Source organism: Triturus cristatus, chromosome 2_2 (assembly GCF_964204655.1).
Source record: "Triturus cristatus chromosome 2_2, aTriCri1.1, whole genome shotgun sequence".
Lineage (NCBI taxonomy): Eukaryota > Metazoa > Chordata > Amphibia > Caudata > Salamandridae > Triturus > Triturus cristatus.
In genome coordinates this window covers 371,942,667-372,014,755 of record NC_140582.1, presented here as the reverse complement: position 1 = coordinate 372,014,755, position 72,089 = coordinate 371,942,667, and positions in this window count along the sequence as shown.

Below are 72,089 nucleotides of genomic sequence, written 5' to 3'. Positions count from 1 at the left end.
TGCGACAGGCCCTTTGTTCAGCACCAGTGTTAGGGACCCCTGATTATACGAAGCCCTTTTCACTGTATGTGCATGAGAAAGATGGATGTGCATTATCAGTTTTAGTGCAGATGCACGGCGACAAGCAGTGCCCTTGTGCATATTTTTCAGCCGTACTTGATCCTGTTGCCCGAGCATTGCCTGGTTGTTTTCGCTCGGTTGCGGCGACAGCTGTGTCAATACATCAAAGTGAGGGAATTGTGTTATCTCACAAACTGTTGGTATTAGTCCCCCATGCTGTTGATGCCCTGCTTAATCAGACAAAGACGCAGCATTTGACCAGTGCCCGTTTAACGGGATATGAGTTGACGCTTTTGGCTCCTCGTATTACGTTAAAGAGGTGTGTAACGTTAAACCCGGCCACATTGTTGCCGTTCCCGGAAACTCAGTCTGAAGCACGGAAGGCACACGACTGTATTCTTGTGACTGAGGAACAGACAAAGGGTCGTATTGATCTCCAGGATACGCCCTTTACAGATGTAGATGGAGAACTGTGGGTGGACGGATCATGCCTGAAGCTACCAGATGGTACGACTTCAGCAGCGTATGCAATCACCACACTGCAAACAATAGTGGAGACAGCACGCATACCACAGAAATCAGCTCAAGCAGCGGAACTGATAGCATTAACACGAGCATGTGAGCTCAGTGCAGGATTGTGTGTGAATGTTTATACAGATAGCCGCTATGCCTTCGGAGTAGCGCACGATTTCGGCCTACTCTGGAAGGAGAGAGGGTTTCTAACGTCACATGGAGCGCAGATAATGTACGGGGAGTTAGTCCACAACCTCTTGACTGCATTAACATATCCAAAGAAGATTGCTATAATTAAATGTAGTGCCCATAAGAAAGTGGTTGATAAAATTGGAGAAGGGAATGCTTTGGCAGACCCGGTGGCACGAGAGACTGCGATGCAGCCTGGTGCTACTGCAATGTATGTTGTGAAGTCACAGGCAGAAAGATGGCACGATGCTAGGAGAGAGGTGCTGGAAATACAGAGGACCGCTTCCGATAAGGAACGGGAGCAATGGTCCAATGATGGAGAATTAGATGACGAAGGATGTTGGAGAAATAAGCAGATGGATAAATGGAAGTTACCCACAGCCTTCGTACAACCTATGGTTCAGATGGCACATGGACTAGCGCATTTCGGAGCTTCCGCAATTGTTAAACTACTCACACGAGTTTGGGAGCATCCGGAGATCGCTAGTACGGCAAAGAGGGTAGTGCAGACTTGCATGATTTGCCTGAGGTATAACCCAGGAAAGGGTACACGAACTCCAGCAGGAGGATTTGCAACACCTACTGCACCCTTTGAGGTTTTACAGATGGATTACATTCAGCTTGAGCGCTGTAACAATCTGAAGTATGTTCTAGTAGTGGTTTGTGCCTTCAGCAAATGGGTTGAGGCATACCCTACGAAAGACAATACTGCAATGACTACAGCCAAAATGCTATTGAAGGAGTTCTTCCCTCGATACGGTGTTTGCAGGTTGCTATGGAGTGATAACGGACCTCATTTTATAGCAGATGTTATAAAGTATATCCTGAAGGGTCTAGGCATTACCCAGAAGTTCCATGCAGTATTTCACCCTCAGTCTGCGGGGTTGGTAGAGAAATATAACGGTACTCTGAAGCTTAAGATCGCCAAGATCCAAGCTTCGACTTCTTTGACCTGGCCAGATGCTTTACCGCTGGCATTATTGTCAATTAGATCGATACCGCATTCTCGAACCGGTCTCACACCTTATGAGATCGTCTTTGGACGCCCAATGAATATTTGGAGTCCACCAAAACCTAAGTCACTGCATGATGTACCTTGTGTAATGATGAATGATTATCTGGCACAGTTAACGGATAATTTGGTTTCTATTCATCAACAGGTTCGAGAAGCGCTCCCTGATCGGTCCACAGGTGAAGGTCATAATCTCCAACCTGGGGACCAGGTGATGCTGAAGGTTTTCGAAAGGTCGAACAGTCTGGAACCGAGATGGGTTGGTCCTGAGCAAGTCTTGCTCGCAACGAGGACAGCTGTGCGGGTTTCCAATCGAAAGAACTGGATCCATTCCTTGCACTGTCGCAAAGTGCCGCCCGGATTGGTGGAGCCTGCTGTATTGACCGACCATCGAGAAATTCTGACTGCGGAGAAAGGCCGTGCTGTGGAACCGAACGACACTGAGGAGCTCTTTCCGGACCAAGCGATTCCTGGAGGAAGAAGATATCACCTCAGACCGAGGAAGTGACTGCTGTATCCAAAGTTGTCAGAACGGCCCTTAGGTTAGTGAAACGGAGAGCCAATGTGGCAAGGGGGGGGGATCAGCCCTGCATTAGTGTAGCGACACCCGTCTTGGCCCGCTGGTGAAGAAATCAACCGCTGCCTAAGGGGAAGAGTTCTGACAACCTTTTAGTTTCAGGAAGATATTGACTTTTTACTCTAAGATGGAGAAGAAGAAGATTCTTTGCGCAACAGGTTTTATTATTACAGTAGCTATTGTTGGTATAACCACATGGTTTGTTGAGGATGTGACTCCTGCCCGGGAGTTGCTTGTTTTGACTACTCCAGTGCCTGAGGAGCACTACTTTTATACACTTCCGTATCAAGAACTGAAGCATCGTCAGTCTTATTTGAATAACACTTTCATCCAGATGTTGCATCATACCCACGTTGCCACAAATGCTACGTGCAAAAACAACAATTGATGGACAGAATGCAGAACAATGTCATACATTCACCCCAGTACAGAGATCTGGGCCTAAATCCATCGTTTTTTTGCTCACCATGCCATTCCAGTTTGAACCCAGCCATATGCAAATCAGTCTTGGCCCTGTGCCCCATGGGAACAGTCCAGCCCGAACTGCCAAGCCAGGTCCTCCCTGGACTGGAAACAAGCATCCTAGGACCGGTTTCGGGCTTTCAGCCCTCGTCAGCCAGGATAGCTTGATTCCAGTGGCATGGAGAGCAAGGGACTCACGTCTGAGCATACCCTTCCCACTCGGGGTGACAAATGCAAAAACAACAATTGATGGACAGAATGCAGAACAATGTCATACATTCACCCCAGTACAGAGATCTGGGCCTAAATCCATCGTTTTTTTGCTCACCATGCCATTCCAGTTTGAACCCAGCCATATGCAAATCAGTCTTGGCCCTGTGCCCCATGGGAACAGTCCAGCCCGAACTGCCAAGCCAGGTCCTCCCTGGACTGGAAACAAGCATCCTAGGACCGGTTTCGGGCTTTCAGCCCTCGTCAGCCAGGATAGCTTGATTCCAGTGGCATGGAGAGCAAGGGACTCACGTCTGAGCATACCCTTCCCACTCGGGGTGACAAATGCAAAAACAACAATTGATGGACAGAATGCAGAACAATGTCATACATTCACCCCAGTACAGAGATCTGGGCCTAAATCCATCGTTTTTTTGCTCACCATGCCATTCCAGTTTGAACCCAGCCATATGCAAATCAGTCTTGGCCCTGTGCCCCATGGGAACAGTCCAGCCCGAACTGCCAAGCCAGGAACTGTTGGATATGTGGTATGATGCCAGCTCATCAGAAGAAAGGAGGAACGCCATTCATACCTCTTCCTTTTTCTCATAATGGCTCCTGTAGAGCATGGTACACTTTGCTGTTTGCAAAAAAGACGGGTTTGACGGCATGCACTCCTGTTTATATTCTTTTTGTCCTGAACATTTATTCCATTTTGAAATAGATTGCGTGCTAGCCCGGAAATCGTGGTTTGCCCTGTGCCACGAAGGTAATGATATCTATCAGAAAGAGGGCGACGTCTCACCCCAACCGGACGCACAGCATACATGAAGCATAACGCTGATGCCAAAGTAACCATTATCAAAATTTTTATTCGAATTTCTTCAAGCTTAGTCAATTTCATCCATAGTAATTCTCGTCACATGAGAGACATCTTATGTATTTAAATCCTTGTCAACTGCAAACATGCCAATCCTGGCCTTATTTTGTAGCGCGGTACATAAGTATTGCCCAATCATTAATCCAAATCACCCAATGCATTTCGGGCCTCCATTCGGCCCTTCGTCAGGGGTACTCTACAATTTAAAAAACATGATTATTAGAACGTGACTTTAAATCAATACACCGCATTTATATCTGTGTTGAATTGTGGTACTTATGCTCTGTACACATTAACGTTTTCCCGCAAAACGTAACCCTGAAGTTACCCCTAAATTGATGCCCACACCCACCTAAACACTACCCACATTCAAACCCTTCAATTTATATCCCCATCCAATTGCAAAACACCCCTTCAAAAGCAAGCCTAATCACCCCAAGCTTTTACCTTGTGAATCAACCTCCATGAACGCCACTCGGTTCAAACGCTAACCTCCGTGTGTTGCATGCTTCCCTGAATCTGTGTTTTTATCACCTGTACTCGATTGTGACCCTCCTCCTTTTCGTAGCTTTCTTCGTTAACCCCATGTCTCCCTCTGTGTTTAAGACGGAAAACTAATCAACTACATGTCCCACAATCCCTTGCTACTGCCCAACTGAAGTGTAACTGCCCACCTGAAGTGTAACTGCGCTTTGTTTGTCTGACTCGTTCCTCTACTCTTCTCCCGTGCTACACATCAATCCTAGCTGCCCCGCCCACCCTATGATGACACCAAACGTTAATCTTATACAGTTCCATATTTAGAATATGCATCAACAATTGTGCTCATACATCGTGCGCGCATCAACATGATTATTAATCGGTCCGTACTGAATTTAAACACAGTTCACTTTGCTTAAAAATTGCACAGTTCAAAGGAACACTGTTTGGGAACAAGATCTATTGTCCAGTCTCTCTTGTGACGTAAAATTCATTTTCTTCTTATCTGTAGGTAATGGGTGCAATTCGTCGCAGGGCAAATAGTAATAATTGCAAAAAAGACGGGTTTGACGGCATGCACTCCTGTTTATATTCTTTTTGTCCTGAACATTTATTCCATTTTGAAATAGATTGCGTGCTAGCCCGGAAATCGTGGTTTGCCCTGTGCCACGAAGGTAATGATATCTATCAGAAAGAGGGCGACGTCTCACCCCAACCGGACGCACAGCATACATGAAGCATAACGCTGATGCCAAAGTAACCATTATCAATGAATCAATTCCCTACATCTTCACGAACACCAGAGACACTACAGGACAAGAGCGCTTTGTGATTCAAGTGGCACAAGGTCAAGCGGACCTGTGTGTCCAGAGTGTGGGTTATATTCCTGTTGGTGTTAGTGACTGTATCATTATCCTGAACATTGACGGGTTAAATAACAGTACTTTCTTAGCTTCCCATAACACATACTTCGTATGTGGGAATAAGGGTTATTATCGTTTACCGGCCGGTTGGTCTGGAGTATGCTATGTAGCCTTCTTATTACCTCCCGTATTCTTAGCACCTGCATCTTATCATAAAGATTTGAAGTTGTTGAATAATGTGACTGTAAATAGGTATAAACGTACTCTATCTATTGATGACGTTGACCAAACTGATACTAGCTTACAGCAGTATATTGATTTTAATTTAGGATTGTTTTTCTTTGTTGGAGCTGCCCTAAATAGTAGGAAAGTTCGAAGATTAACAAGAGTTGTAGAGGCTGTGACAAATCAGACCGCTGCTGCTCTTGGGAATCTTACGGAAGAATTGCAAATTACTAGAATTGTTGCATTACAGAATCGTATGGTATTAGATGTTATGTTAGCTGACCGAGGTGGAGCGTGTAAAATTATCGGAAGTAGTTGTTGTGTGTTTATTCCTGACCATACGCCATCAGTTTATAATGCCATCAATAAGTTACATAAGATTGCAGCTGAAATCCATACAGAAAATGGCACTTGGACGTTGTCTGGATGGTTTTGGACAATGATCACCACATGGGGTGGAAGGTTTTGACTGGTCTTTGTATTATTGTAGCAATTCTGTTTTCTTGTTGCATTTGTGTCCAATGTGGTCCTTTACTTTGTTCCCTATGTGTGTCATTCTGTATTCCTGATAAGAAAGCTATCGCCAATGTCACCTATCAGAAACACTTAACTAAAGAGGTAGAAGAGATGATGAAAATTGACATATATGATGATTATCCTAATAAGCCGAATGTCTTCAGTGAATGCTGAAAGGGTCGTCTGTTGAAAACTAAAACAGCGATATGATTAAGCATTCACTAAATACATGAATTCTCTCTAGTTGAAACATGTTTCTTGTCTTATGTTGACTAATGTCAGGACTCCATTTTGTATTGTCGTGTCTCCACGTGCTCAGCACGAGAAGAGTCCTACCTCTTTGCTAGTTGTTCTTGTAATCTGCCTAGTAACAGTCTATAAATAGCTCCTTTGTCCGTCTGGCGCATGCCCAGACTTGACCACATCTGTTATCAGTTAGTCCTTGCTTGACCATGTTAGGAAATTAGTTACTCCGCCCACATATTGATTCTGTATCGAAAATGCCCATAAAAGGTAATGAATTTCGCTTCATGTTGTATCCACCCACTTATGAGCCCCTCTTTGTGTATAAAAGGGGACCATGTACGCAAGTTCTTTGTGCTACTCTATGCAATACTGAAGAGTGTTGTATAGGTTGTAGGACCACCCTTAAGGGTTAATAAACTCTGTCTTTGTACTTTGCAGTTTCCGTGCCAACTTCCTTCCAGTTTGTATTACAGAAGAGCGAACCCTTGTACTCTGCGGGCCTAGCTGGGGCTTGTATTCATCATGCACATTTTTGCCTCCAGTCATTGCCACTGATTTTGTAAATTGCTGTGCTTCGTAGTGGAATAGAAGGGGGCAGTGGGGTTGCTGAGGTAGTCACTGCCTCAAGCCAGGTGGGGTGAGCTGATTCGAGAGTCCCCGCTGTGGCCTATAGGGTTTCCATCCATGTGCCCCTGTAAACCCTTTAGCCACTACTCATAGTGAGGTGTAGATTAGGAGCTGAGCAGGACAAGGGGAAGGGTGACGGTACTGGGTGCGCACTGCACTCTGTCTCACTCCTCAAATGGGGCTGAAGTCCAGATCACCTCTGACGGGCGGGAGGGGGACTCCCTCACTCAGTTATGCTGCAGTATCTTGAAGCCTCAGGGGAGACTGTGCTGTCCCACACTCACCCAGAGGTTCGTGCCCAAGAGCCATAGGGCTGGCAATTCCCTTGCAGGGGTTTTCTATGAGACCAATGGATCACTGCGGCAGTATGTGCAGGCTGGCAGTCCTCTGAGTGCTTGGGGTACTGGGCAATTTTTCCTTTTTTTAGTCTGGTTGCAGACCATAGGCCCCCTACTGATACAGGACAGGCAGCCATCTAGGGGGCCCCCATGATGCAGATTGGGGTGCACCAGCCTCACTCACTTCCATGAGTGCCTCAGAACCAGTTGCCGAGCTCTGATCGCCTCCAGGGAATGTCATTGATGGCAGGAGGCAGCTTCTTGCACTATGTTGTCAGCCCGAAGACAGGGCACCTTGCGTCCACCAACACTCGGGCATGGGAGGGGAGTTCTTGGGCTGTCCCTCAGATGCACAAAGACCCCTCCATCACTCAGCAACCCGAGCCCCACAAGTCATCAGGTGTGGCCTCAGGTAACACCGGTGGGTTGGCAGGCTGCTGTGTGGAGACACCATGAGCCACAATTTACCCCCCAAGGGTGCGGCCACTCCCATCCACTGTAAGTAAGTCAGACACAATCAAAACCATAATAAACCAAAGCAAAGGAGATGGTGCTCCAGGTCCCAATGGCATCCCACAAGCCTTTTTTTAAACCCGACCCAGCTTTCTGGAGCATTACATTAGACAACTTTTTTGCTGAAGTTGAGTTCCTAAACCAAATTCCTGAGAGTCGGCAAGAATCTATTATAACACCAACATACAAAGGGGGAGAAAGAACAAACCCAACTAACTACAGATTTATAGCATTACTGGATGTTGAATCAAAATATCTTGCCACCTTGATCCTGGAAGATCTGGTTAACTGGTCTAAGGAACTCAACCTGATTCCTGCCAACCACACGGGAATTTAGAAGGTAGATAGGAACCATATCTAACATCTTATCCATCTCCCTAATTGCTGAGAAATGCAAGTAAAACAAACAAAGTTTGCATCTATGCTTTATAGATTTAAAAGCTGCATTCTATAGTGTGGACCGGAAACTTTTGTGGTCCAAACTACGAGCATGGAACATTCCAGAAAGCATTTTAAAAGGATTAATGTTATTTTATAACGACACATGGGTAAAAGTGAAACTTGGGGACAACTCAAGAGTCTCAAGAAAAAAATACACAAAAAAGGGCCTGAAAAAGGGATGTTATGGCCCCACATTTATTTAATCTTTTCATATCTGATTTGTCAGTAAAACTTAATACTATCAACTCCCATTCTCCACATCTTGTCTCTTTAGTCCTATCACATCTTGCCTATGCCAATGGTATTGTTTTACTCAGTTTAATCAAGATTGGTTTAACCAGATTAATAACTGATAGAATTTCTAACAGCAAACAAGTTAGAAATCAACTCAACAAAAACTATGCTTATTAGTAATCGGGCAGCCCACCCATATAACATCTGGCTAGAAGGAAAATCTCTGGAAAAGGTGTCTAGCTATAAATATCTGGGATTTTACATAGACAAAAAACGAACTCATCGTGAACAGAAGTGCTACATGGCTCAACGGGCAAGTGCACTAACTTTTGCCTACAAATCACTGGCAAAGAAACTGGGGGGCCCATCACTCAGACCACTGATTTTGCTTATAACAGCCAGAACACGTCCAACTTTAACATACGCAAGTGCCGTCCTTCATGGAAAAGATGCGACTCTCCTTAATAACTTAACAACTAGCATTTTTAAAAAGGTTCTTCTACTCCCTCAAACTGCCTCGCCAGCACAAATGTGCCTGGAATTTGGCCTAATTAATGAAACACTGGCCCAACTCTACTCATCAATAAAAGTTTGGTATCGCATAAAACAAAACGCAGAGAACCCTAACCTTAACGAGGCATTGTGGTTAGAACTTGAGAAAGCGTAGAGATCACCATACACTGACTTTTTGCACAACGCTCTTAAATCCACTTATACTTTGGACCTTTGGAACAAAAACCTGCCCTTTTTAACATTTAAGTTAGCACTTATCAAAGCTGCAAAACTCCATTCTCTATTATTGGATAAAAGCATTTTTAGCCAAAGATCTCATTCCTGGACGGTACTTAACAACTGTAGAGCCCTCAAACCAGGAGCCTACTTAGATCTAACATTTTTGGTCCACCTAAAAAAACAGCGAATGGCTCTGCGCTTTGGAAATTTCCCTCACTTTCAGACTCTCTAAGGTGGAAAAACACTGGCTCAAAAACGTGTCACCTGTGTGGTAGTCAAAAGGAAGATCTTATCCACCTGATATGTATCTGTCAGAAACTTCATCCAGCATGTGTCACTTTATTAAAGAAAGCCTTCCGGACCAGAGGAATACAATCCTGCAGGTCCACAAATATTTAAGGGCCAGAAACTTTTGTGGTCCAAACTACAACATCCATCTGACCCGCAGATGAACTGCAAATTTGTTAAGTTCCTTCCCATACACAATCAGGCTGTGAAGTCTACACCCCTACGCAAGGGTCTACTTACTGAAGGAACCATGCCTGCTGTAATTGGGAAAGTCAATTGCCATCTTGAGGACAGAACCTATCGCTTCACACACGTAGCAGGAACCAAATCTGACCTGAATAGGGTCTATGACTGTGAAAATCCAGCAATATAAGAGACTTAGGACTCCAATGTTTAATTTACATTTTATTCCTACCGGAAACAAAACTAATAGGTTTGTCAGCCACAACTATTGAATTCCTTGGGATTGAGTTGAACTCAGAGGCAGGCATAGCTAGGCACCCCCTAGGAGAAAGTTACTGCATTTTCCTGAAGCCCATAAGGACTGTTTGGAGTCTAAGAAAGTGAGGGTGCATCACTTACAGGTAGTGGTTGGGCAGCTGAATTTTGCTTTTCACATCATCCCCATGGCCATCCATTCTTCAGGTTAATTGCTGAAGCCATGTCTTGCTTGAAAGCAAAACACCATCATACAAGGTTATCGTCAGCGATTTGCCAGGATATGATATGGGAGGCATTCTGGCAGGACTTCAATGAGACAGTAGTGTGGCTTCGTACTCCCAGGTCCCTTGAGGAAATAGGTCTCTTTACAGATTCAGCAAGCACTTAAGGTTTCTGCGCCATTTTTGGTCCTGAGTGGTGTGTTCAGCGGTGGCATTCAATTTGATGTCCAACATCGGTTTTGTTGAACTCTTCCCCATTCTTGTGGCCCTTGCAGTCTGGTTGGAACAATGGTCTGGTTGGAGCGGTCTGGTTGGAACAATCTGGTTGGAACAATTCTGCAACCAGTGTTCTGGTCTGACAAAATGTCTATAGTTGTATGCAGCAATCAACGGGCAGTTGTGCCCAAAATGATCATTCACTTTTTGAAAGAAATTGGGCTGCTGTGCTTAAAGCTGAATGTCATTTTTAAAATTAATCATATCCCCGGTATACTGTACAATGCAGCAGATGCTTTGTCTTGTTTTAATATTCAGGCTTTTAGGTATCATCACCCAGGAGAAGCAGAGTTCTCCACACCAATTCAAGAGCAATAGTGGTGGCTTGATGCCTCGGTTTACCAGACCTCGTGGCAGCCAGCTTAGCACCCAGGTAGAGGCGTACCTATGAGGGGGCATTCCATGCGTACTGCAAGTTATTGGGGAGTGTGGAAAGGAAGGATGGGCTTACTCCCAATGGAATCTTAGAATTTCTTGGGTCCCTGAAGTGTCACATCACTGTGATCTTCTTCTTTGCAAAGGTGCTGGGGCACACCGCTGGGGCACAGGCTTTTCTGGTTCAGAGAGCACTGAAATGTTGACAACATTTGGAAGGGGCTAAGATGAGTAGGCGCCCCAATGACATGGTCAGGCTGTGGGCTATCCTGTCTGACCTGGGGAGCATTGTTAGGTCACATGATGAGGTCCGTCTCTTCAGAGCAGCCTTTGCCCTGGCATTTTATCGGCCTTTGAGGGCAGGTGAGCTGAGGGCCTAAAACAAGTGGAATGTGAAAAGGGATCTGCAGTATGTGGATGTTCTTTGGCCAAATGATTCTCTGGCAATAACAATTGCCCATTCAAAGACCGACCAGATGGGCAGGCACTAGCACATTCTGCTCCACAGGGCTCTAGGTAATGAAGGCTGCCCTCTGGCGATTCTGGATGGTTTCTTGGCTCACTCTACTCAGGGGCCCGAGGGTCCCCTCTTGGTACATGCTGATGGTATACCTCACACACGGTTTCAGTCCGGTAGGATGTGGGACAGGGCCCTGAAGGCAGTGGTATTGGATCCGACTGAGTATGGCTCACCCTCCTTTAGAATTGGGATCACTACTGCAGCAGTGGGTATGGGACTGGCAGAGCCTGCAGTGAAAATGATTGGCAGGTGCAGGTTGACTGTTACAAGCGCAATGTAAGATTGAAATTGTTGTAGCTGCCTTACCCTAATACCTTTCTTCAACCTCCTCTCATTTTTTATTTTCCTGTTGATACAGGTTGACTGCATGAGGAGTCGGGACAGCCACTGGATACATTTGAACCACCTGCCCATGCAGAAATGGATGGGGCTATGGATGTGCTGATTATGGGCCACTCAAATGGGAGACATACGAAGGCTTGTTATTCTGCATGTGGCTACGCAGACAGAGCCGAAGCAGCGGGATATCGCTTGACATTTTGTGGTCAAGGTATTTGCTCCTGGCTAACCTGAGGACTGCATTGTACAAACTTTTGCCCTGGGGGTTTACGCGCCCAGGGATTGTTATTGTTCATCGCAGTGACAATGATCTGACTGAGATTGGCAGGAAGGACTTGTTTGAGTTGGTTATGTTGGAGATGGGATGGCTCCCGAAGGAGTTCCCCATCGCTGTATTAACATGGTCAAACGTACCCGGGATGGGTTGGAGAGGTGGTAAGTCAGTCAAGGCTCTCATTGACTCTGTAAAATGAGTGAACAATAAGATGGATGAGTTGGTCAGGTCAGTTATGTTTCACTCAACAGCTCATGGATGTATCAAGGGTGAGCATTTTTTCTAGCAAGATGGTGTCCATCTGTCTAAGGTGGTTAAGAAACTGTTTCTTGAGGATTTGTTCGCCTGGTTGGTACATTGCCCGCTCCATGGTGGGGAGGGGCCAGATAGTAGGTAAACTATGCTGGCCTGTGGCGGGTGAGGTTGTGAGTGGTGGGACAGTTCAGGTACATGCAAGGTATCCTTTTAGACCAAAGTGGCAGTGGGATCACGTGATCCTCCAGGGGGTGCTGGCGCCAGGTATGGAGCATCCAAGTGCACAGGGTGTTGGGGGTGGTCGCTGACACGAGGTCTTTGCCTGGCATTCACTCAGGCAGGTGCAGTGGGCGCAATTCAGCACAAGCCTTGGTGGGAGGAAGTTGGGGGGAGGGGGTGCCCGAGGTCGGTGTCCTAGCGGGCAGATGGGCCCCCTGCACAGGAACACCCCGGTAGGGAAGGTCAATGGGTGGGACTCGGGTGGGACCTGCCAATAAGGACGTGCCAACCCATGTCAGATTTATTGGATAAAGGTTTCTAAGTAGGCCAAGGCCGAGATTGTGGACTTTCAGTCCAAAAAACTCAGCCAAATTCTACCGAGTTCCGCGTTCGGGCAGAGTATTGCACACTTGTTAATGTTACGGTCTTTAACTACAATGTTCTCAACTGTCTGTCTTAGCTGTCCCTAAACACAAACCATGGCAGCACTTCGGTGATGCTCATCACAACGGTTACAGCCACCCGAGGCAGCACATTCAAGGCGGTGATTAAAGAACTCACTGCAAACCTGAGTCATATGCTGAGTGATATGTGATAACAGCAGCACTCCAAGACTCCCTGGGGAGACCAGTGCTTAGAATCTACACATGAAGAGTATGGTAACGGTGGGGGGAGCATGGATACCAGAAGCTGTAATATGCTGTGAAAAGCAACACAAGCATTTGTAGTGAGCTAAAAGACTGAGGCAATAAAATCAAGCAATCTGTTTATGGTGGCCTATCATATGCGTGTGGAAGTTCTTTCTGCTCAGTCACCATCAGGCCTGTAACAGTTACTCCAGGTAGATACAACCTACCCACACCGGATTTGCTGGCAGTGGGCTATCCAAGTACTTTGCATCACACCAAGCACACACACAGTATTACATACAATACACATATGACGTTCTGTAGCCACCCCACAGGGCAACGGGAGATCTCAGGTGTCCTAGCCGGCCTGAGAGACTGACAGGGATCCGCTTACCGCCAAAGTCTGGCCTCAGGCGGATGTCATATCCCTTGAGCAACCTGTCCACTGTCTCCTTCACATAGAGCATGTTACTTTGTAGGCTTGTTTACCTCGCTCACCTCCACGTGCATCACACCATGGCCACCATGACGCACCTGCGCACACCGGAGGCCACGGCTTGGCTGGCAAACAATTTCCCTTGCAAACAAAGCAGGTGCAGAGACGTTTTAAGGAATGGGCAAAGTGGGCTCTGGCCCAAGGCCGCAGCCATCCAGGGGCCCCCTGATAGACCCATCTATGTTCTGCAGAGTCTTGCCCTGATTACCTTGAATCATTTTTAAACAGATTGTTGAAAATAGGGTTTTTCTATCATTTATTTTTATGTTCGGGAGTCTCTTACAGACATTTTACAGACAAAATGTGTTTGTTTCATGCAACATCCATATCCTTTTTTTTTTTAGATCAGTATAGGACCTGGCATGAGAAAAGGGATGGGGTCACAGAGAATATTTGCAGTAATATTAGTGAGCTGCTGCTGTGATACAATACTGAAAATACACATCACTATCCCTGAATATCAGATGTACGCACATTTAGAATTTGACCGAAGAGGGCTTGAAAGGGCTGAAACTGGATCATAAAATCTAAATTGTTCGGAAGAGGGCCCCCAAATTACATTTGGCCCAGGGCCCCCAAAATCCTTAAAACGTCCCTGAGCAGGTGCAGACTCTTCCAAGTAGGGAGGGTAGTTCAGGCACCGATCTTGGCACCTGCACACTAGAGCATCTGGAAACGGGTGGGCCAGGGGCTATGGTACAAGAAAAGCCATAGTTTACCAAATGCCATTAAGCAGGGATTTGGAGGTTATTTTATATAACGATTTTAAGAGAAAAGGTATAGCGTAGAGAACTGGGGCCCTTGATAGACTGAAAAAAGTATTTACCACCAATAAAGAAAACAATGTAATTTCTGGGTGTGAAAAACTCTTCCTGCATTACTGTCTAATTCAAGAAGTTCAAATCACGCGACATAAACGCCTCTTGTACTTAGACTGCGGGGGATAAAGTGTGTACACTAATCTAACTCCTCTAAATATATTCTAAGCATGTCGCGTGTGCTTCACCGATTAATGAAGCTCACAAAAATCAATAAGCAAAGTCTACCAAATATATTGCTACTCTAAGAATGGAAGAAAGATTATCTGGATTTCATCGAGCATATATTACTGCGCTATAAGATAATTGCATCAGAAGCATCCCTGGCTTGTGACAAAATGAATAAAATATGAATAACATAATTATGAAGGAAGGAATATTAAAAATATATTTTCCTTTATCAAATTAGGCTTTCCACTTCCAGCACAGCAACGTATATGAAAGAAAATGCATTTTATTCGCATACAATCCTAGAAAAGAAATACATGCAAGAAGAATGCATTTCTTTTCATCTTTTTTGTCGAAAGAATTATAACTTTGAAAATCATGTGAAATGTGTTGACCACGGAAGTGCCGTTGACAGATGAACCTGGGAAATTTTCGCACAACACACGTCAAGTATGACCCACTTGTAAGCAACGAAAGATTTGTATGGCGCGAGGAATATGCAGTCGGGTAGAGGCTTAAAATAGATATTTCACCGTGGAAAATCATGGTGCATTCTGCTTCAATGCGGATTTAATTCTGCCTCATTTTTATACCATTATGCTCTGTCCAAGTTAATGTTCGCAATATTTAGATTCTTAATTTAAGGAGTGTGACGGGTGATCGAAAAGGCATTTGCGTTGTTTCTCAAATATATTTCGTTGTATGGAATTTAAGAGTTTATATATATTTTTTTCGAGTTTCAATGCCCATAGCTTTTTCTCTGCAAACAGTTGGATTATAAAGCATGAACAGATTCAGAAAGAAGACTGGGATATTACTTAGAAATCTTGAGTGCATGCCCATATTTGTACCATGATTCGTTATTGCTTAGTGCACGTTCAGATTTGCTCCTATACAGTACCCGTTTTTCGTGTAACAATTTTGATAAAAGAGTCCAAAGCAGGTGTGCTAAATCATAGCTAAAACTTAGGGAATAACCATTAAAATTCATATCTCCTCCTAATATTGGACACTGATTTTATGAATTTTAAAACCACAAAACATATTCCCTGAACCTAGAGATTGAAAACAATGTAGACCATCCTTGTACAGTCTCACATTGGTCTTGCGCAGCAACGGAGCCAAAAAACCGAAATTAATGGCTGGTGCTCCGGGTCGAGGTATTATCACACACACAGAAAGATGTGTCCTGACGCCATGCCCTCAGAAAAGGCAAAGCAAATGAAAGTGCAGAGTCCAAGCAAGGTCAGGCAATAGTGGTGTGTAGAAGTCCACCTCAGGTAGGGCCCTATGCCACGGGCTGTTGAGACTTGAGCCTAATTAACGATTGAATGCTGGCCTGGGCAGTGGCGTAACGAAAGCTCAGGGGCCCCCCCTGCAAGGTACGTGGTGTGGCCCCCACTCCGGATTTAATCCTTAGTACTGGGCTGAGGGGGCCCCCTGCAGCTCGGGGGACCTCCCGCACCGCGGGGGATACTGGGCGTGTGTTACGCCCCTGTGCCTGGGCAGCGTCTAGGGGGCAGATTTACCAGCCCCTTGTGCCTCTTTTACGCCGCCGTTGCGTCACTTTTGTGACGCAGTGGCGGCGCAAAACCAGCACCATTCTGCGGGGTATTTACAACGTGACGCATCTGGGAGATGCGTCACGTTGTAAAACCCTGCGCCAGAAGTAGGCGTTCCTGCGCAAGGGGGGCGTTCCGTTGCAGGAACGCCTCCTAAAAGTGGCTGAGTGAAATCTACAAGATTTCACTTAGTCACTTTTGAGCCCATGCTGCGTCAAAACCCTGCGCCTGCTTGAAGCAGGCGTAAGGATTGACGCAGCATTGGGAAGATAGGGCACCCCAGAGCTTTGCAGGAGCTGCGTCACGCTTCCGACGCAACTCCAGCAATGCGCTGCCTTTACGGCACAGATGCGTCACGCATCTGTCCATTTTTGCCCCCATGGTGCGCCGCATTGTAAATGCGGTGCATCCATGGTGGCGGAGCCGTGGCGCACAATAACTGGCGCATCCCTGTTGATATGCAGGGATGCGCCAGTTATTGTAAATCTGCCCCTAGGTGTTTATTCATAGAGTGCTCCAAGAACAGTTCTTTAACGCATGATTTATGATTGGAGCCAATTGTATGAGGGTATTTATATAGATCATGAAGACCCCGGCGGTCAAAGGTGACGTTCAAATACCTTAATCATTCAATCGGAAATACAAGTTCTGATCAATCCAGCCTCTGGCCATGGTCATATTTTGACCCACTATAATAAAGGGGCTAATCCAATCTGCTCTTCCAAATATGGGATCCCAAGCTCCTCATGACATATTAATGGTAGCTGTTCCCCCTGGGACTGATATAATATCTGCCTTATTGTGCCCCCAGAGGCCAGCCCCATATGCCTCCGCTGAAGTAGTCTTCAATGTCTTCTGACAAACTGCCTCTTATTTAACATAGAGTTTGGTCTTTACTTTTCCTTCCCTTGATGGTGAAGGGAGGGCATTTTGGAACCTGAAGCAAGTGACAATCTTGCTAGAGTACCGAAAAAACGAAAGGAAAGGCTTCAGAATGTTACATGTTTTCTAGCACACATCAAATTGCAAGTACTTGCAATTGAACTTTGCAAACATTTCAAAATATGTCAGCAGCAAAAAAGTTCAAATTAGGCATATTGTTGTATTTGTAATTCTGAAGAGTGACAGAAACAAAGATGTCTATACGATCAAAACAAAGGTAGACACTTCACTTATGAGACACACAAATGACAAATATGCACACAAATCTGGTTTCAGCATGTAATATTTGTGTGCTACATAGGTCTAGCAGTAAAACTGCATGACTGATGCAAATTTGGTGACCATTTCAATGATAAATATGCTCTCTGTAAAAGTCAGCACCCTAGCACATCTTTTACTCATGCATTTAGGACAATGTGCTATAAAGTGCACCACTGGAAACACACTGCTTGCCCACCATTCATCTGCCGAAGGGTGTGGCTTATTTGCTATACTTTGTGTAGCATGGGTGGCTTATTTGCTACACTGTTCTCTATTTTTCCAACCCTTATAACATAAAATTAACAACAACATCCCCACTCCCAAAATTGTTACAGTGCCACTGCCATTGAGAGTCAGACATCTTTTTTATTCAATATATTTTCACCCACTGGCCTCTTCCATCTGGTATAACCCTTCCTTTTCATTTCAAGGGGTTAAAGCTACTCACCACTTGGTTCTTTAAGAGTGCTTTTTCCATTGCAAATTTATGGGCTGAAACATGTTGGCACTTCAAAGGATGACTGAGATCTAGCTCTTGTGGTTCAACCTATTTCAGAATTTCAATCCTGTCCCGTGTGCCCGTGAATAAAGGAATTCCTTTGGGTCTGCACAGTGGATGTTTGTCAATAATCTAAATCCCTTGTTTATCCAGTTATATTTATTTTGAACTTACTCATTGAGGTCGAGGCCTCCCTAATAGTATCTTCGCATCAGTGTGTGATGAGTCAGCCTATGATTAAGCATGTCACAGAATTGTGTGTAAGGCTTTATCGTCCATTATAAACAGTAGTGTTTCTTCTTGTCCTGTTGACAAGACCGGTGTATCCAGTACACTATCCCATTCTTCGTATGGTTTATGACTGATATATAAAGAGGATGTGCGATAATTGTAAAAACCTCTTTCTATCTTGTTGTGGTAAACTACTAGAATAAAGTATAACTGTGGTAAAGGCTATTAATAGTCGCAGATACTAAAGAAACCATTCAACTAAAGTGATGCTGGTCTACAAAGAGGAAGATAACATTTAAAGGCAAGTATGTTACTGAATGTTCTTCAGTGTGACTGGCTTGTGACCTTTTTGTAATTTCAATCCCATAATCTAGTGGAAGTTGCGGTATGTTGAATGTTTGAGTAAGTGGCTCCTACCTATGCATGGTGCTAAAAGGGATGTGGTAAGGACCCCCAGTGGTTGTTATAAAGTTTGTGTCTAGATATTTTGCAGACATGTACCTATTTGTTATCTATGTGAGCAGAATGTTCATGCAAAAAACGGTTTTCAGAGGGTTGTAAGTATCAAAGGAGCAGCATTGTCAAATATTGGCGGTAAAGACGCTACCACTACAGCGCGTTGCATATTCTTATATTGTTTTTAATATTTCCTTGCTTGCATAGTCGCTTTTATTGCTTTAGCAGTTGTTTCCAGGTCAAAAGTATGACTCAGTTGTTTATGCAACATGATATGCTCAACGCTATCTCTGACTCTATAGATAGGGATGATGAAGGTAATTTTGATTCTGACAAGAAATTATCAGATAGGGTTTAAGGAGATATTTAGCATTGTACATTTAAGCACTGGTATGCACAATCTGGTTATCATCACTTTAGTAGTCACCGTTACACTATTCTCCAATAAGGAACTCTCTTCTGCGTGCAGCTTACATACAACGATATCCTAGAGGACTTGCTAGTTGGGGGCCACAAGAGGTAGCCTACCTCTTCACTTACTGAAGGCCAGGGCATTTTTGGGCCACGGAAAGTGGTCTTAGGAGCAATAGGGCACGCTGGTCATCTGTCTGATGCTCTCTGAAGACAAGATGGTTATGTCTGTAGGTAACCTCTGAGGGTCTCTTGAGTAGGGGTGGGCGGAATTTGCGAAAGTGACTTTCGCAAATTATCGCGAAAATGTTAAAAATCTCCGCAAACACGCGGAAATATCGCGAAGATGCAGAAGTTTTTTTCCCGCCCGTTCGCGGTATTTTCTGCGTGGTCGCGGCTCGCCAACTTACCCATGCGGTTGCTCGCGGGCGCGACCATCTTGTTTTCACTCTTCTTGCGGTGCATGATCACGAGAAGAAAGACGTGATCGCGCGACCAATGACATTACTGCGAGCGCGAACTGTCGCAATACAGCGCAAATGGCTACCAACAATCCAACATCTCGTGGAGAACGCGACCGGAACAGGAAAACTTGTCGGCGAACGTGGGGATTCAGGTAAGGCGATAGCGCGCGCACGCGCGCGAGAATGTATTATTTTACAGCACGAGCAAGAAACAAATTATCGCTAAGCTGCGGAATGCGGAAATTTTGACATTTTCGCGCTCTCCGCGGAACGCGAAAATGTCAAATTATCGCAATTTCCGCGAGCGGAACGGAAATTTAGCCCAGGCCTACTCTTGAGAGCCTGTTGGGGGTATCTGAAGGGAGACTTGGGATTTTTAATGGGTGGCTGGAGGAATGTATGGACCCGCTGAACATGACTGAAGACAGTGAAAGAATTCCATCAAGGCTTGCTGGTGATAGCCGAGTCCACACTACACAACGCTGAGGACTGGTCAAGAGTGTATAACCACTTGGTTGCTATTTATGCAACATTTATGTTAAGAGCGCTCTTTGCCAGAGGTTGCTGATGTGGAGGTCATATCAAAGCACCCAGGAAATTGAATCCTTCCTCTACTGGCACAAGAGGAATTCCCTACTTCCCATTTCAGGCCGGGCTACTAGTGAAAAGCTTCCACAGCAGCCTAAGGCATTTTTTTTTAAAGATGCACATGACATGATGACATCATTAACTTCAAAGTGACAGTGAAATTAACTGATTAGCTTAAATTTCCTTCACTTCATCGGTTGGCAGAGGCATATATTAGCCCCCTAAGCACTGATTTTAATAATAGAGTGCATAGAAATGGTTTGCTCTCAATCTGCTCTGTTGGACAGACAGCCCACTGGATGCCAGGGATATTTTCTAAAGTAATAATGTGGTGGGAGCTGTCCCCTCTTGACATCAGGCCACACCCCCAGCCTTAAAGCCTCAATAATCTTTCTGACACCCCCCGCCCCCCAGAGACTAAAGCATCCCCATCCACATGGCAAGTATATGCAAATTGTAATTCTTTTAGGCATCGTTTTTCATGTGGGCCATCATAGTGGGGCTAAATCCCAATCTTCTCTCACTTGCCATACTGAATGGCTGCACTATTCTGTCACACAGTGAGCTAGTCACCGGAAAAAGCTACCAAACCATGACATTTTTTAAAACTAGAAACCCAGGGGGGCCATACGTTGTTGTGCCTTGCATTGATCACATTAGGTTTTCTTACTCACAAACCCCTTCAAAAATCAAACTTTGCCTAAAATCCTGTATTTTCGTTTCATTTTTCTGACGGAATGTTCCAGAATCTGTGTGCATCCACAATATTCCCATCACCCAGGGTTCCCAGAATTCTCCTAATAAAAATGCTACTCTACTTGTGTGGCTCGCCCTTTTGCCCATTCCCCAACAGGCCTAAAAACATAACACATTATTATTTAAGGAAACAAGAGCAACCCATACGTCCTTGTGAGCAGGGTAAGTACACTACTACAAAAGACAACGTTCACAAGGAACTCATTTTTCTAGAAAGTTTGAGGGATATGCAACTCAATTAGTTGCTGAGAATAAATCATAGACAGAAAATGTAGGATACAGTCGTGACTCTTTGTTGAGTCCAAATACAATATACATTACTTTTGTATTTATGCAAATTTAATTAAAAAAGCCCATACAATTTCTTTGTCCTCAAGACTACCTGACTTCAGCCGAAGTAGGTAATTTAATTATGCAGTATCAAAAATAATTACATATAATGCCACATTAAAACATTTTTGTGTTCCCCAATGAAGTGACCATAACCTATTAGGTGAGTATTCAGTGACAAGGTGAACAAACAAGGGAAAAACAGGTTATTGGTGAAGTACAAAAGAATGAGCTGTAGCCACGGGAGGGCTATCCCCAAGAAGGGATCAGCCCTCTAAACACCAGAAATTGCTTTAGAGAGGGGAGTAGCCCCCCCAGCAAAGGGCTCGTGCTCCCCCATCCTCCAAGAACAAGAGTGTTTACTGCCAATCAGCCCCCCTTGAAAGGGGGAAGAAAGTCCACTAGACACCAAGAAAACAATAGATCCAAAAACAGAAGAGATGGGGTGTCCCACCCACGTATCAGCCCATGTTCCACCCCAGAACAGGTGCAACAGTCTTTCAGTCCCCCTTGGGGCAGATTGGAGAAGCCTACCCCCAATCTGCCACCCAGGGGAAAAAAGCCCACTAGGCACCATAGAATTATTATTTGGAGGGAAGCAGCCTTCCTGAGCATAGATCTGTGCTCCCCCCACTCCTAGCCACAACAGGTGGTGGAGTGATGCTTATCCCCAATTTGCTCCCTATGGAAACCAAAACTCCACTAAACACAAGGGAATTGTTACCAAAAAAGTCCTAGTATTCTGCCCTAAATAGGACAAGATTGGTAGGTATGCTACCAATCTAACCCCGTGAGGGGCAGAAATCCCAAAAGACACCAAGAAAGTTCTTTTTGGGGGGAGCGTCACACCTGAACATGAGCCTGTGCTCCCCACAGCCACAATCTTTCTGCCTTCCCCGGTGCACACATTTCTGTGACTAAAACTTCAGGAATCTGCACAGATCACAAAGTTCTTACCACTTAGCATTCACACGCTTATCTCAATAAAAATGCACACACCAGGAATGGGTCAAACCATGGAACATGCCAAGTCAATATGGTTTTCGCCTGGTGCCTAGTCTGATCTGTTCACCAAAGCATCCACTGCAAGTAAGTTCAAACTAGGCCGTGGGTGAAATTTTAATTACTCTAAAGTAATCTGAGTAATTCCAGTAATTTGGCATTACTCTTGTGTCGGGAAATTACAAAATAATTTCACGATCAACACCTTTCCATTCACAATATCGAGTAATTTGAGCTAAAATGCCTACCAGAAGAGCACAGGAATAGAGCGTGTGTGGTTGCTGATTGCTGCTGTTCGTGGTCTGTTGCATTTAGCATTATTTTCTTAGAGCAAAGTACATCCCTGGGTCTATTTTAAACACAAGGGTGCATTTTGCACTAAGAAAATAGCACTAAGTGCTGGGTTATGCTCCTTGCATACTTCTGTGTAATTGAGCACAGTTTTGCTGAAAGTGTGTGCAGTTACGCTAAAGCCAATCGTGTGTGTAACGCTCATCCCTAATTGAAGCTGTAAAATGTACAAAAATGCACTACTGGTTAGAAAATGGCAAACACTGCAGTGAGAAGAATGTTTTTGTACAACTACGCTTGCTCCTGAAAGCTGGAAAGATGGTAGTCATAGCGCAGCAAACCTTCTGTTTTTAGCATTGTTGGGGAAAAAAATCCCTTTTTGCAGACCACTTTTTTCAATTTTTTCAATAAAAAACTAAATTAAGCTCTATTTTGGCAATTTTCTCAGTTTCCTCCAAGGTAATCCATAAACCCCGGGTACATTTGTGAATTCCCCTTGTGCTATGTACACAGCGCTAAATATTGGGTTACTCTCAATGCGTAAATCACCATATTCTAGCATAATTTTGCTGAAATTGTGTGTAGTTATGCTTAAGCAAATTGAGTGTGTTACGCCAATCCCTAATTAAAACTGTAAAATATATGAAAGTGGACTCCCGGTTACAAATTGCAAATATTGCTGTAAGAAAAATGCTTTTTTACAACAACACTTGCTCCTAAAACCTGGGAAGATGGTAATCATAGCACAGCAAACCTCCTGTTGATATCATAGTAGGGGGAAACAATGCTTTTTTGCACAGCACCTTTTCCCATTTTTCCAACAAAAAACTAAGGGGGGTATTCTCAAGGACCGGCGATACCTAACGCAAAAGCCAGTTAGCAGCAGTTTTTTTATCGCCGCCTAACCCTGAAATCTATCGTCATGTTAGCGGTGTATTACCAAGCCGTCGCTACATGGCAATAGTATCAGGGAACGGTGGTGAAAACTGCGGCTAACATCAGCGCAATGGCGATAGGAAATCCGGCGTTAGTGGTCAATAACTACCGATAGGCCCATTAGCGGCCACAAAACTCACGCTAGTCAGCCCAACGTGAGTTTTTTTTGTCTCTAATGCAAAAAATAGCCTATCAGTCAACCTCCATTATAAAATAGGCATAAAAAACAATAAAATGCAGAATGGAGAAGCCAGGGCTAAGTGCAGCACACATCAACAACCCCTGCAAGCCAGCAAACATCCAGGGTGATCAGGATGAAAGACTTGATGCCTCGCTGGACCTGCGCCTTGAGCCTGGATGCCTTGCTGGACCTGCACCTGGAGCCTGGATGCCTCGCTGGACCTGTGCCTGGAGACTGGAGGCCTCGCTAGACCTGAACCCGGAGCCTGGATGCCTCACTGGACCTGCGTCTCGAGCCTGGATGCCTCGCTGGACCTGCACCTAGAGCCTGCATGCCTCACCGGACCTGCGCCTGGAGTCTGGATGCCTCGCTGAACCTGCGTCTAGAGCCTGGATGCCTCGCTGGACTTGTGTCTGGAGCCTGGAGTGGGATGCGGTGGAGCTGTGGAGTCGATGAGCCATGGAGGTAGACATTGAGGTGCGACGATCGCCCGTACCTGGTGGTGAAGTCTGGGAGGTCGCATGGAGACACGTTGCTGACCTGTGTGAGGAGACCACCTTGCGCACCTTGGAGCTGTTAATAGTAGAGGCGCTCCTGCGCCCCAACGTAGGGAGGTCTGCATCGCATACTATGATCTACCACTACACCGGGGTGCATGGAGGGGATTACCAATGGTGGGTGCCGCCTCTCTGCATCACAGGCCGGATGATGTTGGCTGGCCAGACACAGTGGAGGGTGAGGCTCCTGAGCTGTGCCGAACTTGTGTGGCGGGAGCGCTGCAACTTCACGCCTAAGGAGGCCCTGCTGCATCAAATGCATCAGGGGGTTCACCAGTGGACTTAGTGGCGACTGCTGTACCCAGGCTTGTGAAATCCCTCCTGGCTGAGGCTTCTTCTGGCTGAGTCACATATTTGGAGAGAGTGCAGCGGATTGTGCCACAGTGTCAATGTCCAGGTAAGGAGAAGGTGGGATGCGTAGCGCAGCATGCCTGGTGGTCGAGTCTCCAAGGCCTAGCACAAGTAGATGTTGCACCCCCAGTGGAGGCTCATCCTCTATGGTGGAAGAACGTCGCCCCACTACTTTCAAGCAGTGCAGAAGAGGAGCAATCATCACATGATGATAACTTACTGATGTAACTATGCTATGATTCCCTTGCGGGTGGGAGGGTGGGTAGGACTGCTCCTTTGCACAGGGCAAGGCTTGGGCAGATTGGCATGCCCACTCGAGTGCGCTCTGACTGTTTGGTTGGCCCACTAAGGCCGCCCAATGCAGTAATGCGTACTTCCCTGTTGGTAATGCAGGCTGCATTACAGCCTGCATGGAAAACATGCCCACCCCTCCAGAACCCTTGCTGCATGCCTTGTCGGATTGCCAATTACCAATCCCACTGCCGCATCACAGCGTAGTGATTGGTTCAGGGGGGGTAGTCTGGCTCCCTACTTCCTGTTCCTGGAAGCAGACGCAGGAGAGCAGGAGCATCGAAGACACAGGACCCAGCTTCGAGGTAAGACTTCCCTTATTAAAATCTTTTCAACAACCGCTCACACACACACACACCCACCTCCACGCCCCATCCAGTGTTTTCCAGTGTTTACCACCTCACAGTTGTCCAGCCGCCCTAGCACTTCTCAATGGCGGCCGCTGTGTGCCCATGCACAGTGCGCGTACCACCCATGTACCAAAGGAACATACGTGGTTGTGACGCATGCCATAACATCGCATTCCATTCCAATGCATACTAATACTAGGCATATTGCAACAGCAGAGTAGGTGTTGCATAGCGGAGACATTAATATCTTGTGCTGCTTGACCTCTCCGCCGCATTTGATATGGTGAACCACCAGAAACTGTTGGAAGTTCTGAGAGGGATCGGTATCAAAGGGAGAGCTTTCACCTTGCTTGAATCATTATTGTCCAGCAGGGAGCAATTTGTAGTCCTAGATGAGTTTAAGTCACCTAACTTTACATTACCATGTGGAGTGCCACAGGGTTCGTCTTTGAGCCCAACCCTTTTTAATATTCACGTTGCATTGCTGGCGAGGCTGATCAGGTCCCTGGGATTCTAGGCTATTTCGTACGCCGATGACACACAGATTATTGTCTCAGTGACAGGCTCACCCGCTGACACTATGGCACAGTTTCATACCTGTCTTTGTCAGGTCGGTGACTGGATGGCCACCAATTGTTTAAAATTGAATTCCGGTAAGACAGAGGTCTTACTTTTTGTTGCCCATACTAATTTCTGGTCCCCTGATCTATGGCCTTAGAAGCTGGGTCCGCTACCTACGCCAGTAACTAAGGTGAAGCATCTGGGAGTCACATTTGACTCTAAGCTCTCGTTTGAAAGTCATGTTAATCAGGTTACTTCCCTTTCTTTCTACACGTTAAAGCTTTTGAGAAAAATTCTCCCATACATCCCAGCTGAGCTACGTAAACTAGTGGTTTTAACACTTGTTCTCTCTAGAGCCGATTATTGTAATGGGCTCTTCATCAATCTTCGAAAAAAGTGCTTGTCCAAATTACAGGTTGCGCAGAATGCTGCGGCACGACTCCTGTTGAATATACCAAAACACAAATCTGTTTCATGGACGCTCAAAGATCTACATTGGCTGCCTGTGAAGAGACAAATTGAGTTCAAGGCTCTTTGCATTGCTTTTAAAGCCACACATGACATAGAGCCTGGTTTCCTAAAAACGAATCTACAGCCTTATATCCCAGTTCATCATCTTCGTTCATCTCTTGCCCATGATCTGATTATTCCAAGGGTCAAAAATTTTTCCTGGGGTGGAAGAAGTTTTTTGGTAGGCACGACCAAACTTTGGAACTCTCTTCCAATGAGGCTAAAACAAGAAACCCACCTGTTGGCCTTCAGGAAGGCGTTGAAGACCTGGTTGGTCAGTCTCTAAGGTGCTTTTGAACCATTTAGTTTTATCCTATCTGATGAGCAGGCGCCTTGACACCCTCGGGTAAATGCCCCGCGCTCTATGAATTTCCTTTTCATTTCATTTCAATCATTTCATTTCATTTCATATCACTATTCCCACTTCAGTGAGTGCAACCCAAAATTAACATTTGCACCTCAAACCCAACCGTGAACCCTGAAATTCTTTTTTGAGCCCTCATATAACACCCAAAAATCTATTTTAGCCAAATGCACACCCCAATTTTCATATTTTACTCCAAAAAACCCCACAATTTTCATATTTCACATCCAAAACCCATACCCACCCGAAAAACTTTAAATTACCCCATTACTGACCTCACAATGCGTTGTAATCAAATGCAATGTAAAGGGACCTGCGTTGTTGGAGTTGCGTTGTTAACGCAGTACTGCCTGCGTTGCAATAGTCGTCTCCCGTGCCAATGGCAATCCCTAGGCTACGCTGTTTGTGTCCATCTGCCTGGACTGTGCTCAGCACCAAGGAGCCTTCCTTGGACACTCCACAGCTACGACGCCAGCACCCTCCTCGCCATCAATCCTAGATGCCACCTCGCCTGCCAGGGCCAACCTCTGCTCCAGACCGGACATCGCCATCACTGACGGCTGCAGTATCACCCGCAAGGAGCACCTTGACCATCAAAGAGGAAGCATTACCACCACCTACAGAAGCACACTTTGACTGACCACGCATTCTAATGAGCCAAGGGTGACCATGGACCACCTCAAATCCCAGATCTGGACCACGCCCAAGCACATCCTCTGCGGCACCCTAATGTGCAAGCCCCCGGGCCATGGCCCCCCACTCTCCAATTAACCCTGGGCGCGACACTACGCTTCGCCCACGTAGTGTACGTAGCACTGCCTGCTTCGCAGTTTTCGAAGTAGCCGAAGCAGGCAGCGCCTACGCACACGCGAGGGCGAAGCATAGCTGCCTGCCGCCCACCACCCGCCTCCCGCCCGCCCTACTTTTAAAAGCTAAAATAAATTTGTAATAAAGCAAATTAAAGGCACTTACCTGACGCGCGGCGTCTCCCGGGGCTCCCTCTTCCTGGTTTTCAATTTTCCTGACAAATGCGCATGCGTGAAGGCCCGCGCATGCGCATTTCTCACGAGAAATGCGCATGCGCGGGCCTTCACGCATGCGCATTTGTCAGGAAAATTGAAAACCAGGAAGAGGGAGCCCCGGGAGACGCCGCGCGTCAGGTAAGTGCCTTTAATTTGCTTTATTACAAATTAATTTTATCTTTTAAAAGTAGGGTGGGTGGGTGGCGGGTGGCGCGTAGTGGGGCTACGCGAAGCGCGTAGTGTGCGTAGATTCGGGCACACTACGTGCTGCTTCACGTAGCCCCACTACGCCCACCCTTATCTCCAATACCATTGTAGACCTCATTACACCCCAGGGTCTCCAATCCACCAATACCATCCTACCAGGTGAACTCAAGTTCCACATGGACAACCCCTGTGACCAGGACACCACCCCCTCCTGAGGAAGGTCCCCTACATCGGACGCAAGCAGCAAGTCACCTAAACAAGCCACATAGCAGGACACACGGTCGAGCACATCACCTTCGCCAGCGGGAACTTCAACTACAGCCACAACACCGGACCGACCATCATTGGTAACATCACATCTTCACCTTGCCCACCGGACGTCACCGCCATCATCGCACCTCCTCGCAGCTGGATCAAGGCCAACGAAGAACGTCTCGTCAACTCCCTCTGTACCAACTCTCCACCAATGCTTGCAAACGATGACACCGCAGTGCGCAACCACCACCGATGGATCTCCAACAGCGCCGACATTTGGGCACCCCTTATGAATGGCACTGCGTCAGTACCTTCCGCCTGCCTCATCGCAGGCGTGAGAGTGACGCAGTGCCACAGGGATAGGCTGGCCCCATGCATTGCTGGAGTTGCGTCATGGTTGTGACATGACTGCAGCAATGCGTGACTTTAACGTAGACAGATACATCAGGATTCCTGATGAATCCGTCATTACTTGCCTCATGGAGTGCTGTCCAGTGAATACAGCGCATCCATGCTGTTGCAAGAAGGGCATAGTGAGAAGTATTGCAACTCTGTCTTGTCACAGCGCTGCAACACTTTTCATTATTGGGGCCCAGGAATGCACACTATCTTATTGATGGTGCACACTCCTGCGCTACATTTGTGTCGCAGGGCTGCCAGCACCAAAACCTGTTAAGATGTGGCCCCAAGTGTTATCCCCATTTTTAAGACCAGCTATTTTCTGGTCTTAAGTAAATGGCTCTAACTGCAGTTAGAGACAGTTTTTTGGGTCTTCAGAAGTTCAAGGAGTAGTGGTGTTTGCGGGCGTTTTTGCACGGGAATGCCTCTCCTGCATATAATTATCACTTACAGAAGTGGCGATCTTTACAATGGCCGCTTTCACCTAAAAACTGTCGCTAACAGCTTTTAACGACAGCTTGGTAATAGAGCGATAAAATTATCACCGCATTAGTGGCAGAAAAGTGCCGCTAACGCAGTGATAACTCCTTGAGAATATGCTCCTAAATTTTGCTACATTTTTCCTGTTTTCTCAGTTCCCTCCAGGGTAACCCATAAATCTTGAGTACATTTGTGCATCCCCAAGATGTGGGAGAATGAGGGCGCAAATTAGGCCTGGATATCTTTAATGCAAAAAGAGTTGTGACGGCTAATGCGCTAACTTCCCCAAACATCCAAAAAGGGGTTCAGCACCAGGGTGTGAAAGCCATAAGAGTCAAGTGGCTAAGGGCCTGGTGGGTTTGGGTGGAGGCTTAGGTACTATGAGAGAAAACTCCTCAATTCTGATGGCATGCTAGATGTGTCTGAGGGTACAACAATGGTCTCTGAGAAAAGACATGGATTGTTAAAAAACTTAGCAGTGTCTGAAGGAGGACTGAACGATGGAGAACCTATTCTAAGATGCTGGTGGAATCTGAAGAAAAGCCATTAAGAAGTGGCATCCGTGTTATTTTTTTTCCAGACCCAGAACCTTTAAGGACCCACACCCGTGATCGATTTTCAGACGCTACATGCAACAAAAGGTTAGAAAATATAAAACTTCCCTTTCTCCAAGCCTATGTCTTTGCAAACAAGCTTTGCCTTAACTTTCTTTCTACTTTAAAAGATGCTGGATTAAGCCAATTGGTTTCTCAACCTACGCACAAAGCTGGTCATACTCTTGATCTTGTTTGCTCGAATTTCTCAAACATCCTGATTGAGGATCCCTATCCGGTGATTTGGTCGGACCACTTTTTTATCCCTTTTGCTATTCACTTTTGCCAGCATGTGAGACCTAGAATTCCCCCTAAGGCGGTAGGACGTAATTGGAGTAAGATCTCCCCTGACAGTGTTGCCCTACATCTTGTAAATACCACTCCCAAATATGCCCCTGATTTAGATTCACGCCTGACTAACCTCAACTGCTGGGTCACCTCTGCTATTGACTCGCTCGCTCCTATGCGACCGATTAAAACCTTTCGAGCAGCTCCCTCCGCCCCATGGTACTCCGACGAGCTTCGGAAATATAAATCTTCTTGTAAGCTGTTGGAGCGCCAGTGGAGGTCATCCTATTCTATTGACACAAAACTTAAATATAAACTGTCCCTCAAAGAATACCGTAGGAAAATAATTGAGCATAAAAAACGTTACCTGGACGAGAAAATTAATAGAGCGCATGGCTCGGCCAGGGAAATTTTTAACACAGTGAAGACTTTCACAGATCCCTTGGCTCTTAAACAGTGTCTTCCAGTCTCTCAGGCCCTTTGCTCCCGCCTCTCTGACTTCTTTGAAGACAAGATCGCGAAGATCTATTACACCTTCCCCAAGAATAATGATCTAGGGAGTGATACGCCTTTACCTGACCGCATCGAGTCTTCTTCCACCTTTTCAGACTTTGAGGCAATCTCACTGGAACACTCACTGATGGAACTGTCTAGATGCCGCTCCGGCTCACCACTTGACCCTTGGCCAGCCAAGCAATATAAATTATTGGCCTCTTTTCTTAATCCCTTCCTCAACTACATCTGGAATGACTCGCTTAAAACCGGAATTTTCCCAGAGTCTTGGAAACATGCCCAACTGGTCCTGATTTTAAAGAAAGCTAATACAGATCCTAATGAGCCGGTGAACTATCGACCCATTTCTCTGCTCCCAGCCCCTGCCAAGGTCCTTGAAAAGCTAGCGCAGCAACAACTGGCAGGTTTTCTTGAATCCCACGGCCTACTTCATGAATCTCAACATGGTTTTAGAAAGTGCCATAGCACTGAGTCTGCCCTTATAGAAATGGCCGACTCTGTGCGGTGGAAACTGGATGGGGGTTCCAGAGCGGTGCTGGTGCTGCTCGACTTGTCGGCAGCATTCGACACCGTCTCTCACCCCATCCTGATTGACCGTCTTCGGTCGAAGGGCATTCAGGGGAAGGCCCTGGAGTGGCTGACCTCTTTTTTGTCTAATCGCACCCAGGCAGTCTATACTCACCCTTTTACCTCTGTTAGCCGTACCCTGAAATGGGGTGTCCCTCAAGGCTCGGCTTTGAGCCCACTATTGTTCAATGTCTATTTTTCTCCTCTGGCTGAACTCATTGCTAGGTTGGGCATCATAGCTACTTCCTATGCAGATGATATTCAGCTGCTTTTCTCCTATGAGAGTGCCACGCAGACTACTTTTGATCCTCTGAAGGATTGTCTGCGGGACATTTAAAAATGGATGGACCATAACTGCCTCCGCATGAATGCGGCGAAAATAGACGTTCTCTTTTTCCATCAACCCTCCCCTCTTGATGCAACTCTCTGGTGGCCACAGGAACTTAGCCTTCCCCCTGTCCCTAAGGACTCTGTAAAAAATCTAGGGGTCAAGTGGGACTCACATCTTTCTTTTAGCAACCAAATACAGACCGTTTCAGCCGCTTGTTTTTCCAAGATCAGGATGATTAGGAAATTCATCACCTATCTCCCTAGTGACACCAGGAAAACCATAGTCCAGGCATTGATTACATCTCACCTGGACTATGCGAACGGCCTGTATTTAGGGTTGCCCGCGGGCCTCCTACATCGGCTCCAGACAGTCCAGAATGCGGCTGTTCGGCTGGTCTGCGGGGTTTCCCTACGCACCCATATTTCGCCACATCGCAGAGCATTACATTGGCTACCAATCCATCAAAGAGCTGCATTCAAAGCCATGACCTTAGCCCATCGAGCAACTAGGGGTAGGGGATCGGCCTACCTCTCTGTTAGTATCCGTCCTTACTGTAACTCTCGGAACCTCCGTTCCAACTCTCAACATCTGCTTTCCATACCAAGATTCAGGAAAGCACGTTCTGGAGGTAAAACCTTCCAGGTCTGTGCCACAACTCTCTGGAACGAACTCCCGATCGCAATTAGGATGATCCAGGAAGAATTACCCTTCCGTAAGGCACTAAAAACTTTTCTCTTTTGTTAACTCCCCCAGGACTATCACTCTGCTTTCACTCAGAAGCGCCGGGACATCCCGTTGGGGTAGCTGCGCGCTATATAAAATACACAAAATATAAATAAATAAATAAGGTATGCATCACAGAAGAACAAAGACTTTTTTTTAATGTATCTCGAAGCTGAGTTCTGCTAAACCTTTTAGTTTCACTTCCCACCTGTAGTGCTATGTGAAAAATCTATTCACTGCAAGTTACTCCTTCAAGGTTTACTTGTGATTTACCATCATAAACACATTTCTATAAATTTGATTGATAATTATATCCTGCCATTTCAAATTTTTGGTACAGGAATATTTTATTGAGGTTACAGTGAGTGAACAAGTAAATAATTTCTATGTTTGAATTTGTATTTTTGTGAACTCTTTCAAATGCCTGCTCCAGTACACCTCTTTATTTCTCATTTTTCTAATCCCAGTACATGCCTTCTTTGAGTTGTTTGCCGCTCTGGTGCTCAGTTTGATATATACCCATCCTGCCAACACTTCAATTCTAGATAGGAAACTCTAATTTCCTTAGCTATTTCCCTATCAGAACTGCCTCGATTCAATGGGAAATTTAAGGGGAAATTAAATTCCCTTCATTTTGTATGCTAATTCTCCATCATAGGTGTTCCTAGATGACAGCATGTCTACAATGGCTCAAATATTGTGGAGGAAGTCTAAGCTGTTTCTACTTCCTTTCTCTTCCTCTCTCTCATCATCTCTCTTCCTGTATGTGACTTCAGCTGTGACAGCAGCTTCCAATTAAACAGGGCAAATTCAAGGTAATAACAACTCTATGTGAACCAATAGTTTAGTTTAGATTGTATTAAGTGCACAAATACCCGAACGCTTTCCTGGTGCTGATACTGAGATCTGGATACATCTGAGCCAGAACGGTTACAATAAAAACGTTTTGAGAGCTTTTATAAAAGACATCAGGCACTTTTCCACTCTGAGTGAGAAGGGCAGAGCGTTTCATGCTTTCGCTGTCACAACTGCAAATGCTCTACTTCTCATCCTGGCTTTCCTGAATTTATGTACTTTGGGCCTCATTTATGAAAAGTGACACATCGCTGCGTGAAAACAGCGATTCGTCACTTTTCATTGCGCCCTCCTTGCGGCATGCTAGATGCGTCATATTTACAGTATGATGTATCACGTCGCAAGGAGTTACAGATACGTCAGTATTTCTGATGTATCTGTAGGTGCAAAAATGACTCAGTGTTAGAGTGTGTCACGAAAGTGACGCAACTCCATGAATGGGTCATTTCACATGGGCAAGTCCCATTTGAAATGTGCCTGTGTCAGTCTTACGCGTGCTGTGAGGCAGGCGTAAGATATTGACCCATTTGCATCTTAAAAGTGACGCAGTGAAATCTCATAGATTTCACTGCGTCACTTCCACGAGTCTTACTTGCTTCAGAACGCCCACCCTGCATACATTATACCTGGCGCAGGTATAATGTGGCTTAGGGGTTTACAAAGTGACGCATCTACCTAGATGCATCACTTTGTAAATACGAAGCAACATGGTGCAATTTTTACCCTGTTGGTGCGTCACAAAAAGTGACCCACCAGTGGCGCAAAAGTGATGCAAGGGCTCATAAATAAGCCCCTTTGACCTGAAAAGCAGAGGCAGAGCGTAGTGCTATGATTGGGTCATATCTCTGAGAAAGAGCAGAGATGTAATGCTTAGCATACTTCTCCGAGTGCACAGCTTTGTGACTTGGAGAAGCATGTTAAGCATTACATCTCGGCTCTCTTAGCCAATGCTATTTTTGTGAGTGATAATGTGAGTAATGTGGTGCACCTCATGAAGATCAACGTGCATAAGTTCAGAAGTAATTCACACATACTCTGTCAGAGGAGGTTGAGCCCTGCTCTCAGCCACGATTGTACTACTGAATATCGAGGCTATGAATATCATGGTACAAGAATGTCGTGGACAAAATATCGAAGCCCAGAATATTGAATGGTAAGTAGATATAGAGGTTCTATAGATCTATTATTCCTAACTCCACATCTACGCACCTTAAGGATAGATATATTGTCATGGTACGATTTGTGGAGTCAGGTATAGAAAATCTATAAATGCTTACCTTTCTATATTCAGAATTTGATATTTTTCCCTCGATATTTGCCTCCCTCGGTATTCCAGCTTTGATATTCAGGATGGACACCCTCAGCCACTGAATGCTGTAGAGAACATACTCTGTATAAATGAAGATTTATGTAGAATCTTACAAGAGGATGAGCTCAGCAAAAATCCCTTATTATGATAATCAGTCGAGACCAAATGGTAGCAGGATTCTGACTCCTGTAGCATGCACTCCCACCTTCTCGAAACTTTATAGAGCTCAGCACACTTGTTTGCCTCTGCTTTGCGCTGTCTGAGCCAGGATTCATTGCAGTAAGAACTGGGTTTTTGAAGAGATCTTTCTTTCCTTGAAGAGAACCAGAACAGTGTATTTGGATAAAATGCTTTAGAAGAACTCAATCCCCCATATTGGGTGACATTTGTATGCTTTTACCTAATGTGGTTTAATGCACCACCCTCTATAAACTAGCAATTCCTTTATTTCCGATTTTGACTCATGTCTAGTGTTTGGACACATGCTGTTTGTCATGACATTTAACCAATTTCTCCAGATTATGTGAATTAGTGGAAGGATGTTGTGCCCCACCAAACCCTGGAAAAGCTTGCTCCACCCCGTGACATCTGCTAGAGAAAAGACATTCTTCCCTCAGAGCATTGCATTAATTTGAGCTCTATGAGGAACATGGTCTGCATGCAGACTTGTGTTGTCTTCGAACTGTGGCACTTTCTTTATGTCTGCATTTTTATTGAGGTCAGGTGGGCCACTAGAGCCAAATTTCGGGGGGGCTATAAAAGATTTCGGGGGGGGGGGGGCTAATTCTTCCACCCATAGGCAGAACGGCTCTAAGAAGGGGTGAAAACACAATAAAAGCCACATTAACAAGTAAATGGTCTTTTAAAGACCTGTGAAGTACTCAGTGCGGCTGCAATTAGATGGCCGCCAGCCCGCAATCCTATCTCACCCCGGGCTGACGCACACAACAGGGGGGAGGGGCTGAAGCCCGGTGAGCCCAATGGGTGTTGCGTAGCTGATTGAGGTTGTAATCGGAAAGATAAAATTAAAGATTGGTAGTTTTTCTCTGACTTTTATTCTTACCTGTCTTCATTAAAATAACCAAATTATAAGATCCAAGGACATGATGGTAACCGAGCCATACCCAAGCAAGGTTCACCAGTTGATTGATTTTCCTTCAATGCTGCATAAGTTACAAGATAAGATGAACCTAAAACCCCAACAAGTCACGTTAATGGCCCTAAAAATAGTTTTGTTGAGTGTGTTGTGTAGCTGGTTTATATTTGCATTTCTAGTGCAATGGAATCCTCACATTTTACATTTTGACGGATAATAGATTACATAGTGTAAAATGTCAGTCGATAATAATCAGCAAGGACCATGTGAGTTCTTTTAAGGAGCTCCTTTTACTCAATGTAATCCTCGGTTCAGTTTATAATGTGTACAGCAAAAACGTGTTTCACCCTCAGTGGCATTCAACCCCAGGGCTTTCTCAAGGCAACCAAAAGTGTGGCTAATTCCTGGGGAGTTCTTCTAAATTGAGGTAAAATCTACTCCATATTGGTTAAGGCTGGATCTTGTTCGATCGGTCGTCTTTTGCAGTCTGGAAAGCGTTTCTAGATTGCAAGAGATAGCCACGTGGGAAAAACTACTGTTCTTGTCCCCCACAGACCAAGACTTACACCACAACAAGACAGTTACTCTTCCCTTCAGGCCTCTTGATCAAGATGGATACAGTTCTTGCTGATGATTATGATTGTATCGAATGACATGTTTCATATTATGTATCCAATCATCAGTCAAAATGTTATGGTGTGAGCATTTCATTGTTTTTAAATAATATCCTGAACATGTGGCTCACTGCTTTCTAAAGTTGGTCAGTATGTCAGAGAGAGTATCTCAGAGGGTATCTTTCATCAGTGGGGGCTGGCAGCTATGGAGGGGGGGTAAATGGGGCAGAAATATATAAACTAAATTTATGCCGACCTGCATTACATTATCATTTTAAAGGTAAAATATTTAACTTTAAAACTGTAATGTAATGGATGTCGGTGAGGTAGGGCATAAAAAACATAAAATTCATTTGAAAAAATGAAATAAATCACACTTATCTTGCAGCATGTCCTCCCTACATCCCAGTGTTCTTCTCTCCTCAGCCCAGCCAAATCCCCTAATCAACCCTGGCGGTCCTCTCATGCTATTAACCAGCATGAGACCACCACCAGGATTGGATGGAGCAGGCTCTCTCAGCGCTCCAAAGTGCACTGGAGGCCTTTGCTCGATCTCAACCCAGCTGTCTTGCACGTACTAAAGTACACATGTCTGGCTGGCTGTCGGAAGACAGTTTGCCAAAGAAACATTAGCACTTTAAAATGCCTAGCCCATTCTCCTTTCTTCTGCAGCCGGTCAGCAGCGGCCTCGCCCCCGTCCTGAGGCTCGGCTCAATAAAAAATAAAATGGTAATAATGTCTATTCCAATTTTATTTTTCATCTGGAGGCATTTTAACTAATGGGGCGACGACCCACTGTCTTAACGGAGGACCCTCTCCTGTCTTTCATGCCAGTGAGTGCTGCTCATGCATAGTGTATTCATTTCATGGAGCACAAGCAGAGGATACTATGATTCTGACTTGTGCAGCATTTCATATGAATTTTGATTACAGAGGATAGTCAACTCTGGTCCAAATGTTTCTGTGAATTTGTCCCCCTCAGGCTTTACATTTATAGATATATTATTGAAAGTCTTCCAGGTTCATCTTCTGTATTTAGCATGCAAGCATCTGTGAATTACATCACGGTAATGGCTCGAACACTGATCATTCCATCACTTTATCCACCATTTTCAAATTACTCTGAAGCAACTATGAGTTATTTAATCAGCCACATAAATGATTTTGTCTCATGGCATTACATTTATAATGGAATAGATTCTCAATATGCCGAGACCTTGACTCCCATGTTTCCTTGGCAACTAAAGTTTATTTTTTGACGACAAAATATTCTCTGCCTGTGGTATGATTATCTTCAGATAAGTAATAATTAATTGCACTGCGAACTGCACCTACACATTCTCTCTGTCCATTATAGTTTAAAAGCACATGATTTTCACGTGTAACATTAATATTACCTTAAATAATATGTGACAGAAAAATAATGACTTTTATTCTAATATAGGAAGTGCGAATCTAAAATGTTGCGACCTGGGGAATGTTGCGAAAAATACTAAGTATCATAAAAAGTATAACATTTTTAAAGATTTATATCAGGTGATAGCTGGAAAAAAAAAAAAAAAATTATGGTAATGCAGGCTGAATATCCTAAACAAAAAACGCTGTTTAAATTACATTTAAAGAAAATGCCACCAATGATGCAACAAATCAGCCTTAGGGTGTATTAAAGGACAATTTGACATTACAAAATGTTTTCAGTTACTGAAGGATGCTTTATAACATAGCAATAATAATAGACTAATGTTTAATTCAGTCTTAGCTCTTGGATAGTGAGAGTCTGTCACACAGCATTACAGTATTAACGCAAAATTCACAGCCCATGTCGTATGGGAAGGCTGTAAAACAAACCAACACCACTGCTCCTGTAGATTTTACTGTTAAAAGTTTAAATGAAAATGTTTTCTTTCCCTACAAAAGTTGAGTTAAAGGGCATAAGCCCTTTTACCTTAAAAGGGTTACATGAACAATGTTTATATCATTTTAAACATTTCACAGTTAAGCCTGGTGTCTATTGAGGCTTTTCACTTTCATTTGTAGGTACGCACTAGCACATTCGATTTAAGATGAAGCATATGTTTATAGCCAAGCCTAGTCACTTGGTGGCTGTCTTCACATGGAATAGGGAAAACGTTATGGGGAAATTAGGTGCCATGTAAACAGCAAATCAACTGAGGGCATAAAGGCAAAGTTAGAAAAGTTGAAGGTGCTTAAGATAGTATTTCAGATAGTATTTTTTCTGATGAAGGATCAGGTTAATATATTTTGTTCCTGACTCTTGTTGGTGCTTTGCAAGAAAAGACTTAGACCAATGTTTTGTATTCTTTCACTTTCAGTAGTCCTAGAGCAAACCGTATTTACTTCTCATATTGTCTTTCTTTCTGTGAGGAGAGGTTTGTGTTTCAATAAGTTGAGTAATATAAAGTGCAATTTTGAAGTGAATTATGTCAGTGTGGATGTAGTTTCCATAGAAAGAACATTTTTAAATTTGCCAGTAAATTTGACGTTGTTTGATGAATCCTCGTGAAATTTTCTAAACTAGTTTGCCACTCACTTCAACTGCTGTCTTGAAAATGTCAGGGTGATCCATCAAACGGGGGCCAAGAAATAGCGGGGCCCCAAAACGTGTTTTCCCCCATGTTAATTTCCATAGGAACTTTAGACATGGCTCAGCTCAAACTGCTGAACAGAATTACCCCAAATTTGGCAGGAAACTTGTTGTTGGTACAGACACAGCTCTTTTTGTGATTTGGTGTAAATCCATTCAGTAGTGTGGAGAAATTTAAAGAAGTCTCCAGCTGTATATATAGGGACACAGAGGATCCGCAACCCTGCTCGATCTCGATCTGACATCTGATTAGCTGCCAACACTTCAAAGCAGGAAGTGTTGGCAGGCATCTTGTGGCTCGCCTTGAACCGAGTCACAGAAAAAACATTAAAAAAAAGAAAAGGGGGCAGAGTAGAAACACTCTGACTCCCTAGGCCTCTTGGGGGTGTCCCACAGGGCAAGGGACAGGGACAAATAATCTATATTTTTCCAAGCAAAACTGGCAGTATTTCACTATCAGGAGATGTCACAAACACCAGTACATGTCCTACCTTTCACATACACTGCACCCTGCCCATGGGGGTACCTTGGGCCTACCATAGGGGTGTCTTACACGTAAGTAAAAGGAAGGTTAGGGCCTGGCAACTGGGTGCACTTGCCAGGTCGACATGGTAGTTTAAAACTGCACGCAGGCACTGCAGTGACAGGTCTGAGATACCTTTTCAGGGCTACTCATGTGGGAGGCACAATCAGTGCTGCAGGCCCACTAGTTAGCATTTGATTTACAGGCCTGGGCACACTCACTGCACTTTACTAGGTGCTTACCAGTAAATTAAATATGCCAATCATGGAGAACCAATTGTAATAACAATTTACACAGAGAACCCTTGCCCTTTGACACTGATCAGCAGTAGCAAAGTGTCCAGAGCATCTAAGCAAGCAAAAACAAAATCCAGCACAGCATCAAAAATACAGGAGGTAGAGGCAAAACAGTCAGAGGAAACCATGCCAAAGATTCCAAGCCTAACACAAACCATGCAACCACTAACATACCTATTCATAGACCCATAGAAGTACTCACTCAATCACTCACTTATCCATAGAGCCACTCACATAACCACTCACTTACAGATCATACAACCAGTCACTCACCCATACAGCCTCTCACACAACTACCCACTTACCCATACAGCTACTGGCACACCCAGCTCTTCACCTATACAGCCACTCACACAACCCACTCACCCATAAAACCTCTCAACCGAGCCACTCACTCACCCATATAATCACTCATGCACTCACTCACACACCCACACAACCACTTATATACCCATTCACACATCCATATAACCACTCTCAAAGATACTCACTCACCCATACAGCCTTACCCACAGATACTCACTCTTCTATGCAGCCACTCACACACCAACTCACTTAACCAAATACTCAGTCAAACAGCCAATCACTCACCCATGCAGCCACTGAAACACTCAGTTGCTCATTCATATAGCCATTTAGTTACCCACTCACTTACTCACTCACACATACAGACACTGACGCACCCTCACCCACCCACATAGCTACTCACAGAGCTACTTATTTACTCACCCATACAGTCACCCACACACCCACTCACACATGTACATTCACTCAGACACCCACTCACATACAGTCACACAGCGACGCACATAAACTATGTTAAAAAAGGAATCATTCATTAGTAGTACAGAAAATATATTAATTTAACTTTTGTGGTACCTTAGTCTATATGTTTAACACATAAAAGCTTTTAGAAAGCACTAACAATCACTGGATGATGTCCTCAGTGATGTCATTTGAGGTGTCATCAGTGATGTCACTGACCATGTCATGAGTGATGTAATATATGAGGTCATAAGCATGTATTGTGGGGCATAGGTTATAATTAGCTCAGGTAACTATAACTGCCGAATTTCACTGGTTTTGTATGACTGAAATCTGAGGCTAACTATAACATCCCTGTAACCTATGATTTTTTCAGTGAATTAGTACGTTTTTTTTTTAATTCTATCTCCTAACTAGAATGTCCCTGTAACCTTTGTTTTTTCAGTGAATTTCTATGTGTTTTAAGTGTATTTCCTAACTATGACATCCACATACCCTTTTGTTTTTAAATTGTATTTGTAAGTTTTTTTAATTTTATTTCCTAACTATAACAACTGACCTTCGACACTGAGTGGCATATTTACAAGATAATGACACAGTGTGGTGCTGAAAGCCATCTTGCTGCGCTGAGCTGCGTCATTAGGAAAGTTCAGAGATGCTTCATATTTACACCAATACGATGCATCCCTGTGCTTTCTTCTGTGTTGGCACATAATAGGCTGCCTAATGCCAACACAGAAACCTTGCACCATGGTGTAAGGGTGCTTGCATAGCAGGGATAATTATTTTTGTGCAGGAAGGTACACCTTCCTGCACAAAAACAATCTTTGATGGTGTTATCCTCCTTCTATGTGTGCTGAAAAAACGAGGAGAAATAAATGTATATCTCCTTGTTGCATCACTTTTACAATCCCCTGGGGAGGCGTTAGAAGCTAAACTATTCCCAGGTTAACAAAACTTGTAAGCCTGGGAATGCTTCTGAATCCATGGGTGTTGCTTCTTTCATGCAGAATAATTCATGAAAGGGCACCATATTTGCAAGACCATGAAAAGCCACACAGGGTGGGTTTGAGTGGCCTTGTAAATACGGGCCAGTACACTGTGCCACTGGAGCGTCAAATAAGTGATGCTCTGGTGGTGCAAGGGGCTTGTAAATATGCCCCAGAGTGTGTGAGTGTGTGCATGAACGTCTCAGTGAGTGTCTGAGTAGGTTTGTAAGTAGGTGTGAGAGAGTTTCAGTGGGGTTGTAAGTTGTAAATTAGTGTCTGAATAGGTTCATGAGTCTCTGAGAGGGTCAGTGAGTTGGTGTGTGAGTCTCTGAGTAGATCTGTGAGTGGGTGAGAGAGAGTGTGAGTGATTCTGTAAGTGAGTGCATAAGTTCTGAGTCTGAGTCTGTCTGAGTTCATCTGAGAGGGTGCATGAGTGAATGGGTCTGTGAGTTGCTGTGAGAGTGTCTGAGTTGTTCTGTGAGTATGTGCATGAGTGCCTCAGTCGGGTCTGCTCATTTTCTGCCTTTTTTCTACCCACATCTGACTTTTATTTTGCCTCTTTCTGCTCATTGCAAACCTCTATTTTGCCTCTTTCTGCTTGTTTCTCACCTTTGTTTTTCCTCCTTGTGCTAATTCCTGACTATATTCTGACTCTTTCTGCTCATTTCAGACCTTTATTTTGCCTCTTCCTGCTGGTTTCTGAACTCTATTTTCTCTTTCTGCTCATTTCTAACCTTTATTCTGTCTCTTTTTGCTCCTTTCTGACATTCATTCTGCCTCTTTCTGCTCGTTTGTGACACTTATTTTTCCCTTTTCCGCTTGTTTCTGACCTTTATTCTGCCTCTTGCTGCTCATCTCTGACCTCTATTTTCCTTCTTTCTGCTAATTTCTTGCCTTTATTCTGCCTCTTTCTGTTTGTTTCTCACCTTTATTTTGCATCTTTCTGCTCATTGCTGACCTTTATTCTTCCTCTTTCTGTTAGTTTCTCAACTATATAGTGGCTCTTTCTGATAGTTTCTCACTTTTATCTTGCTTCTTTCAACTAATTTCTGACCTTTATTCTGCCTATGTCTGCTCATTCTGATATTCATTCTGCCTCTTGCTGCTCATTTCTTACCTCTATTCTGCCTTTTGCTGCTCACTGCTGACCTTTGTTCATCCTCTTTCTGTTAGTTTCTCACTTTTATCTTGCTTCTTTCAACTCATTTTTGACCTTTATTCTGCCTCTGTCTGCTCATTTCTGATTTTCATTCTGCCTCTTGCTGCTCGTTTCTTACCTCTATTCTGCCTTTTGCTGCTCACTGCTGACCTTTGTTCATCCTCTTTCTGTTAGTTTCTCAACTATATAGTGCCTCTTTCTGCTCGTTTCTCACTTTTATCTTGCTTCTTTCCACTCATTGCTGACCTTTATTTTGCCTCTTTCTGCTCATTGCTGACCTTTTCTCTGTCTCTTTCTGCTCTGACAACCAAAGAGATGGTATTCAAGAGGACACTGAGTATGGTGTGAGGGGTTGAGACTGAGAGTTGTGGGAGACGAAGCAGATGCTTCAAAATTGATGGCCCAGTGGGACACTCAGCGATGGACTGCTAGGCCCTGAGAAGAGAGGCTTACTTGTTTCCTTCTTTCCCCCCACACCTTGGGCCTCCTTACCCAAGGAAGCTTCAAATAGTGTATGTGAGTAGAAGGTACTGGTAGTGAGTGTTCTTTTGAATGAGACAGAGTATGGGTGAAAGTTGATAGGAGTGTCTGGATGGGAAGAGTGTGTCCTCTAAGGGCACGTGACACACTAATAGCAAAGAGATTCTGGAGTTTGTGTGAAATAGGGGATGATTGTATGGTAGAAAATGGTGTGTTTGTGAAGTAATTGTTGTACTTGGCTCAGGAATAGTTAGGTAGTTGTTACATTTTCAGAGGGTGGGCTACAGGCCTCTAAAACCCTACCTGCGTAGTGAGAGTTTGCATTAACAAGGGTTTTTACTTGTGGGGTAAGGGGGAGTGGGGAGGAGGGAAGAAGAACATGGAAGGGATGTTGCAGATATGTTATTGGTTTCAAGTTTTTTTGCCGGGGCCGGTTTTGCAGTAGTGCTGCAAAATCGCCCCTTATAGCAAAACCGCAGCAGCAGTGCAGCAGCACTGTTCCAGCACTGGCAGCACTGGCAATTCTTCATAGACCTCGAAGTGGACCTCTTTAGCCCTACCCCGGGGGGACCAAGAACAACACTGCTAGCTTGATTTGTAGGTACCCTTAGGCTCTCAGACCTGTGGCATTGTCATTATTCAGAAGATAAAGGGTACTCATATTTCTCTGGGGCACACAGAGTGTTCTCAAGGATAGACTATATATTTATGCCAGCTGGAGAGTTACACAGGATAGAACAAACTGAGTACCTTGCAAGGGGTCTGTCTGACCACTACCCACTTTAGGTAAGAGTGCAAAGAAGACCCCTGAGTTGGAGATCTCGATGGCGACTTAACTCCTGGGATCGCCACAACAAGGATGTCTTGCGAGAATTGCTGGTGGACTCTGAGCTCTATTTTACTGAAAATTGGGAAACCGTTGATTCGGCAATCACACTCTGGGAGGAATACAAGACAGTCCTAAGAGACCGAGCACAAAATTTAATAGCCCCTAAAAGGCGAAAAGAGGTTAGGGATATGAAAGACCTGAAAACTAAATTGAAGCAGGAGAAGACAATATAGGGGGGTTCTACTAGGCCCTTCAATGCTTGGAAAATTGAGGTATTGCAAACCGAATATCAGGCTCTGGCACAAAGGAAAGTCAAAAAGCAGTTATTGTCCACAAATCACCACCACTATGAAAACAGAGATAAGGCAGGCAAGCTCCTTGCGTGATTTAGCTGGCGCAAAGCTGAGGCTAGATTGGTGAATAAAATAGTCACCATGAGTGGAGTGGCCCACACTAGTATTAAGGCAATAGCAGAAGATTTTGCACACTATTATGAAACCTTTCATAAAGCAAGCCCTTTGGCCGAGCCCCAAAAAATTGGCACTTACTTTAATGGCATGGATGTCCCCACCATCTCAATTGAGGATCACCTCCAGCTGGAGGAGGAACTTACGATTGAGGAGGTACAGGTAACCATGACAAGACTCTCCTCTGGGAAATCCCTAGGTCCTAACAGTCTTCCATTGGAGCTTTTCGGCAGACACACCAGTCTTCTTGGCACCCACCTTCTACATATGTATCTAGAGGCACGGGATGAAGGTATCCTACCATAGGATTTACGCAAAGCCATGATAGTGGTCATCCACCAACCAGGGAAGCCAGCTACAGAATTTGGGTCCTACCAACCAATATTCCTTCTGAATGCGGAGGCTAAGATCCTGGCTATGATTCTAGCCACAAGACTACTACATTTTCAGTCAGGCTTTATGGCAAAGAGATCCACTAGATATAACCTGCGTAGGGTACACATTTGGCTTGTGGAGGTGAAGGCTAAATCAGATCCTCACTTATTTCTCTAATTGGATGCTGAAAAGGCTTTTGATGTAGTTCATTGGCCCTTTCTGGTGCATGTTCTGGGGAGATTCAGATTTGGCCCTAAGTTCCAGGCATGGATTGCACTGCTCTAGAAAAATCCAGTTGCAGAAATGAGGGTTAAAGGGGTTTGCTCTGCAAAATTCCCAATGGAGCGGGAAACTAGACAGGGGTGTCCCTTGTCCCCCCTCCTGCTTGTTCTGAGTCTGCAACCTTTGACATGTCAGATCTGTGCCCAGCTGGGCATAGTGGGATTTAGAGAGGGGAGTGGACGTTGGGAGCGAGAAAATCTTGCTGTGCGCAGATGATATCCTGTTATTTATTAACGAGCCAGAGGTTTCCCTCCCTAGGGTGTTCGAGATTTTCGAGGATTATGGAGCTCAATTGGGCTGTTCAATAAATTGGGATAAGTCAGTCCTCTATCACACAAACAGAGAACTAGATGTGTCCACCATCCCAGGTAGGCTTCGAATATATACCCTGGAGTTTCAATTTCTGAGAATCTATGTTACCTCAAACCGGGAGCTTTTTCTTGAGAGGAATGTGAGAAGAGTGTTGGCAGACTTCCATGAGGATGCAGCCCGCTGGAAATCCGTCCTGTTAACAATACTCAGAAGGGCTGCCATATTTAAAATGATCTCTCCGCCTCCGTCTCTGCTGCTTTGACAGCCAGTTCCAGCTGGGGCAGCTGCAGTTGGAACTCCTCTTCAGCTCCAAATTTACACTTTGGGTCTAAATTAGGCCTGACTGCTCTGTGACAAGTAACCAGAGGGTTGAGCATAGGTTAATTGAGGGTTGGCCTGTGCCTCACCCTGACAAGGACTTTGGTTGCTGCTTGACCAGGGCTCACCTCCCAGTTAACCAACAACACAATTTCTTACAACCCTGCGGAGAGGGCCAACTCCAAAAGCACCTTTGTATCAGTGGACTCGGCAGCCAGTCCACAGAAGTCTCAGATGAACCCTTCTTAGTTCCTCCAGTAGGTCCATTCCCCCACTTCTTCCTCATGGAGCACAAGGGGGCCAGCACCACTGGCCCTGGAGAGACCAAATCTGAATATATGACGTTATCACACAGGTGAAAACCCCGCATGCCATCACCCCGCATTTTTCCTTACGCAAGTGCTATTACTCCGACATACCATGACCCCGCAAACATTTACTCCGCATATTTCTTTACCACGTATGCCATTACAACGCAAAGGCATGCGTGCTGAAGGCATAAACTGTGTGAAAGTGCTTAAGTTGATATAAGTTTATATATAAGTTTATATATATATATATGTTACCTACTGGCAGTCGCCAGTAGGTAGTTATAGTTAGGACCTATTTTCCATCGGAAATCCGCAACATTCTATTTGGAATAACGGTGGCCCCGATTGACGAATCTTCGCAAAATTTTCCAAACTTTTGACCAGCTCCGGTCCGCTCCTATCCTGAAAATTTCACAGTGATTTGTCAAGTGGGGGCCGAGAAAAAAGGGGGTCCCAAAACGCGTTTTCCCCATGCATTTTCCCATAGGACCTGTTGACGCAGCTACAGCCCGAACTGCTGAACGGAATTATACCAAATTTGGCAAAGAGGTAGTCCTCAGTTCAGACTCGTGCCTTTTGCTTAAATGGTGTAAATCAGTTCAGTGGTTCCTAAGAAAATTAGAGTTAAAAATATAGATATATCTGGGCGGAGCTTAACCACACATCTCATCGTGAGATCTGATTGGCTGTCAGTATTTCATCCAAGAAGTGTTGGCAGCCATCTTGGGACCAATATACATGATAGCACCTCATTAAAAAGCATTGCAGTTAATAGAAGGTTTTAAGACTTTAGTTACATTATAAATCATTTGTTGATGGTACCATACTCATTTTAGGAATTGTGGTGTGTTCTAAGGTGATTTTACCATGTGAAAAAGCCTTCTGCTGTGATATCATGAATCATGTTTGAGAGAACTATTTTCTCATGCTTTTCCCACAGAGGTTTGGAAGGTGATCTATAAGCTAAACTGAGAGCTTATTTTCTGTAAATTTACATTATCTTTCTCAGTCATGTGAGAATGAAGTCTGACATTCTCAGTAAAACATGTACATCCAACAAGGGCAGAGACTGTCAGTTGATTCCTTTGTGTTCTACTGCAGCTTCCCAGAGTGTTCTAAAGAACAACTAGAGCGCTAACAGTCCTACTTATGACAAACGTTCAGCACACCTGAAGCCATCTTGATTGGAATAAAGTGGTAACTCTTAAAACATTTAATTTAAAAAGGAACAAAAGGAGGGGGTTCATTTTGCCATAGAAAGTATGATTACTATAAGTGACACATCTGAATGCCTTCTTGATGGAATCAAAGTAAAAAACTGAAAGTATTTCCTATTGAGGAGACTGCAGTAAATGAGGAAATTAGGACACTTCATTACAAATAAATCTCCCAAGAAGGCCACCAGAGACAAATATCACCCAGATGTAGCCCAAGTATAGCCCAATGACAGAATGTCCCAGAGTGTTCTTAAGAACAACTAGAGCGCTTACTGTCTTACTTATGACAAAAGTATGGCACACCTGAAGCCATCTTGATTGGAATAAACTGGTAACACTTAAAACATTTAATTTAAAAAGGAACACAATGAGGGGGTTCATTTTGCCATAGAAATTATGATTAGTGCTGAAGAAAGAAAAATTAGGGCACATTTTGAGTGACATCTCAAATGTTCTTCTGTTTCATTAAACAATTCTGATGTGCAGACTGAAACATGCACTTTTAATACCAGCAGCAGACTTCCGTGGTGAGCAGTAGCTTTACTACAGTGATCTAATGAGCAACTAGAGTGCTAACATTCAGAATTCATGGCAAATGTGTGACATATCTGAATACCTTCTTGATGGAATCAAAGTAAAAAACTGAAAGCATTTCCTACTGAGGAGACTGCAGCAAATGAGGAAATTAGGAAACTTCATAACAAATAAATCTCCCAAGATGGCCACCAGAGACAAAAGAGCCCAAATGCAGCACAAATATCACCCAGATGTAGCCCACATGTAGCCCAATGACAAAAGTGTGCGAAACACTTATTTTTTGTGTATTTGCAGTTTTATATAGTGCAGACTTGTCAGGTATTGGAGTGCTTTACATGAGCATTGGTTACATCACACAAGACAAATTCATTTTGGTTGTAGACATGGGGAGATTAAGTGATTTGACCATAATCACAGAATGTTGAGCTGAAGCAGAAACTCCAACCTGGTTCCCCAGTTGCAAAGTCTGCTACTCTGGAAGTAGCACCACATCCTCTCCCCTAAGTGCAACATTTAATCAAGTGGTCAACTGGATCAAAAAACATAAAGATTACAAATAATTTAAAAGTTCTTTGTCACTATTTGAAAACTCAGAAAATATGTCCTCATTTTAGTTTTTTAGCGCACTAACCATAATTTTGATGCAAATAAGACCCTCTCATATATGTAATTTCTAAAGGAAATGCTCTAGGTATTGCAGTTTTGATTACATCAGGATGACGTCAGGCCTTCCACACTTTTTTAAATAAATACAGAATGTTAGCAATCTAGTTGTTCATTGGGATACTGGTGAGAGGCAGAGGCCAGGGGCACAGACTTTGAAAATTGAAGGCAGGTAGGAGAGTGCAGAGGCAACAATTTGACCACACTGGGCAGACAGGAAGGGCAGTGGCAGCACAACAGACTATGGAGGGCAGTGGAAAGGGGGCAGGGGCAACAAACCAACAATACAGGACTGGCAAGAGAGGCTGTGGCAATATAGTAGACCATTGTGGGCAGAAGGAAGAGGCAGTGGTAGTACAACCATACATGCCAACAGACCCGTTTCATCCAGTAAATGTCCAATGTTTTTAAGCTCAAATGGGCTTTATTTGATCTGTCTCCTGTCTACAATCTCCTCTTTTTCAATGTAACTCAAAGGGGAAAATCAATACCCCAGTTTTTTTTCAAAATCTCCCTCTTACCAAGTTCAAAATGTTCGCAAGTATGGTACATTGGATCATGGTAGGCAGGAGGAATTGGGGTAGGGACATGGACTCGGATAACAGAGGACAGGAGGGACATGGAGAGGTGCACCAAACTGACTCTACAGGGCAGGCATCAGCGTTTGCAGCAGCACAATACACCACACAGGGCATGCGGGACGGGAGTGCAGCACAACAATCCACAGAAAGCAATAGGGAGGGGACAGGACCATGCACATAGACAACAGAGAACAGAGGGGAAAGAGGCAATGGTAGCTAATTGACCATAATGGACAGACAGGAGAGAAAGCTGCAGCATTACAGACCATAAAGGGCAGGAGGGACGGATCAGGGGCATTACAATGGAACAGACAAGCCAGGAGGGAGGGAATAGGGGTCTGCACATGGAAACAGAGGGCTGGGGGAAAGGGAGCAGGGCAAGAGCAGCAATATGACCATGGAGGTCAGGCAGGATGGGCACTAGAAACAAGACACACCATGGAGAGCAACAGTGAGACTATGATGGCATACACACAGACCATGGAGGGAAGGTGGGGGGGGGATCAGGGGCAGCTAGCTGACCACACAGGCAAGGTGGGAGGGGCCATGGCAGCACAAAAGACCATGCATGAAAGCGGGAGGGTTAGTGGCAGCACAATGGCTATGATGGGCAAGAAGGAGGGTGCAGGGGCATGCACAAAGGACCATGGAGGATAGAAGGGAGGGTCAGGACCTGGGCACAGAAAAGAGAGTTCAGGGGAAGGGGCCTCACAACAGACCGCGGGGGGCAGGGAGGAGGAGCAGTTGCAGCACAACAGACCAGGGAGGGCAGAAGGGTGTGGCAGTAAAATGGACCATGGAGGACAGGATGAAGGGGATAGGGGCATGGCATGGGGACAGGCAGGGTGGAGGTGGCAGGGACAGGTTACAGTCATCTGACAATGCTAGGCAGGTGGGAGGCGAGTGGCAGCTCAACAGAACACTCAGAGTAGATAGGACTGGCAGGTCCATGGAACATGGTGGGCTAAAAGGATGGAGCAGGGGCATGCCCGAAGACATCGGAGAGCAGGGGGAAGGAGAATAGGGGGCAGCAAGCTAAGCACAGTGGCTAAGCAGGAGGTCAATGATGGGCCATAGAATTGGGCAATTGAGGGCAGGAGGAGTGAACTGGTACATCATGCTAAATGGAGGGCATTGGCAGCACATCACACCATGCATGGCAGGAGAGAGGAGGCTAGTCCGTGGATTCAGACAACAGAGGATAGGGAGGAGGGGGATGGGGCAGCAAGCTAACTGTTCAGAGAAGGTGGGTATTAGGAACTTTATTGTTTTTAAAATGTGTGTCTGTGCGAACTACTTAAAATATGAACAAGTATGCAGCATAATCTCACTTTTATTCAGGAAGAAGAGGACGTTTGTGACTTTGACTCCGGGCTCACTTGGCAGAAAAAAACCCCGAAACCCTCCACTCCCCATTGCAAAATGTAATGCCCATGAAAAGGGTAGGTGGACGCAGTGTTATATAGAACATAGTCCTGAGAGCACGATTGAAAATGAAAACTAGATATAGTATATGGTATAAACTATGCACCAAAAAGTGTGATATAACCGGGGCGTGAAATATAATATGCAATACATTGTGTGCAATGACAGATTCATTGGAGAGCGCGAGATAGCACAGGCATTAGCGCGTGCTATGCGATATGCGCCTTGGAGTGTAATATGCACAGGGCAGTGTTGTGTAACCTAACTAGTCCTTAAAGTTGTAATATAAAATATGTGCTGGGGAGTGTAACGTTGCATATGCACTGTGACAAAGATAAGGATACCAGATTGTATTATGTATGGCATAGCGCTATACGTTATAACATAGGCATCGAGGAAGGCACGTTAGATGGGGCAATATAACCCGTGCGAAGGCAAGTGTGGCATGACATATTCACGGAGTGGTGTTACAGTGCACATGGGCTAGAGAGTGTCATGGCATACGCACTAGCTGGTGGAATACAACACAGAGGTGTGTGGCACTCGGCGGGCACTGGTGGGTGTAACACAGCATTGGGCTCAGTCAGGAGCACGCTGTGACTCTTGTCGTAAGGACTCCCTTAATACGTACATACATTGTTAAGTTAGCATAACCACGTCAGAAGTTAGAAAGCCATCCTGCTGCCTTTGCACACGACACTGCGTTCACATGTTATTGCTTAAACGAACTGCTGACTCGAGTTTTGCCTCACACGAGAGCAATCTGTTGTTACTATCCCGAGCTCTGCGAAGCGACCTTGGTCTGCACACGATGTGACAAACAGTCTGAGTTGTTAGACAATGCATGTTTTCCACTCTAGGTTGATCGACCCACTATTTAGTCATAACACACGAGCAGCTGCACATACCTGAAAGTTGGTGCTTTTAATATCACGGACATCATGTTTATTATTCAGACCGAAGACGAGCCTTCCTGCGAGAAGACTCCTGATGCTCCTGTGATGTGATTTCACTAAGCTGATCTTTGAGGTATGGGGTCCCCTATTCAAGCCTAAGAGACCTTCTATTAGACTAATAATAATATTAGCTTCTTAGTAAAGGGAAAGTGGTAGTATCCACTGTCATTATAACATGATCACCCCTTTTATATTCTATGGAATTGTAACTATGTTGATGGTTTTGATTTTAATCATTTGTCTGCTTGTATTAGCCAAAGTACTGCATATTAGGACACGTGGTCTATAAAAATAAACTCTTTTTATTTTCACCGTGTCTCTGTTGATTCTTGTTGTGGACTGATGTGAGAATAATATACGAACAGGTATTTCCGATTCCCACCATTCCTGAGTATGTACTGAGTCGCGTGTTCTGGGTTGTCTTTTCATTGGGACCGCCGAGCTAAATCTCGGATAACGAATGGGACACTTATGCTAGCCGGATACTGGGTTCTGGGTTCTGAGGTGAGTTTCTGGTACACCACAACTCACTGAGGTCCTGGGGTTCTACGCATAGTTCTGTGTATAAGCAGAATCCCTGCAACATGGCGCACCTAACGTTTGGTCTATGAGTTGAAACGCCTTAGTAGTGCTCGCGTTTGTCCACAACACCCTCACTCTTGTTTCCGGATAACAAGTCTGATGGATTTAAACCTACCTAGGTCTATTGATATAGGTTCTTTCAAGCTTGATAATTAAAAAGGTTAGTGAACCCTTGTGCTACTGATAGTTTCACGTGTGTTGTCCTAATGTCGGTGGATATTGCGGCGCATAGCCGTGCGGCTCTGAAACGTCATTTGACGCAGTATGGGGTACCGGACACTGGTATGAACGTCATCTTTGTGGTGGGAGCCGATGCGGCTCATCCCTATGAGTTGTTCTACTCTTGGGTGACGATTCCAGCGGTGGGGGATGATGACACCTTTCATTCTTATACTGCCGCTGCAGTGCCGGCGAACTATACGCCGTATAGGACACAGGAAATACCAATATCTGCTTGGCAGCATCTTATTTGGTTTAATGGCGCCCTTCCCCATGTGGTTATACCGCCGAGAATGGGCCCTTTATCAATTGCAGGGGCCACTTGGCCGGTACTAGCCGGATTTACGCCTCATCCCCGTTACCTCACGGTGACGGTGGCTGAGTTGCGTGTACTACACACTGCCCTCATTACGGTATATAGGGTGTTAGTGCAGTATGTGTCGCGCAATATGCAGGCGGGGGCACCTGCTGTTGCGGGACAGCCTACTGATCATCACGCGGTGGTCATTAGTCCTGTTATGGTTAATTCGGTTATGGGCAAGCGCCCCCAAACTAGGGATGATTTCCCCTTTTGGCTTACTGAAAAATTTGACCAAATAGAAGCGGTTTACCCGAATACTTCACCTGTGGAGAAACACAGGATCCTCACCATTAGTTTGCCTAAGGACTTGGTCCCCCACATTAATGATTGTACAAATTGGGGCAAGGTCTTTGCAGCGACGTACGCGCAGTGCTATGGCACTCCGTCTATGTTGCAGCTGCCCTCCGTAATCAAAAGAGTTCAAGAGAACCATGGTGCGGAGTCTGCGATAGAGTTAGGGATGCGGCTCCTCGGGCAATTTGACCTGGTGGCTACCATGATAATTGGTAACCTGAAGGGTGATGCTTTGCATTTCCAGGTTCGTAATGAACTGAAACGAATTCCTGAGGAGGACAAACCGCAGGAATTTGCGAAAATAATCGCAGAGGCATATCGGGATTTGGGTCGTAGCTCTTTGGGAGTTAAGCCTGTAATAAAGAATCCCGATCTAAAACAGCAGGGTAAGGCAGAAACGTCTGGTAAGGACGACCGGCCCTTTTTTCCTAAACAAAAATGGCAGGTTAAACAACAGGGGAAGCAGCAGCAGCAGAAACAGGGCTCTCGGCCTGCCTCTCCCGTACAGTCAAGTAGTGAACGCACTTATGATCTGCGCGATCGTGCTGCTATAAAGTCTCCTGATAGATTTCAGGTTTCTGAACAGCGCTCTCCTCGTTCTTCACAGGAAACATCGGCTACACAGTCCGGTGGCGGAGGCGGTGGCAAAGGTCGGGGTGCTCCACAACAGCATGACCAGCCCCGACAGACTGAGGGTAAAGGCAAGCAGGACGAATTTGCACGACAAAGACCCCCGTTTCAGAAGAAGAAAGTGGCGGCTCTGACGGCAAGGTATTCCTCAGATAGTGCGGACACAGCTTCGGAACCGGACATGGGCGCTGACGCTCCTGGACAGCGCAGCGGAAATTACCATAGTCCGTCAAGCTCTGCGTCCATTTCTGGCGGTGACAGCAACTGATATATCGGTTACTGTGGAAACAGCTGACACCAGAGTGGCTCCCCCTGATAGACTTTATGAAATAGTCTTATTAATTGAGGGTGACATACAACGTAAAATTAAAGGGATTTTTTGGGATAATCTGACCACCACCTATGATATCCTCCTAGCGGAGGCAGATTGGCCCCCAGCTTTCATTTTAGAGGCTCCTAGAGGGAAGGAAGTAATCCTCCCGTCCTTTGCGCACACGGTGCCTAAGGACCAAGCTGAAGTGTATGCTGAGGAGTGGGCGCTTGCGCTTGCGCCGGCGGTGTATCGTACTCAGGTGGGATGGGACAGATTGTCCCCCTGCCATGAGATTCCATTGCGGTCTATGCCCCAGCCTCAACCTCAATATCCTATGCGTCGTGAAGCGAGACCCCACGTCGCGGCAATCCTTGAACAATTGGAATATCAGGGTGTTATTGAAACATGTGTGTCCCCTATGAATAACCCTTTATTCACTGTAACGAAGCCTGACGGCTCGTACCGTTTAGTTTTGGATTACCGGCACCTAAACTCCCACTGCCGGACCTGCGCGGTACAAAATACACATAGCTCGGCTTTGGTCGACAGTCTCGTGCGTAAGAGATTTAAAACGACACTTGACATTTCCAATGGCTTTTTTAGCCACAACCTGTCCACACTGAGTAGCCAGTGGACAGCGTTTACTTCAGGCGGAAAACAAAAACAGTTTACAAGATTAGCCATGGGTTACAAAAATAGCCCTGGCGTCTTTTCTGCTCGCGTGGTTTCTCTTTTAGAAAGAATAGACCCCGAAGCATACTCATATGTTGACGATATCTATCTTACGGATGATGAGCTGATGCCACATCTGTCTCGGGTTGACAATATTATCGTGAGTTTTGCAGACTATGGCTACAAATTCAATTTTGCGAAGTCACACATCGCAGAATATACGGTGTTGTTTTTGGGCTACGAGCTCAACAATGAAGGTAAGGGGTTAGCCCCCCACTTTCTGGAAAAGTGTGCACGCTTGAGTGCTCCTACGACACTGAAGAAATTACAATCTCTGCTGGGTTTTCTGAATTTCGGCCGTACGTACATTCCTGATTATGCCCAGCGTATCAAGCCGCTTTACGCCTTGGTACAGCCTTCATTTTCGAAGTCTAGCTGGCAGCTAGAACACTCTGCTATTTTACAGTCTTTACAGGCTGACCTTCTTGCTACACAATACTTGCTGACACGTGATAACCGCACTAACCTGGTGAGAAGAATAGTACCAGGCGCGGTGGGGTTCACGTATTTGACGTTTAATGAGGGCGACACAGTCCCCATTGCGTACAAATCCCACTTGTACACCTCTGCTGAATTACGTTTTTCCACGGTCGAAAAAGTTCTGACTGCTGTGCAGATGGCGATCCTCAAGGAACGCGCACTGTCGCATGGGAAACAGATTCTGGTTGTAACTCCATATCCTGCTTTAGAGGCAGTGACTAAAGCAAGTGTACCCAATTCTAAAGCTTTGCATCCACGGTGGATACAATGGGCTACAACACTGACGTCGCCAGACGTCACTTACATCTTTGATGCCTCATTACAGACTCAAGAGTACTTGCAGTATGAATTCGTTCATCCGGCACCTCTGTCTTTGCGCCCGCTCGAAGAATACCATTGTGTCATATACACTGACCTGACGGGTCTGCGCAACCCGCAATTGGATCGAAGCACGCTTATTCAGCGGCTTGCGCAATTGTCGTAGGTACATTCGTAAATGGTGAATTCCAATCTGAGGCAGTGCATACGCAGTCGTTGGGTGATTGTACCGCGCAATTGGCGGAGCTCCGGGCTCTGGTGCTTGCACTGGAGTTTGCTGATCCCCGAGTCACTACTCTAATAGTGAGTGACTCCTTCTACTGTGTCCAGTCTTACAATGACAATTTACACTTCTGGTCTCAGAATGATTACCGCGACACTAAAGGTAGCACAATTAAGCATAAAACGCTTTGGGTTCGAGTGGCGGACTTTAAAGAACGTCTCCCTCTCGTAAGTGTTATTCACACTCTTGGTCACCAGCGGCTTGGTGTCCATGCTGTCGGCAACAGCTTAGCTGACGAGGCAGCGAAAACAGCAGTGGCTACATACTTAGTGGCAGCAGTTACAAGATCCAAAAGTAAGATTGATGATGACATCTTGGCAGCTATTGCTGCTACAGAGAAGGGAGGAGATTACCCGAAGGGTTTTCCCTCTCGGTATATTTATCATTTAAGTCCTGATAAAGTCCCGTTAGTGAGGATTAACGACGTTGGTGATAGAATAATTCCCAACGCGGACTGCAGACCAGCACTGATCTTGGCTGCACATGAGGGGTTGGCGTCAGCCCACGCCGGTGTGTCAGCTACAATATCTCTGCTACAACAACGTTACTGGTGGTTTGGTTTATATAAACAAGCGCGCGCTTATGTTCTTGATTGTGACATTTGCCAACAGATTAAACCTTCTACTGTTGCGCGCCCACCACAGACACAGCTGTACATCTCTAATAAGCCATTTGGTTGTGTTTATTTAGATCACTGCGGTCCTTTTTCTTCTGATACTGCGTACAAGTACATCTTGGTTGCAGTGGATTCGTGCACACGTTTTCTATGGGTATGGCCACAAAGGAGTGCTGACTCGCGGACTGTCATCAGGGATTTGCGTGTCTTTGTGGGAACTTTTGCGTGTGGTACCTTCCATTCTGATCAGGGCCCTGCGTTCGCCTCTAAGGCTTACAAGGAGGCTATGAAGAATTTGGGGGTCCTAGTCAAATTTTCGTCTCCCTACCGACCTGAGGGTAATAGTGTGGTGGAGCGAATGAACCGTGACTTAAAGCAATCATTGACAGCAAGTGTTTTAGGCACAGGCCGGAACTGGCTAGCCCATTTGTATAACGTCCAACGTGCACTAAATAATCTCCCTAGAAGGTCTCTGGGTGGGCGGACCCCGTACATGATGCTCTTCGGAATCAGAATGTTTGTTCCAGACCTTGATGGTCTAGACATTGCGGCGTCGACCGCACCCTTTGACGTAGATGATCACTGTGCTGTTTTGCAGACTCTACAAGAAGCCAGAGACTCTCTTTCGAAAGAACATTTGCCCTCCACGTCTGAAGCTGAGGTTCAGATTCCGGTAGTCGGCTGGCTACCCCGAGTTGGTGATCTGGTCCGTGAGAAGGTGGAGAACAAGAAGGAGTTCGGCCCCTCTTATCGTGCACCGGTTCCAGTGCTTGGGGTGCAGGGTACAAGAACAGTCATTTTACCTCCACTTCCTGGTCGCAAAGAAAACAGGTACATCTCTATTGACAATGTCAAACTTCAGCGAGTGGCCGATACTTCTTAGTATGACTCCGGCAGTTTCATGCCAGACAATGCAAAGAAATTCAATGATGGTTCCTGCTTCTACCACCTTGTCTGATGTTGCAATCGAGATGCATACAGTTACTGATCCCTTGCTGATACCACCGGCTGGTGGTTTGTCCGATGAGACTGAGTATGCTTATCCTACACGTGGACCTTCGCCTGTTTTACAATCTACAGCACTTGGCCAGTCCCGTTTTTCCTTTGACACTAACTCTTTGCCCTCAACTCCCCCATCAAACATTGCTGTTTTTGTGAGCTGCTTTAAGAGACATTTTTTGATAGCTCCTTGGACATACATCTGGTTGATGCTTTTTGGTATTTTTTTGTTTATGTCCATTGGATTTGTTGTAGTTTTCTTCCGTTTGGTGGATGGCCATTATCTCAAAGAGAGATCGACAATTAGACTTATCAATGGAACTTTGGCCCCCCACTCCTCATCCCACATCATGAAAAGGGACCAGACTTTTGTGAATATTACTGCCTGGCCCGTCATGGATGGAATCGCATGGGATGCAGTTAAATTTCAAATTCATGGGCCTACGGAGGTCATTAATGTGCCTAATGTATTTCGTGTTTCTATGGGTGATGTAGTTAAACAGAACATACGTTCTGATGATTGGGATGTACACGCCATTGAAGCACTGTTTTCAGATTTGAAATATTATGCCGCCTTTGATGCTGAGGATTTGTATGACAATGCGGCTAACTATGCGGAACAGTATTGTTTTCAACATTATGGCAATCACTTCTTGCATAAATCAAATTCGTTTAGAAATTTTGTAAATTTTACCCAGTGGGAACATTGTCCCACCCCCTTGTTTGGCAGTTCACACACATTAGTTGATAAGTTTACTTATTTTACTGATTTCAGTGTTTCAGCCCCGGCTTCCTTTTATTTTAAAGTTAAGCCTGAGTCTGCCTCCAAGGTTAGACTGACACACACCAAATTGCTATATTCTAAGTCCTTTATGGATGAGTTGTCAATCAAAGGTTATGATCTCTGGAAGGCTACTATTGATCTTAAGTCGGTTTGGGGTTCCAAACCGTGGGAGGTTCAGGGAACTGAAGCTTTACACCGTGCCTGTCTAGTACCGAATCATATGTTGTTTTTAAATGCAACCATCTTCCAAACCACCTGCTTCGGATTGGCCACTTCTAAAAAACTAAATTCGCCTTCTGTGCCGGATCTGGGTGCTTACCCAAATTAGAATAATCACACAGATCTGTCCCTTCCTGCTTTGCAGTTCTTGGTTTCCAATTCATCTTTCAATATTTCGAAATTTAATAGTGAGGGATGGTTAATTTGGCAAAGCAGTTCTGATACCTGTCAACGCCGTTTTCTAGGACTGAAACCGGGGTATACTCAAGATCGAGTGGACCCCCGGTTTGAGTCGTCACATACAGTAACTACATACTCTGTGGGGAAATTATGTCAATCCTGGCTGCGACATTCCACCTTGGCATCTGTCAAAGTTCATTTATCAAAGTTACATGACAAAATAGATTTGAATGATTTTGTTAAAGGTCCTGTGGGTGGCAGATCCAAGAGATGGGCGTATGCTATTTACAACGAAGTATGGAAACTGTCGCAAATTGAGGCAGCTTCAAGATTGAGAGCTATTGATCAGGCTAATATGGAAAAAGTATTAGCAGTTATTGATAACAGCATTAACACTCTTTCTTCTCGCATTTATACATTAGATAATATTGTATCTTCAATTGTTGATATTGTGCAGGATGATATGTCTGTGTTGTATCATGGTCAAAACCAGTTGCGTTCTGTTATGCAGTTTGCATGGACATTACAAACATTGAAGGCAGGGAAGGTCCCTTGGGACTATCTGAATACAACATCGTTATTTCTTCCCTTTAACCTTACTGACAAACAGCAGTTCATGTCCATGAAAGATGCTACATATTCCCTGCTCCATATTGAGAAATTGGAGCCGTTACCTTTTTCTGTTGCGGAAGTCGATTCCGCTGTGTGGCTCTTACACGGATTGATAAGTCTACCGTTTGCGCTTTTTAAGTTTACCTCTTGTATGAAACACTATGCTCTGGGAAGATATGAACAGCTGGGTACCGCTTTCATACATGAAGTCTGGTCCCTCCCCTTTACGTATAGATGTACAAGGGACGGTACTGAGGTTTATCTGAAGGGTGAAGAATGTACAACGTCACCTGATCATTCTGTTGTCTGTAGGCACATTCAATTACACGGTGCTTGTAATGTACACGCTCCGAATTTGGCCTGCGTCCTCAAAGGTATCCCGGTACCAGTGATTACGCCATCTTTCACGCTGCTTGCAAACGGTAGTTATTTAATTTTAAACAATGAAGCTTGCTGCGGGATGTTAGTAGGGATCCCGTATATAGTAACTGTAACACAGAGGGTTGTCTGCTGCAATAACGTCCTGTTTCCACCCCCGCATGGGAGGCTGGATGCTTCTATCTGGCCTTCAATTCCAACCTTGAAAGCAGAGTTCGACAAGATGAGCAGAATAAGAGCGCTATTGTCCCAAAAGGAGGTGCCATTGACTTCCTCCCGGGAAACATTTGTCCTTCACGTAGCAAATACGCGCACCGAGGTACAGGCGCTTTTGAATACTGACCTCCCCCTGCATTTTGGTGCTTTGATCCAAACAATTTTCAATGCCTCGTCCACGACTGGCCTGGCTCATTTTTTCAAACTTGTGGGCTCGGGCCTCGTGACCTCTTTCCAAACTATTTTTGGTGTGATTCCGGCATTTTTTCATTCTATTTTCTCCAGCGTCTTTGGAGGCGTCCCGTTAATTCTGGCTCTAGTGGCAGGTGTGCTACTTTTACTTTTCATCTTGCGGAATGGCTGCTCTTTCTGTGCCACACGACAGCCTGTCCCGTCTGCAGCTTCTTCGTGACAGGATGCTTGATTACTATGGTGTCCTGCCGTTGGCGACTTTGAGCCTGGCATATGGATTATCCTTCCGGTATTCCTACTTCACCTGCGTGCAACCTGTCTTCCACTGCCTAGATTGTCCCTCTGAATGGCCTATGGATTTGTGTTTAACCAACATGGTGTCTCCGGACCCGGATTTTGATCGACTGATGAGGCCCTTAGTGTCTCACGAGTCTGCCTGTTCTGGTGTTCGGATTATGGCCTGCGGTGCGGCACATGGTATCCTGGGTAATTGGGACATCGTGAGAGCGGCATATGACTTCTTGAATATGAGTTACCTGGAAGTACACGCTGGTTGCCCTCTGATGGTGCTAGAGGCTCCGCTGATAGAAGAACACGTATGTTCCTTTTCTTTACTTAACTGGATGGCTGAAACCTTCAGTGGCCGTGCCAATGATTTTCTGCTGGAAGCAGTGGCCACATATGCTGCATATACTTTTATGGATTGAGTGAACTTTCGTCCACAGTGTTTTCCTCACGTGTCTTGAACTGTCCCTGTACGTCTGCACTTCTGCCCGGTGAGGCGTTTTTTCATTTTTTTCACCTCCCACGTCACGTTTGAGTTTTTTTGTTTTTTCTCTCTATTTTTGATTTTTTTTCCTGTTCGAACTTTGCCTGAACTGACCAGTTCCTTTTTAAATTGGATACGCCTTGTTCTGCTCTGTCGCGCTTGAACTCTGCGTTCTCTCTTTTCTTGCATACTAAGTAGTGCTTCGATCAAGGGGGCATGTCGTAAGGACTCCCTTAATACGTACATACATTGTTAAGTTAGCATAACCACGTCAGAAGTTAGAAAGCCATCCTGCTGCCTTTGCACACGACACTGCGTTCACATGTTATTGCTTAAACGAACTGCTGACTCGAGTTTTGCCTCACACGAGAGCAATCTGTTGTTACTATCCCGAGCTCTGCGAAGCGACCTTGGTCTGCACACGATGTGACAAACAGTCTGAGTTGTTAGACAATGCATGTTTTCCACTCTAGGTTGATCGACCCACTATTTAGTCATAACACACGAGCAGCTGCACATACCTGAAAGTTGGTGCTTTTAATATCACGGACATCATGTTTATTATTCAGACCGAAGACGAGCCTTCCTGCGAGAAGACTCCTGATGCTCCTGTGATGTGATTTCACTAAGCTGATCTTTGAGGTATGGGGTCCCCTATTCAAGCCTAAGAGACCTTCTATTAGACTAATAATAATATTAGCTTCTTAGTAAAGGGAAAGTGGTAGTATCCACTGTCATTATAACATGATCACCCCTTTTATATTCTATGGAATTGTAACTATGTTGATGGTTTTGATTTTAATCATTTGTCTGCTTGTATTAGCCAAAGTACTGCATATTAGGACACGTGGTCTATAAAAATAAACTCTTTTTATTTTCACCGTGTCTCTGTTGATTCTTGTTGTGGACTGATGTGAGAATAATATACGTACAGGTATTTCCGATTCCCACCATTCCTGAGTATGTACTGAGTCGCGTGTTCTGGGTTGTCTTTTCATTGGGACCGCCGAGCTAAATCTCGGATAACGAATGGGACACTTATGCTAGCCGGATACTGGGTTCTGGGTTCTGAGGTGAGTTTCTGGTACACCACAACTCACTGAGGTCCTGGGGTTCTACGCATAGTTCTGTGTATAAGCAGAATCCCTGCAACACTCTCAAGTGAGGTTAGTCTCCTTTCCAGAGAGTAAAATAAAAAGTATTACACATCCGGCGGTGGATGTGTGTTTTATTAACCGTGAGGGGGTTTATTGCATAGTTTGGTTGAATTTTTGTCGAATCCCCTTTGAATGGCTTGGTGTGCGTATGTATTAAATGTGCCCGTCAATAGCTACCCATGTTTGTATAAATAAATGACAAGGGTGTCTACTTGGAGAGTACCCACCGCCTGGGGCGCCGGGAGTAGGCACGGTAGGGTGTCAGACACATCAGCGCTTCACTAACGGTGTAAATACATTCCACGTGGATTTATTGTATGAATAGTCGCCTTTTAATGAATATCACGCAAATCGTCATGGTGATAGGTACATACGGTTTGTCCAGCATGTCCTAGGTGTTTCTATAAATATAATTAAAAAAAAAATAATAAAAAACAAAGGCCGGCCCCGGGGGATGGGGTCCCTGGGATCCCTGGGGCCATAAGTGGCCTAAGGAGGGGGTTAACGCAGCCCCCTCCTAAAGAATGTTTTTTTAAAAGGCCATGACCCGGGGGTTGGGTCCCCAGGGCCAATTAAGGCCTTGGGAGGGGGGCCACGCGGCCCCCTTCCAAATTAATTTTTTTCAACAAACAAAATTAGGGTGCAGGCCCTGGGGGATGGGGTCCCTAGGGCCAATAAATTAGAAAAAGAAAGGGGGCCACACAGCCCTCCTTCTTTAAAAAAATTAAATAAATAAAAGACCGGCATCGCTCCGGAGGCCACGCCCCCTCCTTGCAGCACTCTGCAAATGCGCCCCCTGGCCAGTTATAAGTTGGGGAATTAATTTCCCTTCAATACTGAGGGTCCCTGAGGGCCAACTAGCCCAACAGGTACCTCCAGTACGCGTCAGGGAGCTGCGTTGCAGAAAGGTGTTCTGAGGCCACGCCCCTCTTTACACCTCTATGCAACGCAGCTCTGTGGCGCTTACTGGAGGTACTTAGTGGGTTAGTTTGACCCTAGGGACCCTTAGGATTCAAGGGGACTTAATCTCTCAACTTAGAACGGCTACAGGGCGCGTTTACACAGTGGTGAAGCGAGGGGACGGGGCTTGAGGTGACGTGTGCAAACATGCCCTGTGGCGCGTTTTAAGTTGGGGAAATAATTATCTTTCAATCCTGAGGGACCCTGGGGGCGAACTAGCCCACCAGGTGCTTCCAGTAAGTGCCACTGCTCTGTGTTGCAGGGAGGTGGTGCAGGCCGTGCCCCTTTTTACACCTCTCTGCAATGGCGCTTACTGGACGTACCTAGTGGGCTATTTTGCCCCTAGGGACCCTTAGGATTCAAGGGTACTTAATCTCTCAACTTAAAACGGCCACAGGGCGTGTTTACACAGTGGGGAAGGGAGGGGACGGGGCATGAGGTGGCGTGTGCAAACACGCCCTATGGCGCGTTTTAAGTTGGGGAAATAATTCCCCTTCAATCCTGAGGGCCCCTGGGGGCTAACTAGCCCACCAGGTGCTTCCAGTAAGCGCCACCGAGCTGCGTTGCAGAGAGGTGGTCCAGGCCGTGCCACTTTTTACACCTCTCTGCAACGCAGCTCTGTGGTGCTTACTGAAGGTACCTAGTGGGCTAGTTGGACCCTAGGGACCCTCAGGATTCAAATGAACTTAATCTCCCAACTAAAAACGGCCATAGGGCGTGTTTATACAGTGGTGAAGTGAGGGGACGGGGCCTGAGTTAACTTGTGCAAACACGCCCTGTGGCACGTTTTAAGTTGGGGAAATAATTCCCCTTCAATCCTGAGGGACCCTGGGGGCCAACTAGCCACCAGGTGCTTCCAGTAAGTGCCACTGCGCTGCATTGCAGAGAGATGGTCTAGGCCGTGCCCCTTTTTACATCTCTCTGCAATGCAGCTCTGTGGCGCTTATTGGAGGTACCTAGTGGTCTAGTTGGACCCTAGGGACCCTCAGGATTCAAGGGGACTTAATCGCCCAACTTAAAACGGCCACAGGGCGTGTTTACACAGTGGGGAAGGGAGGGGACGGGGCCTGAGGTGACGTGTGCAAACACACCCAGTGGTGCGTTTTAGGAGGTAGTTTTAATCCCCTGCCCTATTATATACTAGGGGCTTACAGAGGAGGTCATGCAATCACAGGGGGACCTCAATGCATAGTGTTCCCTAGTGCATGCAGGTGTTTTCACCGTATTCTGAGTGTCTTTTAACATAGCACTGGCTCTAGGACTAGTTAGTCAGACTCAGTTACCACCAGTATCCGTCTGAAAAAGCTGAGGGTACAGGATGATTTTGCAACAAGGCTTCTTTCTGCTCTTCTGTTTGTTCTTTCTGCATGTTATCCTTCTTCCTGCACTTTTCTTCGTCTTTGAGGACTTCTGTTGCTTCTTTCTGCATTTCTTTTTTTTCTTTCTGTGTGTTTTTCTTTCTTTCTTCACATGTCCTATCTCTGTAGGCATAGTTAGAAATTAGCATTTAAAAAACCTTTGAAATTCACTGAAAAAACCATAGGTTTCAGGCACGTTATAGTTAGGAATTAGCATTTAAAAAACCTTAAAAATTCACTGAAAAAACCATAGGTTTCAGGGGTGTTATAGTTAGCAGGACTTTTCACTCGTACAAAACCATTGAAATTCCTCCTTTATAGTTAGTTCAGCTAACTATAACTCACGCACCCGCAATGCACTGCTGATGACGTCACATATTACATCACTCATGACATGGTCAGTGACATCACTCATGACATCACTGATGACATCTCAAAACCTTACTGAAAAAATTGGAAAAACTATTACGCACAGAAATCACAAAATGGTGGGAGGCCAAGTCACTGCAGAAATACAGAGATGCTGGGTGAGTACCACGAGGCCTGAAGATTATGCTATCACCAAGTTTTGAAAACCCAAACCCGGATATGCTAAAGGAGTGGGCAGGGAGCAATCTCGAAGCATCAGTGCGTCTGGTAACCATTCTGGTCAAATACGCAGAAATCGATCGAGCAACTGTGATAACTGAAATAGACAAAGTGGACAAAGAACTAGAGGATTGTGAACAAAAAGAAGCAATAGCAAAAGGAAGAGTAGAAATCAACGCGCGCCTCAAAAAACATGAAGAAACCATACAAACCCATAAGATCTTTAAGTTTGCCAGAGATAAAGCAGACTGTGAGCAAATATTCACCTTCGCTAAAAAATATGATAAAATCAGACAACAAAGGCTCAACAAAATCACCCTACAAGCGCAACCACTGAACGCAGCCGGCGGAGAAGGAGACTCTTCATTGATATCTGACCTAAGCTCGGTTATAGAAAGTGGTACTGACTCAGAAGACGGTGGGGCCACAAGAGGAAGACTCAACAAAAGCGGAGCAAGTCTGGCACAAGAATTGGATTTTTTAGTGTTCGACAGAAGATAAACACTGAGGCCGAGACCACCGCGGAAGCAAGGAACAAACGCACCAGACGGAGAAGGGAAAGGAGAAAGCTCAGAAAAGCCCAAACAAGAAAACAGGAGAAGAGGCAACTGGAGGAGAAGGTAAACATGCTTTCTGACACCAAAACCATTATCAACATGAGCAATATATCCCTATCCAAGGCGGAAAAACAGTTACTGGCGCTCGGCCCAACTTACTGTTCTGAGAGCTCCTTCAACTCCTGCAACACACGCATTGATGTTTTCAGGTTCATCTGGAAACTAAAAATTATAAAATTCTTTAAACTGAAACAAAACAATGCGGCCTCTCAATCGAATCCTGTCTCCATCCCTGATAATGTGACCAACAGTACTAACACAGGGCTCTGTGTTTCGGGCATAGCACCCATACGCACCCTTACTGAGTTACAGGCGCCAGATGAAACAACCAACACACAGCAACTCTTACTAGATGTGGGCATTGACAATGCCACCAAAGTTACCAGCCCATTCAGACCCACCTCCACATTTACTCCGATGATGCCTAGAGATGCCATAGACATTTTCAGTGACGTCATCACGGATGAACTAAAGACATTGCATCTCAAAACTGCTAGGAACTACAGCAGACACCACTTACTGAAACACAAAAAATACCAAGACCTCATCACTAAACTACATAATGAAAAAGAGGTAATCATCAATAAGGCAGATAAGGGTGGTAACAACGTCCAATGGCCCCATGAACTATATGTGGAGGAAGCCAAGAGACACTTGACAGACAATAATTGCTACGGAACATCAAGTCACAAAGAGATCAACACCAGCTATAAAGAGCTCAAAAAACACCTAAATTCATTCAGGACGCAAGGTATCATCAATAAAGAGGAACGTGCATTTCTTAACATTGAATTCCCAATACTGCCTATACTGTACTTCCTACCGAAGGTGCATAAGAACACCAGCCCAGTACCAGGACGTCCAATAATATCAGCTATAAAAAACGTATGCGAAAATGTTTCTAAATATGTTGAGTTTTATCTTCAGGAACATGTGGTTTCCCTGCCATCCTACCTTAGAGACATGAGTGACTTTTTGCTGAAAATCAGAGAAATCAAGTGGCAGAACGATTATGTACTTATGTCTCTAGATATAACTTCATTATACACCAGTATACGCCACGCAGAAGGAATCAAAGCTTGTAAACACTTTTTAGACAAAAGACCGATCCACTGCTTCAAACACAATGCCATGCTATTGTTCCTCATTAAGTGGTGCTTAACACATAACTATTTTATGTTCAATAATGCTGTCTACCAACAACTCCGGGGAGTGGCCATGGGTGCTTGCTTCTCCCCCAGCTACGCATGTCTACATGTGGGCTGGTGGGAGGACTGGGTCCTCAGGGACACCCTCTCCGTGACTTGGAACAACAACAGCGTATCCTGGCTAAGATACATAGATGACATTTTTGTTATCTGGAGGGGGGATGTGGAAAGTGCTAAGGAATTCATCAATGTACTTAACCATAATCAGTTTAACCTTGAATTCAATGCTAGCATCAGTACCACCTCCATTGATTTTCTTGATGTGACTGTATACATTGCTAATAAGGAAACACATTTTAAACTGCACAGGAAAACCACAGCAGGGAATTCCACACTCCATGCCTCAAGCTTTCATCCACGTCACTTGATTGCCAGTATCCCCTACGGTGAGATGCTGCGCTTGCGCGGGATATGCAGCTCAGAGAATGACCTCAAAATGTCGCAGGAAGAGGCCTTTCAAAGGTTTAGAGCTAGGGGGTACACAAAAGCTTGCATCAAAAAAGCAATCAACAAAGCCAACAACATTCCCAGCGAAGAACTTCTCACAGGGGTACCTACGTCAGATCCCTGCACAGCCACCAGTGAACTTGCTGCACAGGAACACCCAGTAACCACAAGGTTAATCATTACCTATAACACGCAGGAAAGAGCTATAAGATCTGCCATTAACAAGCACTGGGGGATAATTAGATCAGATCCCACACTGGCCCCATGGTAGCCCAACGCCCCAACATCACGTACAGGCGTGTGGCCTCCATGCATGACGCCCTGGTAAAAAATAGCCCTGAAGTCATTGCTAAAATTAACTGGCTATCGAACATCAAAGGCTTTGCTAAATGTAATAGTTGCAGGGCTTGCAAATTTGGCATGAATAGAACACAGGTAAACTCAGAGTTCAGAAAACAGCCCCTTTTAATAAAACATAAACTCACCTGCAGAACAGAGTTTGCTATTTACCTGCTCGAATGTAAATGTGGCCTGCGACACATCGGAAGCACTAAGCTTCAAGCACATGCACGCATCCTGCAGCACATACGGGCCATTGTAAATAACGACCCAGCCTATCCTGTAGCCAGGCACTTCAGGAAAAAACATCAGAACAATCTTGATCATTTGCAATACTCTGTTATTGACTGCATACCGTTCTCCAAAAGAGGCGGTAACAGAGAAAAACTGCTAAGACAGCTTGAGAATAGATACTTCATTGAAGTCAATACCAAGGCACCGGCAGGGCTTACTGCCAGTGAGGAATTACACCACTTCCTATGAGACATCCTTGGTACCCTAGGCTAATCTAGTTGTTGATACACTGATTACTGGCCTCCTCCTCCCTTCTACTGATTTCTGTGTAAATACATATGCTGTACCTTACCGCTCTCTGTATTCTTCATTGTATGTATATGGATTTGTTCACTATTATGTATTCATCTTAGACACCTGTATATACACCCCCTGTGTACTACCAGCTATACCTCATTTTTGTACCATCTTACAATTTTATTTTGTTGTGTCTTGAATAGCCATTGCGCACTAGCGCTGTGATCTCTACTTTAACGCTATTCTGCTTGTTAGCATGGTAGACCTATTTCCATGCTTAACTAAGGGAGACCTATGTCGATTGCAATCACTTGTTAATGCTTCTAATTCCTTTGAGTTCATTGAGATATGTGACACAACCTTGGTCTCACGTGGGGTGAGCCTTATACCCCTTCCTTGGATACATAACGTTTTCTTTTTTTCTTTATTTCTAACATCCCCCGCTTTCTCTTTATATTTATTTTTTATTTATTATTTCTTGCTGGGTAAGGTTGTTTAACCGAAATTGTAATAGTAAAGACTGGCTTCATTTATCTATAACCCTGACTTTGTTCTACTTAGGGTTCGTTATCCTGACTTTTTAAATTTACATTCACTCATAAATTGAATCACACATAGAGCACCGGTGAACCTGCGCCCACAGTAACCAAGCGTCGGTTTTCTTTAAATGAGCACGTCAGGTTCCTGACTGTCGGCACCACGTTATTTAGCTTCTGGTAAAGTGCTACAAGCTTTCCCTTCACCTTCCCTCTCCCCTCTCTCTCTCTTTACTGCACATATTTAACACATACTGACTTATTTACTAATCACCATCTATGTGTTACATCACATTTGCCAAGCATTAAGTAGACGCTCTTTATTTTCTAAATAATTAATTAAAATTATTTTATTTTATAAATCCTTTTTGACCAGCGCTCGCTCACTATTTTTTGACAAGCGATTCCCCATACCTTGACACACACGCGCTATACTAAGATCTCCATCTATACTTAGCTTTGGCCATGTCAAATAGTACCCGTGTTTGCCTGTTACATATTACACTAATTACCTTAATAGACTGGCTCTCTTTTCATAGTGTAAAAGTTCTGAGCTTACCGCAACTGAGCATTATATTGGCAACTTTGCCTCTGGAGCTCCATAGTCCTTAGTCGCAGGCACACATCACACCTTGTTGCACTGCCATCAATCGTCCAACTGACACTAGTATTTCCTTTATCAGCCTCTAGTGCCACATGGCACAGTTAGTCTTTTTTCCATATCGCTTGATGAGTCACAATCCTGGACTTACTGTAATCTCTGACTGTAAAGCATTTCTTCTGCTGTAAAAACACACGGTCATGTTGCAAAACGTCTACTCACTGCATGAACATAGTAAAGTTACTATTCTTCTTATGTGTCACCATGTATGTGTATAAATATTACTCACTGCTATGCAGCCCAATGTGTGAACAAGGCCGCATGTCTGGCGGTCGAAACGCGTCACTTTTGGATATCTTTATGTTGGAATAAAGACACTTGATTCATCATCGCTTGTGGAGTCTGTGCCTTATTGTTGCGCCGGTGTTACTGGACCAGCCCTAGGATTTTCTTTGGATATATATATATATATATATATATATATATATATATATATGTATATATACATATATATATATAAAGATATATTTGCACGTATATATATATTTTTTTCAATTTAATTATAAAATTTGTTTTTAATTAATTACCCCCTACAACACATATTTGCCCATTTCTATCCCATAAACTATACTCCCCCAAAAATGTTAAATTACACATACCACCCCAATGCCCATTCCCACTAAAATCTTTAAAAAACCTTTGCACCCCAAAACTTTCCTCTACCCTAAAATTTCCCTCTGCACCCCAAAACCTAGACCCATCTGGAACCCTTAAAATACCCCCCGCACCCCAAAACCCTAACTCACCTTGACCCCTAAAAATACCCTTGCACCCCAAAACCTAAATGCACCCGGAACCCTAAAAATACCCCAGCACCCCAAAACCTAAACACACCCTGAACCCTAAAAATTCCCTCTGTACCCCAAAACCCTAACTCACCCTGACCCCTAAAAATACCCCAGCACCCCAAAACCTAAACGCACCCTGAACCCTAAAAATACCCCAGCCCCCAAAACCTAAACTCACCCTGAACCCTAAAAATACCCCCTGCACCCCAAAACCCTTACTCACCCTGACCCCTAAAAATACCCCAGCACCCCTAAACATAAACGCACCCTGAACCCTGAAAATACCCCAGCACCCCAAAACCTAAACTCACCCTGAACCCTAAAAATACCCCAGCACCCCTAAACGTAAATGCACCCTTAACCCTGAAACTACCCCAGCACCCCAAAACCTAAATGCACCCGGAACCCTAAAAATACCCCAGCACCCCAAAACCTAAACACACCCTGAACCCTAAAAATTCCCTCTGTACCCCAAAACCCTAACTCACCCTGACCCCTAAAAATACCCCAGCACCCCAAAACCTAAACGCACCCTGAACCCTAAAAATACCCCAGCCCCCAAAACCTAAACTCACCCTGAACCCTAAAAATACCCCCTGCACCCCAAAACCCTTACTCACCCTGACCCCTAAAAATACCCCAGCACCCCTAAACATAAACGCACCCTGAACCCTGAAAATACCCCAGCACCCCAAAACCTAAACTCACCCTGAACCCTAAAAATACCCCAGCACCCCTAAACGTAAATGCACCCTTAACCCTGAAACTACCCCAGCACCCCAAAACCTAAACACACCCTGAACCCTAAAAATTTCTTCTGCACCCCATAACCCTAACTCACCCTGACCCCTAAAAATACCCCAGCACCCCAAACCTAAACGCACCCTGAACCCTAAAAATACCCCAGCACCCCAAAACTTAAACTCACCCTGAACCCTAAAAATACCCCCTGCACCCCAAAACCCTAACTCACCCTGAGCTTTAAAAATACCCCAGCACCCCTAAACCTAAATGCACCCTGAACCATAAAAATACCCCAGCACCCCAAAACCTAAACTCACCCTGAACCCTAAAAATACCCCCTGCACCCCAAAACCCTAACTCACCCTGACCCCTAAAAATACCCCAGCACCTCTAAACATAAACGCACCCTGAACCCTGAAAATACCCCAGCACCCCAAAACCTAAACTCACACTGAACCCTAAAAATACCCCAGCACCCCGAAACGTAAATGCACCCTTAACCCTGAAACTACCCCAGCACCCCAAAACCTAAACACACCCTGAACCCATACCTTTTGCACCCCAAAACCCTAACTCACCCTGACCCCTAAAAATACCCCAGCACCCCAAACCTAAACGCACCCTGAACCCTAAAAATACCCCAGCACCCCAAAACCTAAACTCACCCTGAACCCTAAAAATACCCCCTGCACCCCAAAACCCTAACTAACCCTGACCCTTAAAAATACCACAGCACCCCTAAACCTAAACGCACCCTGAAAATACCCCAGCACCCCAAAACCTAAACTCAACCTGAACCCTAAAAATACCACCTGCACGCCAAAACCTAAACACACCCTGAACCCTAAAAATTCCCCCTGCACCCCAAAACCCTAACTCACACTGACCCCTAAAAATACCCCAGCACCCCAAAACCCAAACGCAACCCTGAACCCTAAAAATACCCCAGCACCCCAAAACCTAAACACACCCTGAACCCTAAAAATACCCTCTGCACCCCAAAACCTTAACTCACCTTGACCCCTAAAAATACCCCAGCACCCCTAAACCTAAACGCACCCTGAACCCCAAAAATACCACCTGCACCCCAAAACCTAAACTCACCCTGAACCCTAAAAATACCCCCTGCACCCCAAAACCCTAACTCACACTGACCCCTAAAAATACCCAAGCACCCCAAAACCTAAACGCACCCTGAACCCTAAAAATACCCCAGCACCCCAAAACCTAAACGCACCCTGAACCCTAAAAATACCCCCTGCACCTCAAAACCCTAACTCACCTTGACCTCTAAAAATACCCCTGCACCCTAAAACCTAAACGCACCCTGAACCCTAAAAATACCCTCTGCACCCCAAAACCTTAACTCACCTTGACCCCTAAAAATACCCCAGCACACCTAAACCTAAACTCACCCTGAACCCTAAAAATACCCCCTGCACCACAAAACCCTAACTTACCCTGACCCCTAAAAATACCCCAGCACCCCTAAACCTAAATGCACCCTGAAGCCTAAAAATACTTCATGCACCCCAAAACCCAAACTCACCCTGACCCCTAAAAATACCCCAGCACCCCAAAATACAAAAATACACTTTACACTATAATTTCCCCAGAACCCCAAAACGAAAACCCCTATACCAGTGGTTCCCAATCTGTGTGCTGCGGCACCCCAGTGCGCCATGAAATCCAGCTAGGGGCGCTGCGCAACAAGCACACAGTTTCGGAACCACACATTCCTGGTCCCAATGCTTCTGCATTTTATAATAAATTGCAGTTCCAGTTGAGAGTCTACACGTAGTTTCTCATAAAATTCTTGGCGTATGCTGCCATCTAGTGGTTGCTTTCCAAATAAATCTAGCAGTGAATCGGCCATAAACATGGCAGAAGGCAAGAAGTGGGCCCAAGTTCTTGCGTCTGAAGGAGTGAAAGCGTAACAACAGATAGACAGCTGCTGGTAAGTTTTGTAGTTCATAAGGGCATCATCACCTGTCCAACCAGTCCTTCTTACCAAGGCTCTTTTATTGATGAGCGATTCCCCGCCTATTATTCTGGGCTAGGTTGTTCAGAGAGCTCAAACCCCAACTGCCTCCGCTGGACTCTTTACATGCACCAAATCATTTTTAACCGGAGTTGGACTCTTAGTATAGCAGGCTCCTTCTTCCCCAGGGGCGGTTATTTATAAAGTCCAGCTCAAAGTCACTTCACGATTTTCCAATATTTAATTAGCAAAATATTGTCACAGGCGCTAATATCCAGAGCAGATATCATTCCCCCCCCCTGCAAAATAAATCCACACGTTTCA